Source organism: Artemia sp. Qi Xiang Cuo, chromosome 1 (assembly GCF_049724085.1).
Source record: "Artemia sp. Qi Xiang Cuo chromosome 1, ASM4972408v1, whole genome shotgun sequence".
NCBI lineage: Eukaryota > Metazoa > Arthropoda > Branchiopoda > Anostraca > Artemiidae > Artemia > Artemia sp. Qi Xiang Cuo.
In genome coordinates, this window is record NC_142794.1 from 86,091,157 (window position 1) to 86,163,245 (window position 72,089).

The 72,089-nt window shown below is 36.0% G+C and overlaps 2 protein-coding genes and 1 non-coding gene across 3 annotated transcripts in view; all 3 read left to right on the forward strand.

Moving 5' to 3' along the window:
* The first annotated feature begins 313 nt into the window (after positions 1 to 313).
* LOC148956857 (small ribosomal subunit protein uS7) lies at positions 314 to 26,077 on the forward strand. The gene is made up of 6 exons (XM_089087594.1): positions 314 to 404; positions 6,191 to 6,322; positions 15,644 to 15,853; positions 18,945 to 19,073; positions 20,809 to 20,907; positions 25,955 to 26,077. Exons 2-6 carry the CDS (start codon positions 6,191 to 6,193, stop codon positions 26,021 to 26,023), a joined length of 639 nt encoding a protein of 212 aa, XP_088943720.1. The 5' UTR covers positions 314 to 404; the 3' UTR covers positions 26,024 to 26,077.
* LOC148956858 (small nucleolar RNA SNORA16B/SNORA16A family) lies at positions 23,744 to 23,883 on the forward strand. The gene has a single exon (XR_016142575.1). It is a non-coding gene; the product is annotated as a small nucleolar RNA SNORA16B/SNORA16A family (small nucleolar RNA).
* Positions 26,078 to 61,841: 35,764 nt separating the features above from the next.
* The window catches only part of Acat2 (Acetyl-CoA acetyltransferase 2), a 46,829-nt gene continuing 36,581 nt past the window's right edge, over positions 61,842 to 72,089 (forward strand). The window contains exon 1 of the mRNA XM_089087603.1: positions 61,842 to 61,916. The gene's annotated coding sequence lies outside the window, so the exon portion shown is untranslated. The remainder of the gene's footprint in view (positions 61,917 to 72,089) is intronic.

Consider the following 72,089-nt stretch of genomic DNA (forward strand, 5'->3'; position numbering starts at 1 on the left):
AGGGCTATGGGAATGTGGCCTCTATGGTTTTGTTGCCTGTATATTTATAACATTTTTGTAACAAGAAAAGCCAATGGCTTGCTCCGTTTTTTGTTTGAATTAAATGGATATAGTTTTTTGGGAGGCCTTCTTTATTCTTAGAAATGCTTATAATCTATACAATTGGTTATTAAAGATGGTAATCTCATTTTATTTTATTAGAACTTTTTCTAGTGACTGCTGAAGATGGAAGATGACTCCTATTTATATTCCGGAATTCAGTCTTCAGTCTTAAAAACGAAGAATTTATGCGCCCTCTTTAGCATGTAAGTTTCTTCTCCCTTGACTCACTTTTCGTTTAGGGAATTTTCTAAGAGAAAAGAAGAAAGTACATTCTACCAACTTCTTGTAATACAAAGATCAATGTAAGTTTGAGATTTAAAGTTGGAATGAATTACTAATTATACCCATTTTTTTCTTCAGTTATTCCTACTGTAGATCTAGCCAGCTATAAGATAGACAGCTAGACCTACAGGGAGTTCTTCTCTAGGGTAACAAACTTTGAAGCTGCCTAATTTGAAATTCTAGTTTATTATGGCTGAAAAAGCACCTTAAGTAAATATTTAGCACATTAGGTAAAATTCCACTTCAGCTACTTTTGGCTATCTTGGAATGGGGTTAGGTTAGGAAAATGAAACTTTCAGGGATGGGTCTACAAGCTAAAGTATGGGTAAATATCTACCAAATATTATTATTGAGTTAGGACTAAAGTGAATACACCATTCAATGCCTTTGGTAAAATTCTACTTTAGTTACTTTTACCTATATTGGACCACCAACGATACTTTAAAGCCCAACTCTCACTAGCACCCAAGAACCCAATACATTTACTTTGGCACCCAAGAACCCATCGCACCCACAGCTCCCAACTTGGAAGATAAAGACAAGCATACCCAAGCATCAAATTATAAAACCAAATATAAAGTTATTTTACCTTTGGTACAGCAAATTCTTCTTTCTTCTTTAAATAGCGATTTAAAAAATTATCCTAACTTAAGTTTGTAAATCATAGATGGTGCTGGCATGCATAAAAGAATTCTACGAAACATTGGAGTCAGCCATCCAATGTGTCAGCAAAGGGAACTTGACAAAGAGAGATCATGTCAAGTTACAAGAGGGGAAATTTGGCTTCTGTCGGCAAACACATTTTGCAGAGACATATCAAGTTACAGGAGATATCAACTTTGGGTTCTCTCTGGGCGTTCAGAAATATTTCAAATATGTCATTCATTTTTGGGTTCTGATAAATTAAAAATGCTTGTATTACATACATGCGGGCGTTGGCCTTGCTTGGGCTTATGATGCCCTATACAGTGTTTTTATTAAGTGAAAAATAATTCATACTTATATTTTCGGCCAAATAAGTATTCAAATAATCAATTTATTGTCTGTATAATTTTATTTTTAACTTGGGCGCCAGATTCAAAGGTAAATATAAACCTTTGCTGAAACCGGATCTAGCTTCCAGGATCAAAGCTTTGATACTTTAGCTCCTCAGCTTCCAGAGTCCAAGTGCCCAGGATCAAAAAAGAGCTTTAGACTTTGTGCCTGGGAGCTTATCCTCAAAATTTCAGCTCAATCCGATCCTTCCTTCCCTATTTTCCAAAAACCAAATATCAAGATTTGTGGGGATTTGCTTGCATCAAAAATAGATACTGGACACTAAAATAATAAGTCTGTTAGTGTCTCTGTGGTACAATGGTTGCTGTTCCTGACTGTCAGGCGGGAGATCCGGGTTTGATTCCCTGTTTTTTATATACTGAATTTATAGTTTAAAAAAGAAACTCAGTTTCTTTTTCAAATCCAATCTATTACTTGGATTTAAAAAAGATGGAAAAAAAAATTATTTGATTTCTGATTGTTACGAAATAATGGCGGGAAATCCGGCTCCCCCTCAGTAGAATTCTTTTGTGTATACCCGCACCATCTGTGATTTGCTAACTTTAGATATATTTGGCTTCTGTCAACAAACACATTTCGCAGAGACATATCAAGTTACAGGAGGGATCAACTTTGGGTTCTTTCTGGGCGTTCAGAAATATTTCCAATATTTCAATCATTTTTGGGTTCTGATAAATTAAAAATGCTTGTATTACATGCATGCGGGCGTTGGCCTTACTTGGGCTTATGATGCCCTATACAGTGTTTTTATCAAGTAAAATTCATACTTATATTTTCGGCCAAATAAGTATTCAAATAATCAATTTATTGTCAGTATAATTTTATTTTTAACTTATTGCTGCCAAACCAATGCCTCCCCATCATCACTGACCAGCAACTCTACAGAATCATTTCCTTATTTTGCTGGACAATGCAATCTAAGGTAATAGACCTGTCTTGTAGGCAAATTTCAGGAACCTCTGGAGAGAGAAGGAGTGGAGGTAGGTACTTCAAAATACCTTCCCAGGACATACTTTGGTAAATATTTTGCAGTTCAAATTATTGACTTACAAACAAAGTAAACATACAACTTGATGCCTTTTTATGCTCATTCCAAATATAGTAATAATTTTTGCTGCAAATGAGTTTTATCCCCACCCCTATATATACCAATTCAGGGTATATATTTGCACATTAGGGAGGGGGGGGGTAAAATTTATTTTTGATGCAAAATGAGAGGTAAGTTTAAGCTTTAAAAAAGGCATTGAGTGGTATTTTTACTTTATTTGTAAGTCAATAATATGAATTACAAAATATTTACCCAGTTTCACATTACCCAGTTTCACAGCACTTGTCCTAGGTTTATTTGTCCAAGGTTGACTATGTTTGTGATTAGGGTGTTTTGTTCTAATTTTAAAATCTTATGCCCAAGATTGGACTATATTTTCAAAGATTAAGCTCAAGCTTTACATATGTGGCCAAGGTTAGGTTCTGCTGTTGTCTATCAGTATATTTGAAATTGCAAGTCTTGTATATGGTTTAAACTTTCAAGCTAATCATATGCTTATCAGGAAGATTTTGTCACAAATGATGGTGAAACAATCCACTTTCTAGGTGGTATAATAGATCTATACTGATGAAGGGGTGATTAGCTGTCTAACTACTGGGTATCCTACATTATGGAAAATTTATTGTATATATACAATTCAGGCTCTATATTTAACTATTAGGGAGGGGAAGTAGGGCTATAGTTCATTTGCAATATAAATTAATGTTATATTTAGATTTATGATAGAATTCTGGTTTTTAAGTGTATTTCATAGCTATCTCAATACTTGCTCTTATCTTAAGAATACTGGGAAACAATTATTATGGTTGAAAAGAAGATTCAAGTTTTCATTGCATCCAGGTCTGGTATATTCAATTTTTTAGCTTATGCTTTGTTCACTTCAAATTTGGGTAGCCTTTGTGAGTGTATAGGTAGCCAAATTGTCAAATTGTTAAGCCTTTTTGATTAGGCTACTTCACTAGCTAAAAGATAGACATACCACACAATGCTAAATCACCTTAAAAGCTACTGTAGACTGCAGGCCCACTCAGAAATTGGATTGTGCCTACAAGCTAGAAATTTGATGTTTTTGCCATTACTCTTGTAGGCTTTTTCAAAATTGTCATGTGATGATAAGATGCAACAAAACAGGAAAATCCTTGAATAGTCTTTATAAAATAAAAAAATTAATCATAACACTCAATAATCCTTACCAGTCTCAAAATCAGAAGAATTTACAATGCAAATTTAACTCTAAAAACTTAAGAAAGCTTAGTTTACTGTAAAGAACTAATTTTTTTAAGAATACTTAAATATTAGGAAATCCAGTCTGTTGGAAACAGTTTTTCAAAAATATGTTGCATAAACAATTACCTTAAATTGCACTTGCTAGCACTAGGATGAACCTCAAAGCAGTTGATTTCATTTGTTTTAACTTTCAACCTTGTTCTTTACTTTCACCAGTAAAACTTAGTTAAAAAAAAAATTGTAATTTTTTAGGGTTTAAAAATATTGGCAATAAAACTAAAAAATTTGTAATTTTTTAGGGTTTAAAAATATTGACAATAAACATTACAGAATTTTTTTTTTTTCCATATTTAGGCAGAAACAATGAAGTTAAATTTGTTGTAAAAATAAAAATAACCCATGGGGTATTTATCCTTGGTATCTTTGAGGAGTTATAAATGTGACATTCTAGGACATGCAATTTAAGGTAAACAGAATTATTCCATGCAAAATTTAAACTTCTGCAGCCATGGCCACAAGGCATAGCTGGTACCACTAGACTAAAGCATCTTGTCAATAATAGTCTTCTTTATACTAAATGTTTTTTTTCAAATCACACATTTATTACATGCTAGAATTTTAAGACAATAATGTAACTTGGATTTCAAGGTTTCATCACTGCTTGTTGTTGCTTTTCAATGCTCTTTTCAGAAGTAAGTCTAAAAAAAACACATTGAAATGATCCTTTGAACTGAGTCTTTAAACACATCTATATAGTGTTGGTTGCATGCTAGTTATATTGGCTCAAATGGGGGGGGGGGATGCCCATGTCACTGGTTTTTCTGCTGCCTAGATTTTGAAAAGTTCCCTTTTTAGAGTCTTCATTTGAAAAGGTTCTTTTTGGTATTTTCATTGAAATAAATGGATTGACAACCAAAAGTGAAATTTTTGGGTGACATATGGTACTTTTTGTTGATTTTATCAATTTGACTTTATAAATAGCAATTAGATACAAAAATTAGTTTTTAAGTGAGCTCTTAAACAGCTCTCCATCATGCTGCAATAGCCTTTTAGTTCTGTTAGTCAGTAGATGATTTATGGATAATATTAAGAGGTGTGGGAGGGGAATTGTAAACCTCAGGATTGTAGTTTCCAATTATGGAGATCATAATAGTTCTGTTTTATTCCTCTCAGCCTTTCCTTTCTGGAAATGACATACAAATTATACTTTGTGGATGTCATTTGGCACTATGGTAGTGCTATCAAGCTGAATTTATAAAAAGCAATTATATATAAAACTGATTAAAGTGGGCCACAGTATCTGAATTGAAAACCAGGGCATTTTAGTTGACATTAGTGGCTAGAAAACTGAAAATTCTATGAATAATTTTTCTATTATATCTTTTTGGCATGACATCTGGTGCCAAATAAATACTGAAAGAAAGTCACTGAAATATGTTTTAATTTCATCGAAATTTGGGGTCTATAATCATTGTACCTTTGTAAATAGTTACAATATAATTTTGTAGGCTGAGTCAAGAATCCTCTCAAGTCAACATTAGAAAAAATAAGTATTATTGTAAAATAATAAAAATTGGAAATATTTCATGGGATTGGTGTTAGCAAGACTAGATATGGTTTTATGATTAACTTCATAGGCCAGTTTAGCTAGCATCAATCCATGATCCTTAAATTAATTGAAATAAAATTGCCAACCAAGGTTGTGCTTTGTCATTTGTGGTGCAATTTTCTGTGACTGCCCCCCTCAACTTTTTATTTTTAGTAAAATCTTGTATTACCTTACTGGTACTTTTTGCTGACCCAAAAATGAAACTATCCCTAGAGGAATTTAATCCTCTTGAGTTTTGAACCTAAATTAAGTTTTAATCTTTGAATTGATCTTTTCTTTCCGTTTTGGCTAATTTTAAGTCAACATAGAATGCCAGGTATTCATTGAACATCACTCAAAATTGAAAGCATAATCTATCTTCTTGTTGGACATTGAGATTTATGAGCAAAGCTTTATGTTGATATTTTTAAGCTCCAATTCTGGTCTTTTGTGACTTCAAAGGTAACACATAACAAGTAAAAAATTTAAAAAATGGTACCAATCTAGTCTTAATGTCAAATACCATAAATAAAGATTTTATAACTACCCAGTATTGTATGCCCCAAAACTTGTATATCAAACTTCTTATCTCATAAAAGAAATAAAAAACTGATGAAAACATTATTTGTTTTATCAAGAGCTTATTCTATTTTTATTAAGATAATGTCCCAGTGACGATCTAAATTAAGTAATTTCTTTTGTAAGTAATTGGTTATTACCATTATTGCCAATGTTTGGCTTTTCTGTCTCAGTCCTAAGACAACACAGGTCCAAATGAAAAAAAAAATTATTCAAATCAATGAAGCCAAATGATGATCATAATAATAAAGAATGAACTGATAGAAAATTTAAAATGAAGACTACTTTACCCTTCTGTCCTTGTATAGATGGATGATGAAAATTGGGACACTGATGCTGTTATGGTAGCAGCTGCTCCTGCACCTGCAGAGTTACCTGAAGTTAAACTTTTTGGTCGCTGGTCCTGTGAAGATGTCCAAGTCTCAGATATGTCTCTTCAGGTTTGTTGTTCATTTCATTTATTTCTTTTGTGTATCTACATGTAAAGTATATAGAGTGCAATGCTTAAACAGAAAGTATATGTGTTCCTGCAATAACTGGACAATTTTCTCCTTTTTTTAATCTAGGTATAATTTTTTAGGGAGTTAGGATAATAATTAAATTATTTTGTCCAATATAGCTCTTCTGAGAAAAAAAGACTTGTGTTGTCTTCTAACTCAGCCCTTTCCTACTTGCCATGCCTAATAAGCTTTTTAGAACAAAGCCAACCGTGTTTATGGGTGGTGTAAAGAGGAAATGAAGTCAATCTTCTATTCTTCTGTGCTGGTGCAGTCTAAGTTTTTTATTTTTCCTCCAGATTCACCCCTTTTTTTATATCTGGTTTTTATCTTTTTAACTTGTTATGGCATTTCTCATTTTTAATTGTTGACTAAAGAAGTTTAAATTTTTTTGCCTGTATTTTTTTTTTCATGCTTTTTGTATTTCATGTTTTTGTTTATTGACTCAAATTCAGCCCCTTGGGGCTTATAGTAGTGATGTTATTTTCGTAATAAATATCTTACCTATGTTATTCCTGTCTTTTTACAGTTTTCATTTGTTTGTGAATGTTCTTTTTAAATGGTTTAGAATTGCTAACTGCTTGGCTAAGACCAGATTGAGAGACACCACAGAAAGCAAAGAGAGACAGCAAAAGGCTGTTGCTAGCAACAATCTAGGTCTTGCTAGTATAATATATATATATATATATATATATATATATATATATATATATATATATACATATGATGGTTGAATTTATTAAAAAAGATAAATAAGCATGACAAAGTATAAACTTTTGTTTCTAGAAAATATTCCTATATTATTTTTAAATAGAGGAATCCCTATTAAATTGAAGAAATCCATAGAATTAATGTCAAATCCATACTATATTTTGGAACATTTTATTGGTTATTTATCTTGAACAGATGCAGGGTGTTATTACCATTAAACTGCTTATAGTTTACTTGGTGAGTTAAATCTGCTAAATCAACTTCTTTTTGCAAAATATGGATTTCTCCTCTGTCTAGTAATCCAATGCTTGCATTAAGAATACAACCAAAGGCTACAAGTTTCTCAGCTGTACTGAAATTGTTGTCAAATTGTTCATGCAATTGACTTTCAATGCATCTGAGTCCATAGAGGAAATGAGATGATTAATGAACAATAGTTGGTTTGTTTTTCTAAGAATAAATTAAGTTTGGCAGAGTAAAGATGATTTTTACAACTTGAGTTGTTGAAAAACTTAGTGGGATAATTAGTTGATCCATATTTAAATGCCATGTGATAACATTTATTCTCAAAAGTTCTAATTGGGATTAATTTAGTTCATTGGTCAAGTGGAAGAGAACAAACTTCAAAACAGAAACCCCCAAAACATTTGACAAAGTTTTAAAAGTAATTAAAGGAAGTTTACTACATAAAAACGGTCACTAAAGTAAGTCAAAACAATCTAGTAAAATGTAACAAAAATAATGTATCCAAAACTTAGCAAGGTAAGTTCTACTAAATTAATGGTAAAAACAAAAAGTGAAGGAGGGAAAGATAGATAATTTTTTATTGATAGAGAACTTTTGCAAATTGTAAGAAAAAAGGCCAAGTTTGGTTTTCTGTCAAACAGTTTTAAAGGCAAAACAGAATCATAAGCTAATACAGATCAAAGATCTAATAATAATAGAATAATATATAAATAATTGATAACTAGAAAAAACCATAGCTGAAAAAAAAAAACAACTCAGAATTTGAAAAAAAAAATGAAAATTTGGTTTTAGATAAAGTGAATAACACTTACTCAGAACTTCTTGGTAACAACAGGGATTTGTGACTAAGATGGGACATATGAGGAGGTTAAGCTGGGAGATATGATCTAGTGGGTTTTTGAATGGGGAGGTTAAGCTGGGAGATGGGATCTAGCGGGTTTTTGAAAAGTACATATGCACGCACATATTACCCCTCCTTCATTTTAAGGTGGCAAGAAATGAAATTTAAGGAGGGAAGGAGCATGGGATTCTACTTAAGGGATGGAAAGGATCTTGAGTGAATGCTGCTGAACCAACTAAACTTTGTTGCTAAGTTCACTTGAAACCTGAGGATGCCAGACCAGGCATGGTTGTTCCAATAACAGCCTGACCAAAGTGTATGTAAATACAGAGGGAATGTTTTCTTGTATCCACTTCCTAATTTGGAATTGTCTTTTCAGGATGGTATTCTTTACATAAACAAATTCATCCTCAATCTAGAAAAAACTCAAATTTGTGAAATAGTTAGAGCAGCAAACTTTTTGGATTGAGAATCAGCACATATTTTTTGTCAGATAGTGAAAGAATCATTTGTATAGCAATTTGTTTGAGGTTGATCCTTTTTTTCACAATTTTCCTAGACCCTCTCCCCCAACTTCTCTAAAAGCTTTAAACCCCAAACAATTCTTTTGACTTCAAATTATTAGTTTCATTTTCATCAGCAAAAAAGAGCGTAGAAACGAAATATCTAATCACATTGGAAAGAGCTAGAGCAGTACAATCAACACATATTTTTTAGTCGGTTGACCCCTTTTTTCTAGACTATTGCACAATTGAATTCATTTGGCATTTTAAACAGGGACATTGATTGCTTTGCTTGTTTTGCATTATTAAAAGAAATATATGTTGTGACACCAAGGAGTTTGTTTCACTAACATTCTGACTTGGATAGGATCTAGAACAATGGGGGTAGATTTGATTGGGTTAATAGTCATGATAATTGATTTAGGGATATTTTCATGTTTAGATTTGCAGCTTCACCCATAAACATGGGTTAAGCTTTTGAGAGGATCCCTTTAAATATTTGTTTGACATAATTCAAGGAAAAACTTTGTTATCAACCTGTGTCCATCTTTGAGGAAACTCGCTAGCAATTTCTATTAACAAATAGTAAAAATAACAAGGGCCTTAATAAAGGTCCTTGAGGCATTGCACGGTAAATAGAGGGCCGGAGAAATAATTTTTGCGTTTTACTCTCTGTAATTGCTTACAACATTGTCCACTAAGACAAGCTTCATCCAGACGTTTGGTTTTTCAGTATTGATTAAGGTTTTATGTACCAATTGCATAAGATGATGGAGGGTGTATGTTTGTAAGGTGTATGTATGTATGTTTGTTTATATATATACAAGGTGTATGTATGTTTGTAAGGTGTAAGTATGTTGTATGGGTGTAAGATGGTGTATGTTTTGCTTAATCTGCCAAATTGTTCGACACCCATGTGTGGAGTAATCATAAATTCAAGCCAGTCACAAATGAATTCATAAAGTTTTGAAAAAAGATTGGAGTAAATGTACCAGCATAGACCCCATTAGGGTCTATGCTGGTTAATAGATTTCTTTGGGATTGGTGTTATAAAACTATGTACCAGCTACCTAAAGTCTTGTGATTTGGGTGAAAATAATTGCTAAGGGCTCACACTTTGTCTGAAAAGAGTTAATTAAATCAAATGGGATTTCCAAGGGGTAATTGCTTGATTTTCTAAGCTTCTGAATTTATTTATAACATCAAAGGCAGAAATTAGGAGAAATACAAGTAGTTGGGCCTTGCCTAATGAAGAAGAGGGGGGCTTTGTACAATGGAAGTGACCTACAAGTTCAAATCGTTGCCAAACCTATTAAGAGGTCCAAAGAAATGAAAACTAATTTCAAACGTTTTTTTCACGCCTATTTGTTTAATTTCTGTAACTTTGTTGTTATAATAGAAAGAAGCTGGTTTTCTAAAGAAAAAGAATCATTCAGGGACTGTCTTAGACTATTAGCCTTTCCAAAATGACCTTGCATGAAAATTTTTATCTTTTTCCTTATTAGCTTTTTAAAGCTTCATTAACATAATGTTATTCATTTGGGCATATTCATTATTTTTTTTTTCAGAAAATGGTGTTCGTAATTATTCGTTAATGAATCTTGTTGAAACAAAACCTTATGATCACCATCAATTGTTTGATCAATAGGTGAACTGTTTTCGGTGGTAAACCAAGGAGCAAAATTGTCCTTGAGTTATTAGAGTCCTGAGTTGGTTGGAGTTCTATATAATCTCAGTAATTTTAAAGGGTTGTTTAGCTATAGCAACAGGAAATAAAAATAGGCTAAACTGATAGCTACCCCCAAGAAGGGAAGAGTGGAGACTGGCATGTAAAACATGCTAGATATGTATTTATATTAAATTGAGAAAATTGCTGCCTTTGGTTATTGGAAAACTCTGTTTAAGTTAACAGATTTTTTTGGTAGAGTTGAGTTTTAAGTTGTTTGCACCACCTAACAGTAAAATCCCAGCATTTGGGGATTTCGGTTGCACATAGTCAGCACTGTCATAAAGTTTTTCAATGAAATCTATTTTTTCTTTAGTTGTCTGAATAGTTGAATAATCAAAATATCACAGGACATCTAGGTTAAAAGAACGCAATACGATTTTAGTTCAAACACACACATTGTTTCCTCAAAGGGAACTAAGCAGGAGGATTAAGATTTCAGTTGGATATCAATTGTTATTGACAGAGAAGAATTCTGCCACCTTTATTATTCAGAGGGTGGTTTTCAGGTCTTAGTTTGATAAAACAGAAATGAGTGTTAATTTGTAATGTTTGTGAGTTTTTATCTTGCACTTATGTAATTGCGACTAGATCTAAACTGGTGGCCGGCATTTACCCCCCCCCCCCCGGTGAATACCCCCGCTGAAAATACCCCCCACCCCCACCCCCGATAAATTCTCCCTCCCCCCACGGAAAGTAAACCCCGTGGAAAATACCCCCTCCTTGGGAAATACCCTCGCGGAAAATACCCTCCCCCTATTTGGAAAGTAAGGTTTCTAAATTTGAAACTTTATAATTTGAGTATTATTTTTTTTTTTTTTTTTTAGTTTTGTTGAAAAGTGCTAAGGAACGGGAAAAAGAGGAATTTACACACTAGAAGTATCTTAAAAACCTAGAAAAAACTCAAATCCATTTGGATTCCACATGATTTTCTGCAATTTTTGGCAGTAGCGAGTCCCAAATTAAAAAAAAAATTGAAGAACAGAAAAATGTAGGCAAACAATCATCAAAATTAAGCTAAAATATATGGCACCAAAAAGTTTAAGGTTTGGCTATCCTTTGAAAAGATAGTTGGCTTGGCAACCAACACATTCTAAATTGTTCAAGTTTTTACGGTATTTTAAAGCCCATGAACACAGTAAAATAACACAAATGAATATAGTGAATGGGGGTGTTTAACCCCCCCCCCCCCCCCGAAAACGCCCCCCTCCCACGGAAAGTAAACTCCGTGGAAAATACCTCCTCCTTGGAAAATACCCTTTCCCCGTTTGGAAAGTAAGGTTTCTAAATTTGAAACTTATTTGTTTCTTTTTTTAGTTTCGTTGAAAAGTGCTAAGGAACGGGAAAAAGAGGAATTTACACACCAGAAGTGACTTAAAAACTTAGAAAAAAAAACACAAATCCATTTGTGTTGAAAAGGCTTCCATATGGATTCCTGCCATTTTTGATACTAGTGGGTGCCAAATTAAAAAAAAAAATCGAAGAAGAAAAACAATTTAGGCAAACAATCATCAAAATTAAGCTAAAAAATATGGCATCAAAAAGTTTAAGAAGGTTTGTCTCTCCTTTGAAAAGATAGTTGGCTTTGGGAACCAACACATCTTAATTGGTTAAGTTTTTACGCCAAGAGCGTTGTCGAATTCTACGGGTTTGTTTTTCTTATCTTCCAAAGTGTAAAACTACCACAAATCACCATTAACAAATAAATGAAACCCGAAACTAACAGAAATTATAATAGATAGACTCAAAACGAGCATAAAGTAAAAGGAGTATGGCTGACAACACCCGTGTCTTCTTCAGACCAGAAAATAATTTGCATTTCACTTAAAAAAAAAAAAAATAACCGTGGATTGTCAGTTTGACATACATATTGTGATATCTATTCCTTATAGGCTTGATACTTCTTTATTTGTTGAAGTAAAGGTGAAAACATTTAAAATTCATTTTGTTTTCAGTAAATTGCAAATTACTTTCTGGTCTTGAGGAGGTGCGGGGGTTGTCAGCCCTACTCATGCTAATTGTTGCTATTTTGAGTATGAATAGGTTATTTGTTGTTATTTCTGTTCGTTTTGGGTTCAATTCATTTATTTATGGTGATTTGTGGTAGCTTTATGCTTGGAAAATAATTTGAATTTATTTCTACTCATTTTTGGCTTAACGAGGCCAAGGGCACCGGCTGGGGGGGGGGCAGGGGGCCATGGCCCCCACCTGGAAATTTGGGACTATATAGTAATTACGAGGAAACCAAAGAAAAAAAAGCAGAATAGGGAAAAACGATGGAAAAAATGTTTGCTGCCCCATTGTTGGCTGCCTACCAATAGATTTTGACCCATAATAAGGAAAAATATAAGTTCTAATTTGTGACTGAGTGACCCCAAACAAGTTTTCCACAAAATTTTTTTCTATATGAATTGGAAAAAAACCAGTAAAATTCTCAAATTTAGAAAACCTTCTTTTCCACGGGGGGGGGGGGGTATTTTTACCGGGGAGTACAGTATTTGAACAGTTTGAAGTCAGAAAACAATTCTTTCTAGGTATCTGGAAATTTTGTGAACTAAAAAAAAATTTTCAAGCATTTTTTTTTCAATGACCGTTTTTCCAAGTATTATATGCTATTATTAGATTTATGTTATTGACAAGAATTGTTATTTATTTCCATTCATTACTATGAAGAATTTTTTTTTTGTTTTTTGCTCAAACCAAATCATATAGAAAAAAAATTGTGGAAAACTGGTTAGGGGTCACTCAGTCTCAAATTAGAACTTATATTTTTCCTTATAATGGGAGGGGGGTATTTTCCGCCGGGGGGTATTCGCCTAGAACCATCTAAACTATATGTATTTGACAAGGACTCTTAACTCATTAAGTTTTTGAAGTTAAGACTCACCATTGCTTGAAAGAATAGAAAATTAATTGCAGCCAATGAAGGTATTATTCTTCAAATGAACATTTAGAGGATAACAATTGGGCTCAGTATGTCTAATAAAATTGATAGGGGGGTCAGAAATCAGAACAAAGGACTGGGGAATCCCACTACTGGGAGAATCTATTTGGACAGTAGACAAATTTTGGTAGTCAGACTGGGCCTAAGAAGAAAAGACGATGTTGAGAACCTTTTTAGGATTAAATTTTTGTATTGACAGTGACTAACATAGACCTGGTGATAATTCTGTGCAAAGAAGACAAATGGTGCAAAAGGGGAAGGATTTAGTTTGTGATGTGGTTATATTGCAGGGAACACGGAAAGAACTAGTGGCATCAGTTATGGGATACATCGCAAAGGCAAATGCGTTACGTTCCCTCGTTTGTCAAGATTTTTAACATTACACTCACTCATCAATAATTGTATATACTTATTTGTTTTAGTTCATTATTCTTTTTGTTCGTTTTTGACTTCAAAGCTTTTTTTTTCTTTAATTTGAAGTTGAAGTTATTTTATTTTTTGTACAGATAGTTGGATATTTCAATGTCTTAGGTTTTAGTTTGACCATTTGGAATATTTTGAGTCAACATATAAATATGTATGAAAATGTGTATAGCTCTGATTTTTATATGTTTAGCGCTTTAAATTTTATTATGACAAGAACTGCCACTGATCGGCGTGACCGTGAAAGGCGTTTGACAGTAAAATCATTTGAGTTTGAGATTTGACGTGTGGATAGGAGTTTAAATTGACAGACTCGTGCGGAAAGTTGAAATAACTGAGCTTTGTAGCTATGATGATTTGGGTAAGAAGGTAAAACGAGTGGATAGGGGGATGAAAGTCCACACAAGTTTGCGGTCTCTAGGTAGCCAGGAAAAGATTGGGGTTGGAAGGTAAGGTGCATCTCGTAGGATTGTGAGTTAAAAAGGGGCGGGGGAAGGGTCTGAGTGGGGCAAAGTAAATAATGTGGTTTGATTGTTTTTTGAAGGGCGCCCTTGTGGTATCGAAAGGAGTCTTGGGAGAGCAATGCACCGAAAAGCAAGACAATTTGTAAGAGTTTCGCTGGTGCAAAAGTAAATTTTCATTCTGGTTGGAGGTGGGGATGATCCCTGCAAATGTTTCCACTCCTGAGGTAAAATTTGGAGGTGTTTTAGTAATTATCAGATGAAGAATAATTTTTGGTTGAATGTATGCCCAAATTAGGCCAAAGGAATATTGGCTAGTCAAAAGTCGCTTGAGATTTTCTTATGGATTTAATATTATTTAATATTAGTATTTTAATATTAGTCTAAGTGCAGTCATAGCATCTACCACCAGAATAATCTTAACATACATGAATATTAGTATATTTTTAAGGAATGACTCATACAATGGCTAAAAATGTAGAACTAAAAAATATTCTGGAAATATTTACAATTGCTCTTAAAAAAATAGGAACTTGCTCCTAATGAATAATCATTAGCATCTCTTCTAACAACGTTCTGACTGTCATAATTAACTGCTGTTTCTTTTTTCAGTCAATGTGTCTTTGTCCTGATTAAAAATTAGGTCATAAGGACTAGATTGCGTAATATTTTCAACTTTGTTTTCCAGTAAATAAAATAAAACGAGAGGCCTCATTAGGATGTAAGGATTCTTCAACGAGTCTTGGTTGTCTAAGCGGAGATTAGGATTGTTTTTTCATGTAGATGAGTCCACAAGAATGCCCTTCCAAGGAGAATCTAACTTTTTTTAAAGTCTCATTTTTATTTGTTTTACATTTTTAGTTTTTGTTGTAAACAAAAATTTAGTTGTTATATAGTAATATAAATGGAAAAGTAGTAGCAAAAACCTCTTAACATATAGTCTTGTATGAGAATTAAAGAAAAATTGTTCCCATCTCCCCCTCCTAAAAATTAAGTCGACTGGCCTCCACCCCTTCCCCCTCCCCCTCCCAACCATGCTTTTTATGAAAGTTACAGTTGATCCCCCAGTCCTGGGTCAACAGGATAGTATTATCAAAATTGTAATTTCGAGAATGCTGATTAAAAAAAAGATGTATATTCTCAATATTTGCCCTCTTTTTTTTAAGAGGGCAAGAAAAATGTACCAAAACCACTAAATTTGGAATTAGTCTTATCTTTCAGATGTACTTCTTTTGAGTTGTTTTCTAATTGATCTGTTTTTCTTGAATCTGAAAAAAAATTACTTATAATTATGAAAAATGACTTATAATTATGGACTATTTCTAGCTTTTTCCAGTCATTTGAACTGAATTCATTCTTGTTTGAAATTAATGAAAAAAAATTGCCTAAAAGATGTCTTTTATTTATAGGATTACATTGCAGTTAAAGAGAAATATGCCAAATTTATTCCGCACTCTGCTGGGCGTTATGCTGCCAAACGATTCAGGAAGGCTCAGTGTCCTATTGTTGAACGGGTCACTAACAGTCTCATGATGCATGGTCGCAACAATGGAAAGAAATTGATGGCTGTCAGAATTATGAAACATGCTATGGAAATCATCCATCTTCTTACTGGCGAGGTAAAGTCCAATGCTCGACAATTATAGAATGCTTATGTTGTATTTTGTCTGTTAATAAGATCTAATTTTCAAAAAAAATAACCTCTACTTACCGGCAGTTTAAGGGGAGGTAGACGTGATCCTTGAATGTAAGCTCCAGCGTTGTCAATGCTCTGAAGTAAACTACCATTTTTACAACTAAAATGTACTGCAAGAGGATCATCTGAACAGCAGGTTGAAAGTTAGCCATAAAAAGAAGAAAATTTTCGACAGACCAAAACTTAAACAGATATTCAAGTCAGAAAAGAGCATGCAAAACCAAAATGTTCCGGATTATTTGTATTGTACCAACAAATTTTCAGATGTACTGCAGTATGCTTGAACCTCTAAATTGTACCAAAAACGGGACAATTGTACCGCGTTGGCAACGCTGGTAAGATCCAATAGTTAGATTTGTCAGTATAAAATATTAATCAATAGAATGTTTTATAAACAGATTTATTTACTAAAGACTTAGAATCTTAATTCAAGATTAAAAAAAAAAAAACTTAACCCTTTGACCGGTTATCCCGCAATTTACGCATGCAACAGCTTCTGGTTTAATTCTACACATCCCGCGATTTGGACATGCTTGTATTTATTTAGATTTATTTGCATTGCTATCACTTGGTTTCACCGCTGAAACGCTCTTCCTGCGAGGAAAATTTTGTGCATTTCGATTTCTACATACTCACATTATTTATGGTTTTGATTTTTCGTTGTTATTGAAGGAATTACCCGATCTACATGTATTTTTGTGCTGCTAGATTGATATAGTTTCTTAGTGTTTTGCTATAAACCTGGAATACTCGTACTATTATTGGCGTGTAAAGCTGTGTGTTTTGATTGAATATTTGATTTGTGTTGCAGAATACTGGTAGGCCCTATTCAAGAAGTAATATGGAAGAGACTGATAATGACAGGGCCTATATGCCTTGATGAAAATAGTTCAGATATAGAATACACTAGACTTCGATAGTAGGAATAAATTTGTATTTTTAAATAATTACTTTACCATTTACCAATAAAAGTCGTCAGAGTTAAATAAATGTTATTTAAATAAACTTTGATATATTACTGTTTAAAAATATTTAATTAACCGTCTACAAACAACAAAATAGTTTTTGTTACCCAAATTTAGAAAATTGAACACGCGGCAGAGGTTTAAAGGGGCTATCTCAAAATATACCAAAAGCAAAATATAAATTTATGCTACCTAGAAAGATGGGAATTTTTTCAGCCTAAGAAATGAAAGCATAGGCTGGTCATGGCATGGAAAGTTTTTCTTGAATAGTTGTAGAACATGTGATGACCATCCCATACTTTCGGTATAGTCGTCATTTTTTTGTGGGGGGGGGTATTTTTTAGCAGAAGATGTTTTACTTTCTAGCAAATTGGGGAGGGGGTATATTGGTTTGGTCCTGATGTTGTACTATCCACACGCTGTATTATTTGCATTATATAGGGATAATAAAATATTCTCTTCTATTCTGAAAAATACAGTTTAAATTATTATTTATATTACTGATACCGATTTTACTTTTGAGGGAATTAATCCATTTGTTTCTCAGTATCAAAAATCCCCCCTTAATAATTTAGTTTATAATCTAATTTCGTTTGCCCATTTGAAAGCCTCTGTTATGTAAGTTTCTCCTATAATCTAAATTTTTCTTATGTAAGAGAGTATTTGAGAGATAAGAGTGTAACATTCTTTCTTCCAATTATCCACCAGCAGCAACTTCGGCTGGCTTTGCCATCTCTCCTCTCTACCTCTCTTCTCTCCTCTACCTCTCTTCTCTCCTCTACCTCTCTTCTCCCTCCTCTATATTCTTTCTCTCTAGACAATTGGCAATGGCCTAGTTTAGTGTCATTTGAAGCAAATACAACGTGTTTCGGATAACTAAAATCTTTATCTTAAGAATCAAGATTTATCAACACTGTATTCTCGTCATTTTGAAGCCTTAAAACCCAATTTCAAGAAAATTGACTGTTGACTCGAGGATCAAACCTCCCTCAGAAATCATAAATTCTTGAATTATTCAGATTTAAAAACGAAATTTGCCTTTTTATTATAGTGTCTGTCAGGGCCGTATCCAGGATTTTTGTTCAGGGGGGTTTTTACTAATTTTTTGACTTTTTGGGGGGTTACTAATTTTTGACTCAGTTTTCGACTAATTTTACTGATTTTTACCTAGGTTTTACTAATTTTCGACTTATTTTGGGTCGGTCAAAAATTTCGAGGGGGGGGGGGTTCAAACCGGGTACAACCCCCCCCCCCCCCTGGATACGGCCTTGGTGTCTATCTCAGAATTTTTTTGTTCTTAGAAAAATATTGATCTTTTAATTATAAATAAATAAATTATCAACAAATAATTCTAAATAAATTACAAATAAATGGCTTAAATTAAATAATAAGTTAATATTTTAGTTAGTCTAAGAGCAATTTAGTCCCTCTTGCTTCTAAAATGGAAGAATAAAAATAGGCAAGGTTTTTTTTTTGCCTAAATGAGCTATTGAAATATTTTCAATTAATAAACCAAATGAGCACATATTCCAAAAAGAATTCAACACTTGTCAAAAGATTGAAAAAATAAAATAAACTAGACAAAGGAAAAAACTCCATCATACTGATTCAAAGCAAGCAACAATCTACAAAAACAGATGTAGCACTCAGAAATGGAAAGCGCCCTTAGAATATTATACCAACATCACCTGTTCTGTTTTTATCTTTTTATACTTTCTCTTATATGCACAAATAGGATAAAAAATCTTTCCAAGCAACATTTCCTTGATTGTTCAAAGATAGTAGCAGAGACGGGCGAATAAACCTTTCTAGAATCAGCTCAGTTGCCAGTTCCTGAAAATGTGTCTCATTCACCAAGCTCAGCTACTTTCTTTAAAATATTATAGAAAGTAAGTCTGAAAAAAAAAAATTGTATTCTAATGAAAAACGCGATTGCACTAAAATATATATATGTATATAAAGATTATAGAAGTGGCGTAGTGAATTCAGTGTATAGCAAGGCAAGTTTTTTGTAAATAGAAATTAAAATTATTGTTTCTTCGTCTATAGAATCCTCTTCAAGTTTTGGTGAACGCCATTATTAACTCGGGTCCTCGGGAAGATTCCACCCGTATTGGTCGTGCTGGGACAGTTCGTCGTCAAGCTGTCGACGTCTCTCCTCTTAGACGAGTAAACCAGGTAAACGAGGCATTTTCATTTTGCTCATTTTCTTTTAATAGTTTTCCTTCTTTCTTTTTCTCTTTTCGAGAAGTCTTTTGGGCCCTTTGATCAAGAAGATTTCAAAAAAGGGGAAAAAACTGAAGTCAAAAGAGAGAAATAGATAATACTATACAGATAGTGATTGTAAATTTGACTGCTGGCCGCGTAGCTTTCGTTTAAGTTTCTGCTATAATAAACGTTCATATATTGTAATGACAAAATTATTGATTTTGCTGAACTTCTTTTAAAATTTTTTCATAGATCTGTGCTCTGACTCTTTCTGGGTCTTAATCCAAGATTGGTCACTACTTATTAGATTTTTCTGTCAGTTTTCAACAGTTTGTACAGTTTTCAACATCTTGGGACGCTGAGGTGTTATCCGATCGCTATTTTTCAAGGCCCTTTTCAAAAATTTTTATTCCACCTTCTGCAATATGTTTTTGCATCGTACCAAAAGCTTTCCGATTCAACTCAAGTACAATAACGTTTTCTCAAGTTGGCAGTAAAAATTTATTGCGAATTAATGCTAGAGAAAATTTTACATTTTGATTTAGTTCGAGCACTGATGTGCTGGTCGTGCTGTATCCCCAAGAATCCTCTCGTAATTTCGTTCCAATGGCAATGGTTTACGACAGATACTCGCGATAGAAGAGAAAGGGACACATCAATTTTGCGACAGCAACTGACATATATTGCATATGCATTAGTTCTGTGGTCAGTGGATAAACAGCCATTAGGGGTATCGTATGTTCAGATATGGTTTCTTGGGAGAATAAACCAGGGTAGTTAGTAAATGAAGATTATTATAGAGTAAAGGAAATTACTTGAGCAAGATGCAAATTAAGAAATAATAAAAACACAACTTTAGCAGTCACCATTGTTGGTTTTTTTTTCATCTTTTGTAAATGTACTAAAAAAAATGTGTTTCAATCAAAGATCCAAAAAAGGTGTTTCAAGATCAAGAGGAGGAACCGGAAATATTTAGGAAAGAAATCGATGAACATTTTATCCCAAGAACAATCATTCCTAAGTACCCAAGTGTAAGTGAATCAAATCACTGCGCATATTTCGCAGGAGTAGAGGATTTTTATCTGGGGAGAGGGTTTAGACCCTGAAAAGGTTGGAAACTGGTGTTCAAAACTAAGTATCCGTTTTTCCTTTTTAAATAGAAGATGGTGATATCCGATTTCATATCAATTAAAATCATTTATTAAAAACAGGTTACACTTATATAGGATGACCCAAATATGGTATCTTTTAGTCAAAAATATTATAGTAATTAAAATATAGTCAACACAAGAAAAATATGTCAACGAACTTGACTGTTATCAAAAAGCACCAGCTACGAATTAAAATAACCGACAAAAATTGGCACAAAGCCAATAACGTATAATGCTGCGACCTTGAGTAAACCCTTGTCAGTTTTGAATCTTTCGGAGATGAGCCAAATTTTAAGCACAGTTCTTTCACTGATGCAATCGTATAATGGTTGGTCAGCAACATCCGATCGTTCTATTGGATTGTTTTTGCTTGGTAAATGGCGATTAAGTAATTTGTGCTTGAGTTAAAGAGAAAATGGACAAATGCCTACGTCCACCATATTTTTTAGTGATTCTGTAATACCACTAACACTTCTGATAACTATTTTGAATGAGTAAAGTAAAGTTTTAATGACAAATTTTTCTCATTATTATTTACGGCTGCTTTATTGCAGGCTATCTGGCTTTTATGCACTGGTGCTCGCGAAGCTGCATTTAGGAATATCAAAACCATTGCCGAGTGCTTAGCTGATGAACTCATCAATGCTGCTAAGGTACAATTTTCTTTTATTCACATTTTATCCGAATGTTTGTTTATATTATTTACGTGTTTTTTTTTAATTTTTCTATATTGTGCATTATGGAACCGTGCAATATTTTCATTTTGTATGACTGACCACGTTACTGGGTGACTCAACACACCCATGATAAGCTTCTCGGCAAAATTCCTCTATGTTCCATTCGGGGACTTTCCGAGTTTCTTTGTGCCTCCTGTATTTTTTCTTGATAATACGATAAACGGCAAAAATCATATTTGCAATATGTGAATACATTGTAGATGGCCTTGGGAGTCCTATAATATGTTTTTTTTAAATCCCTGGCCCAATCGGCAGCTTTCTGCATTTTTTCGAAATGATGAGTATGTGTGACGCCACCCGGCCGAAAAATAAAAATCAAGCAGTTATTTTCTGCACGTGTAAGCCTATTAGTGCACGTGTGAGTAAATAACTGATTAATTCATTATGACCTCTTGGGGTGTGATTTTAGCAGTCAAGTTGAATTTGTTTAGTTGAAAGGTTTGTGGTGCCGATTAGGATGTTCCCCTTTTTTATCACCCCCTCTGAAAAATTGTTTTACTTCTCTGGGTGGCTATTAACACTGATGTTGTTTGTATTTTTGTTTAATAGATATATATCTCCTATACTTTATGTAAGGTTATTTGGCTTTCTCTATGTAATTTCTTGTTTTACTTTCCCCTCAGTCGCTTTCTTAAATATGCACAAATTGCTATCTGGGCCGAATTTTTTGGACCAATTTTAGGAAATCCGGAGGTTCTTACATATCAACAACGATTCTAAGCAGCCTCCTAAAAACTATCTGCATTACGATCAACTGTATAAAAATTGACCAAATTTTTTTAAAAAAAAAACAAAAAAAAAAAAAAAACAGCTAAACAATGCTTCACATGAATAATGTTTAGACAAACGAATTGTTCTCACTAAAGCTAGAAGTTCACATTCAAATTAGCCTTGTCTATTGGACAAGGCTACTCGAACAACGTCGTTGTCGAATCTCCGAAACGTGGTAGGTGAACCTCTAAGAAATCTAAAGTTCTTTTGAATTGAAAAACAAATATTTTGCAGTAGGCATCAAGACATAGCTAATTGTAGAAAAAAGCCAAGACAGATAGTCCGAGTAATTGAGAGGCAAAATGTTTAAATGGCTGCACGGTTAAATGGTGGGAGTAAGTACGACTCTTATGGGACAGATACTTGTGTGTTAGTTTTGAAAAGGCATGCCTGCCTAGAGTGTCAGGCAGGTTGACCAAGAATTTAAAATTGACATAGGACCATTAGATTGCCTGGAATGAGAGGAATGTACTGCTTGAAATGTACAAAATGTGAAATATGGTTATTGTTTCATCAAAATTTCAAATGAATCGTTTCATTGAGTTACATAGTAAAAGATTGATTGTTGATCTCGGATGGTTCCATAAGGCATCACAGAACTATTTCATCCCCGAAGTCAAGTAGTTGATGCTATTTAGTTTTTTCTGACTATATCTATAACTGAGATCTTATTTTAGTTACTTTTAAAACAATTGCTTTGCGCGAAAAGTCCTATTATCTGGGCAGTAAGGGTGTGGACGAGGCCAAGTTCTGTTTTTGTGTTTAAATATACCGAGCATTTGGGAAAAAAAATGAAAGGAATTTAAACTGAAAAAGGGATAAATAAGAGATTTACGTGCGTGTCTGGTAAAATAGGATGTGGGATCATCACACTTCCTGGTAACTCATCTAAGCTGCCTCGCTAATAAATAAGCTAGGTATTTCAAGCTATTTTTTGAAAATACAATGTTGTATTTTAGACATGAACTTTTATTGGTTTATGTTTTTTAGGTTGTTATCATTATGCACTACGTGTTAGCCCTACAAGACCTATTAAATTAAATTTCATAATATTTCCTTAGTTTCTCCACATCCTTTTCAAATTTAGACCTCATATCTTCTGAAAAAAAATTAAAATAGCTCACTATTATTGAAACATGGAAGTCTTGGAATTTAGCGATTAGACAATATAAATTTGATAAAATGGGAATTTAAGTTTAAGTACATCGTAGTGAAGCGTGCTACTTAGTAGTAACAGTAGTAACTCTTGTAGTAACAGTACGGGTCAAGTAACACAAATGCCATATCGAAGCTGCTTATGTGGTGAAACTGCCGCAAAGCAGTCAAAAATTGGCAAAAAGAAAAGCGGTCTGTTTAAAGGTCGCAGATAACTTTGTTTTGCTAGTTTTTCTGCATTACCCATCAGATGTACAAAGCCTGTTAACGTTAGTATCGTGACATTGCCTCCTTCCTTTTCAAATTTAGACCTTTTTCATCCGAAGAAATAAAAATGGCTAACTATTATAAAAATTTTGCAACTCTAAAGAATTTAGGCCAATATAAATGTGATAAGACAGGAATTTAACTATTAGTATTTCGTTGTGAAGCGTGCTATTTTAAGGGTCTGAGTAGTAACAACGGCCATATCGAAGCTGCTTTTGTGGTGAAACCGCAAAAGCAGTCAAAGCAGACTGCTTTGACTGCCGCAAAGCAGTCAAAAATTGGCAAAAAGAAAAGCGGTCTGTTTAAGGTCGCAGATAACTTTGTTTTGCTAGTTTTTCTGCATTACCCATCAGATGTACAAAGCCTGTTAACGTTAGTGTCGTGACATTGCCTCCTTCCTTTTCAAATTTAGACCTCTTTCATCCGAAGAAATAAAAATTGCTAACAATTTTGCAACTCTAAAGAATTTAGAGATTAGCCAATATAAATGTGATAAGACAGGAATTTAACTAGTAGTATTTCGTTGTGAAGAGTGCTATTTTAAGGGTCTGAGTAGTAACAACGGCCATATCGAAGCTGCTTTTGTGGTGAAACTGCCGCAAAGCAGTCAAAAATTGGCCAAAAGAAAAGTGGTCTGTTTAAGGTCGCAGATAACTTTGTTTTGGTAGTTTTTCTGCATTACCCATCAGATGTACAAAGCCTGTTAACGTTAGTGTCGTGACATTGCCTCCTTCCTTTTCAAATTTAGACCTTTTTCATCCGAAGAAATAAAAATGGCTAACTATTATAAAAATTTTGCAACTCTAAAGAATTTAGAGATTAGCCAATATAAATGTGATAAGACAGGAATTTAACTATTATTATTTCGTTGTGAAGCGTGCTATTTTAAGGGTCTGAGTAGTAACAACGGCCATATCGAAGCTGCTTTTGTGGTGAAACTGCCGCAAAGCAGTCAAAAATTGGCAAAAAGAAAAGCGGTCTGTTTAAGGTCGCAGATAACTTTGTTTTGGTAGTTTTTCTGCATTACCCATCAGATGTACAAAGCCTGTTAACGTTAGTGTCGTGACATTGCCTCCTTCCTTTTCAAATTTGGACCTCTTTCATCCGAAAAAATAAAAATGGCTAACTATTATAAAAATTTTGCAACTCTAAAGAATTTAGAGATTAGCCAATATAAATGTGATAAGACAGGAATTTAACTAGTAGTATTTCGTTGTGAAGCGTGCTATTTTAAGGGTCTGAGTAGTAACAACGGCCATATCGAAGCTGCTTTTGTGGTGAAACTGCCGCAAAGCAGTCAAAAATTGGCCAAAAGAAAAGTGGTCTGTTTAAGGTCGCAGATAACTTTGTTTTGCTAGTTTTTCTGCATTACCCATCATATGTACAAAGCCTGTTAACGTTAGTGTCGTGACATTGCCTGCTTCCTTTTCAAATTTAGACCTCTTTCATCCGAAGAAATAAAAATTGCTAACTATTATAAAAATTTTGCAACTCTAAAGAATTTAGAGATTAACCAATATAAATGTGATAAGACAGGAATTTAACTAGTAGTATTTCGTTGTGAAGCGTGCTACTTCAAGGGTTTGAGTAGTAACAACGGCCATATCGAAGCTGCTTTTGTGGTGAAACTGCCGCAAAGCGGTCATAAATTGGCCAAAAGAAAAAATGGTCTGTTTAAAGTCGCAGTTAACTTTGTTGCTAGTTTTTTTGCATTACCCATCAGTTCTACAGCTCGTATTTAAGCACTCCTATCCAACAGTAAAAGCGGCTATATCATTGTTTTGCGGTGAAACTGCTGCAAAACAGTCAAAAGTTATCCGAAAGAAGATTGACCTGTTTGAAGTCCCATATAACCTGTTTTATAAATTGACTTGTTTGATGTCGCGTTTTCTGCATTACCCATCAGTTATACAAAAGCTTTATTCTCTTTATCACTAAAGTATCGCCGGAATTACTACTACTGCTACTATTACTGACCTAATTGCAGCACCATTTTCAATTCCGCTTTTTTTTTATTTCCTCCACCAAGTTCATTTTCTGTAATCTTCATAACCTAGCCCTCCCCACTTAGCCTATTTAAAATTTCCATTTTGCTTTACCAATTTGTGCCCTTACTGGAGGATACCAGTAAAAAAAAATTTCCCTTTGTCACCGAAAGCCTCAACAAAGACGATCTCTAAGATATAGGAGATATGCATATCGATAGACTGAATACACATTGTGTCTGCCGACTTGCCTTTCCCTCCTCCCCTGGACCCCATTTGATGTCTATTTGACATCTCCTCTTCCCCTTCCAATGGTCACCCAAAGTTTTAATTAGATCTTTTAAGCCATTTATTGTAAATTTACTAATTGAAAATTATTAAACACAATCGAAATCCATGCTTCAAGAGAAGCGGTATTCTAAGCCTGACTGAGGGAAATAGAATTATTAGAATAAACACAGTAGATTGGCAAAGCATACTTGAAAAACCATTGTTGGAATCAAATGAAACACACTCTGGTTCTTTGTCTGGCGTTTCATATATGTTTATGATTAATTTATTTGTAATTCCTCTTGTGCATAAATTTGACTTAATTATACTTTAAAATTAACTGAATTCAAAGGTTTTGCCGAAGACTAACATTTTAGAATCCCTTCGTCTTTTGAATCAGTTTCTTCTTTTTTAGTATTCAAGCATAAGTTAAGTAACATAAAGTATTGTACTTATTGTGCTCTGTGTATTTATCTTGTACCTAGTCTTGCTTCAATTTCATCACTTTTTTTCAGGGATCGTCCAACTCCTATGCCATTAAGAAAAAGGATGAACTTGAACGTGTCGCCAAGAGCAACAGATAAAATTTCCAAGTTATTGATTTTGTTTTCTGCTTTTCAATAAAAGACGAAAGCAGAGTTCAAGTGCGCTTATTTAGTATAGAAAGAGGTCAATTGGCTTGTTTATGTTAATGTTCTCGCTCAGAGGATTTCGACGGATTTTAATTTTGCCACAAGCCCACCAAATGAATGTGATAAATCAATTTTTTTTCTCAGAAGGCGAAAAGTTATTCCTAGATCGTTGTTAAAGCACGTATTTTACAAAGGTATTGCGACGACAGAACTAGATGTAATTAATGTAGTCTATACTACTACTGCAAGTAACAAATCACTGCATCATCAAGCTGCCCGAGGCAAGCACAGATTTCCAAGCTCCTCTGTCCTAATCTATTTAAAGGGTCGCTCTACACCCTTCCTAGATGTTCAGTTTGCTTTTAGTTCTTTCCTACAATATCTCCCCAGCCTGTTCGACCCCCTCGTTTGGCCCTGGACGGATGGTCAAAAATGGACGATCTTTGGCAATCTGACATGCTTCCTCTCCAAAATTTTCCCTAGCTATCTCATCCTTTCTCTCATTAAAGCCCTAGAAAGCGGGATAAAACCACATTTTCCATGAAGCTTACTGTTTGAAATACGGTCAGCCAAATATAGTGTTGTAACTGGCAAAATTGGGTATTTTACCGTAATTTTACGGACCCCCGTAAAATTGGTATTTTACCGGTATCCTACATATTTTACGACGTCTTGCAGTTTTCAGAGCACAAAAGCGCGAAGAGACTGGCAGAAAAGATTGAATGTGATTTTGTTTTGTGTATAGCTGTTCCTCGGTTAAAAAGGCCCTCTGTCTGACGTAAGTCTCTTGTTATCAGAACGACTAAAGTGTATTATAGTACAGGTAATTATAGTTTTAAAATGGGGAAATATTAGCTGAAATAAAGTTACATTAGTTCTGTGAACTGTTAAGACCGAAAGGGCTACAAGCAGAATTGACATGACAAACAAGAAAAAAAATTATAATATTAATTAGCCGTGAAAAATGTGAGCCAGCGGACGATAAAGAAGCAAAAATTATAGAAACAAATATTTCGTCCGGGACTTTTTCTCCTCAGCCGTCTTCAGTGCTCAAAAAAGAAGGAAAACTTAAACTTTTGAATTATCTATAACTGAGCAGAAGAAAGACTGTTCGATTGCCTTCCTAAAAAAAATTGTGGAAAGCCATTTGCTTCAAATATTAGCTTTCTGATTAAAAAAAACCTACTTGATCTGGATTTTCAACAATGTGGAGGGCCAAAGTAGAATCAATATCCTCATTTTTATTTTAGATTAATTAAAAAAGCTTCTTCCACAAAATAAGTTTTTCAAAGAAAAGTGAAGAACTCCATTAAACCAAAGAGCAAATAATCTACCAAGCCTGAAACTACCACAAATCAGCATCGATAATTAAATGAAACCCAAAACAAACAGAAATTACAATAAATAACCCGAGTCAAACTCAAAACGTGTAGAAATTAACATGAGGAGGGCTCAAAACTCCTATGCCTTCCCAGGGCCAGAACATAATTTGCACTTTACTGAAAAAATATAAATGTTTTTACTTTTATAACTTTAATAAATCAAATAATATTAAGATTTTGATTACTAAATATCAGTATATGCATATTAAACTGACAATGACATTCATTTGTATTTCTTTCAGTGAAGTGCAAATTATGTATGAAAATTGCTATCTCAAAATTTTGATTGGATGGGTTTGGCGAAATTGTGAGCGTGAGAGGGGGATTAGTTGCCCTCTAATCACTTGTGACTATTAAAAAGAGTACTATACATTTCAATTTCCAATCGAACGAGCCGTTTTTGAAGTTTCTACGACAACGCTTTCTATAAAAACCTTATATCAATCAATCATTTATTACCCATAAATAACAAAAAGTAGTACAAGTGGAGTACATAATAATAAAAAACAAAAAAAAACTCAACAAAAACTAGCGATTAAATTAAACTACGAAAAGAACTGTAAAAGACCGTGGTCAGGGCCAATTTTACAAAATGCATCTGCAAAAATCTTTTTGTGTAGGTCAGGCTGATTTTGGAAAAAAGAGGGAAAGACCTCCTAAAAGCTATAGAACCTAAATGAAAATCACACCATCATATTCAGCGTATCAGAGAACCCTACTGCAGAGGTTTCAAGCTCCTATCTACAAAAATGTGGAATTTTGCATTTTTTGTCCGAGCTTTTGAGTTACATCCGTAACGTAAAAATTTTTAACTAGATACCGATTTCTAGTCCATGGCGGCAGAGAAAGAAGAAATTTCCAAAATTTGAAATAAGTAACTTTAATCTTTTCTAAATCCTTTAGCTTAAGAACAGAATGATCACCCGAAAAATAAAGCACAGAATGATCAGAAAAAGTCGAGAATAAACGCCCAAGAGCATAACGCCCCAGGGCATAACTTACAACCCTTGACCTGATGGTTGTGAAGGGATTGTCATCCTCAAAGAAATAATTTCTGGACCTTTCAACTACGTTGAACTAAATGGCTATCTCAAAGTTTTATTGGATGTGTTTGGGGAAAAGGTGGCCGTGAGAGAGGGGTTACTTGCCATCCAATCACTTTCGACTGTTAAAAAGGGCACTAGCCGTTTCAGTTTCCAGTAGAATGATTCCTTTTTGAAGTTTCTACGACAATGCTTTTATTAAAAAAAACCTTATATGCCCGCAGGGCATAACTTACAACCCTTGCTCTGAGGACTGTGGGGCAGTGTCATCCTCAAAAACATAATTTCAAGACTTTTGAACTACATTGAACAAAATGGCTATCTCAAAATTTTGATTGGATGTGTTTGGGGAAATGGTGGGTGTGAGAGGGGTGTTTGTTTGTTATCTTCCAATCACTTTCGACTATTAAAAAGGGCACAAACCCTTCTAATTTCCAATCGAATGAGCCCTTTTTGAAGTTTTTACAAAATCACTATCTATAAAAACCTTATATGCCCCCAGGGCATAACTTACAACTCTTGCCCCGAGGACTCTGAGGGGGTTATCATCCTCAAAGACCTAATTTCTAAAACTTTTAACTATGTTGAAGAAAAGGGCTATCTGAAACTTTTGATTGGATGTGTTTTGTGAAAAGGTGGGTGTGAGAGGGGGGTTAGTTGCCCTCAAATAATTTTTGACTATTAAAAAGGGCACTAGCCCTTTGAATTTCCAATCGAATGAACCCTTTTTCATGTTTCTACGACAAAGCTTTCAATAAAAACCTTTTTTTCCCCCAGGGCATAACTTACAACCCTTACCCTGAAGGCTGTGGGGGAAGTGTCATCCTCTTAGATATAATTTCCTGGCCTTTCAACTACATTGAACAAAATGGCTATCTCAAAATTTTGATTGGATATTTGGATAAATGGTGGGGGTGGAAGAGGTGTTAGTTGCCTTCCAATCACTTTCGACTATTAAACAGGGCACTAGCCCTTTGTATTTCCAATCGAACGATTCTTTTCTGAAGTTTCTACGACAACGCTTTCTATAAAAACCATATATCCCCCCGGGCTTAACTTACAACCCTTACCCTGAGGGTTTTGGGGGAGTGTCCTCCTTAAAAACATAATTTCTATCTGGAAATCAACTACGCTGTACAAAATGGCTGTGTCAAAATTTTGATTGGATGTGTTTGGGGAAATGGTGGGCGTGGAAGGGGTGTTAGTTGCCTTCCAATCACTTTCGACTATTAAAAAGGGCACAAGCCACTCCAATTTCCAATCGAATGAGTCCTTTTCGAAGTTTCTACGACAACTCCTTCGATACGAAGGACCCTTGTCTAAGACCAAGAAACAAAAAATAAATAAATAATACATTGTGCCAACATCGTTCTTTACTTAGGAAGCGCTATTGGGCTGCCTTTGATTTCACATCTTAGATAAATCTTGTATTCTTGATGTCTTTTCCCTGGGAGCCAGCGTTCACCCACCCACCCTAAAAATAACCCCCACGGAATATTCCCTCCTGCCCCGCAGAAATACCCCCCCCCCCTATTTTCCCCTTGGATAATTCCGGATTTTCATTTGAAAAGTATTGAAATTTCTACTCTCCTGTTTAAGTCAGGTGCAATCATATTGCATTACCTATAGTAAAGACCCGTAAGGATTCAACGTATTAATATTTTTTCGTTTATTTTTTCCCAATGGCACTTCATGTGAAAGGGGTGGTCGAATAAGCTTTTGAGGGTGCTTGTTCATTTGGAAATTGAAAGTTTCAGTGCCCTTTTATAAGGTTTAGCCGGCTTTTCAACCAATTGCTACCGAGTGAATTGTTGCTGACTAGTGTCCAAAAGAAGTTCTAGTTTAAGGACCCTTGTGTTTCAGCATTTTTAAAAAGTATCTTCAGATAAGTGCAGAATTAGCCCTTAAGGAAGATGGGGGGTGGAGGTAGAAATTGATATATAATCCTCAGGGCCGTATCCATGACCTTCGTTTGGGCGAGTGGGGGGGGGGCTTCAGAACACGCACGGTCATCCAGAATCTAGGACTGAAGAAGAGGAGCTAGATTTGCAAGCAAATCCCGTTGATGGCAGTCTTAATGACTGTTAAAGTGACTGAATGTTCCGCTATTATGATCCGGTGCTTAGTTAATCAAAGTCATCAAAATGTAATTACCTCTTTTACTTTTATTTGGTACTTTTATAAATAAATGAACAATAAAATATATATGATGTAAGGAATGTGGCTGAATACGGCTATTTAAATATGCAAGGCTGTTAGGGTAACATTTCTTAGGTTTAAATGTAGAAAACAATGACTAATATGATTTTACTTCCAAATAATGGTAAATTTGATTTTTTTTTGTTTTTTTTAATAATACAAAATGAATTTCCGAAATCAGGAACTGTCCAACTGCTGAGGGGTTACTCTAGGCACAAGATTACCAAAGGGATAACATGGACAGTTGATTAAATTGATGAAACTCTATATGAAGGGACATTACCTTGTTTCACATACACAGAAACGACACGCACACAGAGACGACACACACACAGAGACGACACACACACAAAGACGACACACACACAGAGACGACACAAACACAGACATGACACACACACAAAGACGTCACAAACACATAGACTACACAAATACACGGACAACACACACACTGAGACGTCACAAACCCACAGAGACTACAAAAACATAGAGATTACCATCAAGTAAACAAGCCACACGCATAGAGCCAACACACACAGACAACACAAACACGGAGACAACGCACACACAGAGAGACAACAAACACACAGAGACGACACACACACAGACGACACATACACAGAAACGACACACACAAAGACGACACACACATAGAGACGACACACACAGAGAGACAACACACACAAACAGACGACTAACACACAGAGACGATACGCACACAGAGACGACACTCACAGAGACGACATACAAACAGAGACGACACACATACAGAGACGACAGACAGACAGAGACGACACAATCACATAGACGAAACACACACAGAGACGACTAACACACAGAAACGACACATACACAGAGACGACACACACAGAGAGACGACAAACGCACAGAGACGACACACATACAGAGAAGACACACAAACAGAGACGACACAATCACAGACACGACACACACACAGAGACGACACACACACAGAGACGACTAACACACAGAGACTACACAGACACGACACACACACAGAGAAGACACACACACAGAGACGACATACACACCGAGACGACACACACACAGAGACGACACACACACAGAGACGACACACACACAGAGACGACAAACAAACACAGAGACGACACACACAGACGACACACACACAGAGACGACACACACATAGAGACGACACACGCACACAGACGACACACACACAGACGACACACACAGAGACGAAACACTCAGAGACAACACACACATAGAAACGAGACACACACAGAGACGACGCACACACAGACGACAAACACACAGAGACGACACACACACACACAGAGACAACACACACATAGAGACGACTCACGCACAGAGACGACACACACACAGAGACGACAGACACACAGACACAACACACACACACAGACGACACACACAGAGACGACTAACACACAGAGACGACACACACACAGAGACGACACACACAGAGAGACGACACACACAGAGACACGACACACACAAAGAGACGACATACAAACAGACACGACACACATACAGAGACAACACACAAACAGAGACGACAAACACACAGAGTCGACACGCACAAAGAGACAACACACACACACAGAGAGACGACAAACACACAGAGATGACACACATACAGAGACGACACACGCAGAGAGATGATAAAATCACAGACATGACACACGCAGAGACGACACACACACTGAGACGACTAACACACAGAGACGACACACACACAGAGAGGAAACACACACAGAGACGACTCACACAGAGAGAAGACACACACACAGAGACGACACACACGCAGAAACGACACACACAGAGAGGTGACACAAACACACAGAGACGACACACAAACAGAGACGACAAACATACAGAGACGACACAAGCCCAGGAAAATCAGAATCATTAAAAAATTTCATTAAAAGCTGTAAGCGGTGCTGGAAAAGAAATGCTCAACTGGTCTTGTAGCTACAGGGCAACTTTAAAACACCAGGTTTACCCTGTATTTCCTAGGAAGTACCTTATTTAACCAATTTTACCTTATTTTACCAATTTTACTTACCGAGTTATTGTTTTAAGGTAATTTTATAACACTAGTCAAATGTTTGCTCAAAACCACAGTATATAGATAATAGACAGTTTGATCGTTCCCTATCTCCCCATTATAAAAACCCGGACCGAAATGCGAGTGCTCCCGAGAACGTAATAACATAAGCGACATTAGATCTTTTCGCGGGTAGACAAGTCAGATTTCTCTTGAACACGAAACTTGGCTTCAACGTTGTGACACTAAATTTTAAAGAGTCTAATTTTAAATTAATTTATTCAAATACATATATAAATAATAATAATAATTTATTTATTACCCCTTGGACTCCCTTGGAGGTTGGGGATAAAGGACCTTTGGACGTTGAGGTCCCTGGTGGTTAGGGTCATCGGTGCTTATGATCCTTGACGGTTCACACTCATATACACCTCACTACTTAATTTGCAAGGATTTCTAAGGGTTGTTCTGAATTTCATTATTAAAATTCCTTTCTTGACATCTACATCTCTATTAGAATCAACTTCTTAGTATACCATAACATATTATAGTTCACTATCCAATGATAACAGTCAATTTCTTCGAGTTCCATAGACAATAATAAAAATGCACAATCAAATACAACACCACAAGATGATTTTTTCAAACCGATAAATTCTGTGTCATACAGTCCTATCATCTTGGAAGCTATTAATGTAGTTGTTTTAAGTTATGTCCTAAGGGCATATAGGAACAATGTTGGCAAAATGTACCATATATTATTTTGTTACTTTAGAGCAGGGCACTTCATGTGGAAGGGGCCGTCGTAGAGGCTTCAAAAGAGGCTCATGTCGATTGGAAATCAAGAGTTCTATGGCCCTTTTTAATAGTCGAAAGTGATTGGAGGGCAAATAGCCCCCCCCCCGCGACGCCCATCATTCCCCCAAACACATCCAATCAAAACTTCGAGAAAGCCATTTTGTTCAACGTAGTTGATTTCCAGATAGAAAATGTGTTTTTGAGGAGGACACTCCCCCACAACCCTCAGGGCAAGGGTTTAAGTTATGCCCTGGAGGCAAATAAGGTTTTTATAGAAGGCCTTGCCGTAGAAATTTCAAAACAGAAACAGAAATTTCAAAAGAAATTAATTGGAAATTTGAAGGGCTAGTACCCTTTTTAAAAGTCGAAAGTGATTGGAGGGCAACTAGCCCCCCCCCACTTCCATCATTCCCCCACACACATCCAATCAAAATTTTGAGGTAACAATTTTGTTTAGCGTAGTTGATTTACAGATAGAAAATATAATTTTGAGAAGGACACTCCCCCACAACCCTCAGGGCAAGGGTTTTAAGTTATGCCCTGGGGCAAAATGAATTATTTATTTTTGCTTTTCCATACCCGGGCACTTCGTATCGAAGGTGTTGTCGAAGAAACTTCGAAAAGGGCTCATTCGATTGGAAATTGGAGTGGGTAGTGCCCTTTTTAATAGTCAAAAGTCATTGGAAGGCAACTAGCCCCCCCCCCCCCACGCCCATCATTCTCCCAAACACATCCAATCAAAATTTTGAGATAGCTATTTTGTTCAGCTTAGCTGATTTCCGGATAGAAAATATCTTTTGGAGGAGGAAACTCCCCCACAACCATTCGGGCAAGGGTCTTATAAGGTTTTTATACCCCCTGGGGGCATATAATGTTTTTCTAGAAGGCATTGTCGTAGAAACTTCAAAAAGGTTCATTCGATTGCAAATTCAAGGGCTAGGGCCCTTTTTAATATTCTAAAGTGATTGGAGGGCAACTAGCCCCCCTCCCCTCGCCCATCATTCTCCCAAACACATCCAATCAAAATTTTGAGATAGCCATTTTGTTCAGCTTAGCTGATTTCCGGATAGAAAATATCTTTTAGAGGAGGAAATTCCCCCACAACCATTCGGGCAAGGGTCTTATAAGGTTTTTATGCCCCGTGGGGGCATATAAGGTTTTTCTAGAAGGCATTGTCGTAGAAACTTCAAAAAGGCTCATTAAATTGGAAATTAAAGGGCTAGTGCCCTTTTTAATATTCTAAAGTGATTGGAGGGCAACTAGCCCCCCCCCCACGCCCATCATTCCCCCAAACACATCCAATCAAAATTTCGAGATATCCATTTTGTTCAGCGTAGTTGATTTTCAGATAGAAAATAGTTTTTTGAGGAGGACACTTCCCACTACCCTCGGGGTAAGGGTTGTAAACTTCAAAAAAGGCTCATTCGATTGGAAATTCAAAGGGCTAGTGCCCTTTTTAATAGTCGAAAGTGATAGGAAGGCAACTAACCCCCCTCTCACGCCCACCTTTTCCCTAAACTTATCCAATCAAAATTTTGAGAGAGCCATATTATTTAAAGAAGTTTTTAAGTTCTGTAAATTAGGTTTTCAAGGATGACAACCCCCTCACAGCCCTCAGGAGAAGGGTTGTAAGTTGTGCCCTGGGGGCGTATAAAGTTTTTATAAAACGCTTTGTCGTAGAAACTTCAAAAAGGGCTTATTCGATTAGAAATTGAAATGGCTACTGCCCTTTTTAATAGTCAAAAGTAATTGGAAGGCAACTAACAACCCTTCCACGCCCACCATTTCCCCAAACACATCCAATCAAAATTTTGAGTTAGCAATTTTGTTACACGATATTAAAGTTCAGGAAATTATACCTCTGAGCAGGACAATCCCCCCACAGTCTTCATGGCAAGGGTTATAAGTTATGCCCAGGGGGCAAATAAGTTTTTATTGAAATCTTTGTTGTAGATACTTGAAAAAGGGCTCATTCGATTTGAAATTCAAAGGTCTAGCGCCCTTTTTAATAGTCGAAAGTGATTTTAGGGCAAATAGCCCACCTTTCCCCCGAACACATCCAATCAAAATTTTTGGATAGGTATTTTTTTCAGTGTTGTGGATTTCCAGATACAAATTATGTTTTTGAGGAGGACACTCCCCCACAGCCCTTAGGACAAGGGTTGTAAGTTATGCCCAGGGGGCATATAAGGTTTTTATAGAACGCGTCTTTGTAAAAACTTCAAAAAGGGCTCGTTCGATTAGAAATTGAAATGGCTAGAGCCCTTTTTAATAGTCGAAAGTGATTGGAATGCAACTAACATCCCTTCCACGCCCACCATTTCCCCAAACATTTCCAATCAAAATTTTTAAAAAGCCATTTTGTTCCACGCAGTTTAAAGTTCAGAAAATTAGCAGGACAATTCCCCCAGAGTCTTCAGGGCAAGGGCTCTAAGTTATGCCCTGAGTAGTGATGTGGCAATTAAAGAGAGCGGGGTTCTAGCCCTTTTGCATATATTAATATATACAAGCGGGCAGTACCCATACCATTCAACGGGGCAGTTCCCTTGCATTCCAGGGGGGCAGTCATTCCAACGGGGCAGTCGTTCCGATGGGGCTATTATTCGAAGCGGTCATTACTGTGTCAATGAAAGGAAGCGGACAGAACTCCCACCACACAAGCGGGCTATCATTCCTGGTAGATAAATAGTCAGTCTTATGGAGCATTTTTCATCCATAGAACTCTAGACATTAAAAAATCCATATTACCTTTTATACATATCATAAAAAAAACACCACGCCATTAAAGTCATATCTTTGGTTGGTTTTTTATGTTGTAATTATAATCAGCATACCATGAAAATTCGTGATTTTGTATTAAATTTCATGTTTCTGATAGAGTCATGGCTGTTCACATATCATGCATACATCGATGGTTGTTTTCCTGGTATGGTTGAATGAAGTGATGGCTAAGAAATTCTGTCTGTTAATCAATATGTTGGGCGTGTTTTTTTTGTGTTTAACCTTAAATACGGGTGTAAAAGCTCTGATGATGAGTGATTTTCTCAGTTCAAAATTGGTATTTTAAATAGCACTATGCATTCTAACAAAAGGAATATTGATGAAAGCTACAAGCAAGAAGTAAGTTATTCATTTATATTCTTAGTGGGTAAAGAAATTAATTCTAATATAATTTATCGAATGGTGTATACAGTCCCCTTATAGTTAATGAATTTTTAAATATTTTTAAATCTGGTTCTTCAGAGGTCTGTAAAAAGCAATATCAAAACAAAAAAGTGTGTAAAAACTGCATTTAAATGGCTTGCGAGCTTAGTACATGAAGCAAATCATAATTATTTTTTATTCTTGTCCAAAGTCCCCCCACTATCCCCCGACCCTATACCCCCCCCTCCAGCCCTCCCTCCCTCCTCACCCCTCTAACCTCCAACCCCCCCCCCATCCCAACCCCCAAACCCCCAACTTTTTTTTACAGTTTTTTTCAACTTTTGTTATATCTCTTAGAATGACATGAAACATACTTAAAACATAAAATATTCACATTTAATATTTTCCAACTTCAAGATGGGAATGATATATATATGTGAGCCGCGACTTTTACTATTAGAAAAAAAATGTTTGTAGTGACATTTTTTCACCTTTTTTCTCCCAACTTTTTTTTACATCTAAATCATATCAGAAAAATTAGAATGACACTTTTGATTTAAATTTTAAAACATATTCTAGTGCATACCCATTCTTCTATTGATGAGGACTGATGGTTCTCATTCAATAATTTTTCATGAAAAACAAACTATTTTTTTATTGCCCAGAGCTTCCCCTACCCGTTAGGAAGACAAGGAGGGGTGAAGCGACTCCAGTGGTCATTTCAAACAGACCACCTGTTATACAATATGGTCGTTGGCCGAAACCATTAATCTCATCAAGAACCATCGTAAACCACCCCATAGCCAACTGTCCAGCTGCCACATCCAACATCCAAAACAAGATGCCACAACCATTAATCCAATCCGGAACTATCATACACCAGCCAACAGTCAAATGGTCAACTGCCACATCCAACATCCACAACAAGATGCCACAACCATCCGGACCCATCATACACCTGCCAACAGTCAACTGGTCAACTGTCACACCCAACATGCAAGCTATAGTTCCATTCCAAGAAGCTGATGTAGTCATGGAAACAGTCGCTCTCTCCGTGATTACGTAAGAAAAATTGTATTTTCTCTCTCTCTCTCTTATCTCTGTATATATCTATCCCAGTGTGCGTGTTATAAAACACACACACACACACACACATATATACACACATACACACACACACACGTGGTGGCTACTACAACATTCTGCCTAAACGTGGCGGCTACTACAACATTCTGCCTAAACGGGATATTTTTTCTTTTTTGTTTCTTCTTTTCCACAGATAGTTTGGCGGTTGAACATCGTAGAGAGTTGTTGAATGGCTCATTTTAAAGGAAATTAATTGGGTTAGAAATCTTTTGTAACTAAAATAAATTATGTCTAAAAGAGAATAAGTTTTATCACTAAAAACTACATTTTTGATGTCTTTTCATGCTGCAGTCTTTTCAAAGATATTTGATTTTTGTACATAAATCATAATTGTATACCAGCGGTAAGATTTGTACCCACGCCTCCGAAGAGACTGGTGGCTAACACCAGTGCCTTGGACCACTCGTCCACGATGCCTCTCATAGCTAGAATCTGGGTTGCAGCAGTAGCTAGCAACCTAGTAAGAGACTATCAGTCCAATGCTAAGAAATATAAAAACCCAGAACTCATAATAATAGAGTCAGATCAAATCAAAAGTACATCATTAGAACCACCTTGTAATGAAACCCTACTAGATAAATAATAAATTTCGTCCTAGTTTTATTAGAGTACAGTAAAGAAAGAGCTTCCAGCCCATAGTAACTAAAATAAGAATATAATTTCAGGTTAAAGATTGATCAATGATCCGGTTTGCAGCGGTAGCTAGCAACCTAGTGAGATACGATCCGGGTTGCAGCGGTAGCTAGCAACCTAGTAAGAGACGATCCCGTCCAATGTTAAGAAATGTAAAAACCCATAGTTCCTAAAAAAGGAGTCACATCAAAACAAAAAGTACACCATTAGAACCGCCTTGTTCGAAACCCCTGTATAGGAAACCTTCTGTCATTTGGCTTGAACAGCAAGGGAAATATATTGGCTTGAAAATAAAAAAAAGTGGCTGCTACTACAAAATTCTGCCTAAACGGGATATTTTTTTCTTTCTTGTTATCCAGAAATAGCTTTGCACTTGAACATCGTAGAAAGTTTTTCAATGGCTCATTTTAAAGGAAATTAATTGGGTTAAAAACCTTTTGTAACTAAAACATATTATAATAAAGAACGACCTCATGCCTATACTAAATTTTATACGCCACTGAATTATAGTATAGGTTAGTAATTCCACAGATAGCTTGGCACTGGAACATCGTAGAGAGTTGTTCAATAGCTCATTTTAAAGGAAATTAATGGGGTTAAAAATATTATAATAAAAGACGATCATTAGAAGAACAAACCATTGCACATATTAGACTTAGTTCGCTGCTTTATTCTTTGAGAGTCGTCTCTTACTACTCCAAAGAAGAAAAAGCCGTAGGCTTTTTCCTGTTTGTAATCAGGGTTTACAAAATCTGGGTTGTCAATCCGGGTTGCATTACAGTTCACAGTAAAGAACGATCTCTCGCCCATAGTAACTGATATATGGTGTTTCCAAGGGTAGCTACAGACTATCCAAATTGTAGTGGTTTCCGGGTTGCAGCGGAAGCTGTAATCCGGGTTGCAGCGGTAGCTAGCAACCTAGTAAGAGACGATCACGTCCAATGTTAAGAAATAAAAAAAACTCATAGCTCCTAAAAAAACAGTCAGATCAAAACAAAAGTACACCATTAGAACCGCCTTGTCCAAAACCCCTGTATAGGAAACTTACTGTCATTTGGCTTGAACAGCAAGGGAAATATATTGGCTTGAAAATCAAGAAAATTGACTTTAACCACGTTATTCTCCACAAACGGGATATTTTTTTCTTTCTTTCTTTTGTTTCCATCCGGGTTGCAGCGGTAGCTAGCGACCTAGTAAGAGACGATCACGTCCAATGTTACGAAATAAAAAAAACTCATAGCTCCTAAAAAAGCAGTCAGATCAAAACAAAAAGTACACCATTGGAACCGCCTTGTCCGAAGCCCCTGTATAGGATTATAGTAAAGGACGAACTCTAGTCCATAGTAAGTGAAATACTATAATAAATCATTATGTGCATGATGATGTAACACACTTATCTATTAATATGATAGCATAATCATGGTTGCTGCAACCTAGTATAAGGCGAACTACAGCCCATAGTAACCAAAATTCGGAAAAAAGACGTTTTCAATAAAACTGCCAGATGAGAAAAAATTGCCATTTAACACGGATTCAGGAATGGCAACTATTATTTCGGTTAATTATTGAAATTAAAAGTTTATTGCTAAACCTAATTCACGGTAATTTCAAAGAAAAGCCGGAAATCCCTTACAAATGGCGTCATATCGAAATAAAAAGTGAGTATTATCCCCGTTTTGGATTCGGGCCGACACACACCCTGGATTCTTAAGACAGCCTTGTATTTCTATGACACCCCTGGATTTGGACAGACACATAGCGATGGATTCCGACGACACCTCCTTGGTTTAAAGTCAGCCTTGCTTATTAAAGACATCCCTATCCTATAATACAAGCGGTGCCCATTATTCCATGAGAGCAGGTGTTTGTTACGTCATAGGGAATGTTTAGTCATGCAAATATTACGTAATAGGAGGCGCTAGAGACGGTTAGTCAAGCGAGAATGGAGAATGTTTATCATTCACACGTGACTTGTTTCTTAAGGTCCCAATGGGGAATCCCCGCTTTTAACTGTGGAGGACACACACACGGGATGTTAAATAATACTTTTTGAGGTTTCATTTTTCTTTCAATACGTTTATTCTCAGGGGACCTTTATATTCTAAGGATTTTTGCCCTCATTAGAATTTGAAAGGACATTTTCATCCAATGGAGCTGTGCCTTAATCATCTGGACTATGATATTCCTTTCCAATATTCTGTCTCGGCTAATACATTCTAAGAAAGAGCCAATTCCCCGCAAAAAGAACCCCCTGTTTTTATGACTGGCTCGATTAAATGATTTCCAACCCTTTTACACATGAGAGCGCAAAGTATCCCAATCATATTGTTTTTTTGAATCATTATATACACCTGCCTATTACAGGGTTATTAGTGTTCTAACAGGACCTAGACAACATTGGCGTTAGATCTTTCATTGCATTAGTGAAATATATAGAAGTTTTATCCAAGATCAATAACTCTAAAAAAAACAGACTTTTGTAAATAAAATTTTTATTAATAAAAACAAATTTACAAACGTTGAAAAAAGCAGTTAAAACACGACAAACGAAAAACAAAACGTTAAAAAAGCTTATAAAGGATAAAATATAAGGAAAAAGAACCATGTATTAAAGAAAGCTAGGAACCTTTGGAATCATTTCCAGGGAGTGAGTTGATATTAGAGGTAAATTTAAGCCCTGGTAATAGCTATTTCTGAGACCGTTTAATGAAAATGATACGTTTCTTTGAGCCAAGACCTATGCATATTTCACACTACTGTGACAATATGTGGCTAATCCACCCTAGCAAGTAATTCAAGAGGGAGAGGGGGGGGGGTGTTATTATGGGTTAAGTTTTATTTACGCTTTAGTTCACGTTTTACAAAGCTCCTATAAGCAAAAATAACGAATTTTGGATTCCTTTTGGTTAGAACTGCTGTTTTGCACCATGAAATGACTGAATACAACGCTTTGCTGAGGGACAGACTTTTTGGCTACCATAAATGTCTATATTAACTCTTGTTTTATAGGACTACCTGCAACTTTAGAAACGAATGCGCTACCGAACGGCATTACTGCCTCTGAAAATCGGGGCTCAATATGGACATAGATTTTCGAATCAACTAACTATCTTATAATTTTCACGCAATAGCTTTTTTGACTTTTTTGGCTAGAATTCTCATTTTGCACCACGAAATGACCGTAAACACCGCTATGCTGGGGGATAGACTTTTTAGCTAAAATAAATGTCTATGTTAACCGTTTATTTTGTAGGGATACCTGCACCTTCAGAAACGAATGTGCTACCGTACGGCATTTCTGCCTCTGAAGCTCGAGGCTCAATATGCGTATAGATTTTCGATAATTCTAAATAATTAGCTATCTCAGAATTTTGACACAATAGCTTTTTGATCTTCTTTTATAGCTAAAATTTCTCGTTTTGTACCGCGAAATGCCTGAAAACACCGCTTTGCTGGGGGGCAGACCTTTTGGCTAAAATAAATCGTCGGCTGGGAGGATGATTGTCGTATCTGACTCGAGACGAGTTTCAAGAAAAACGCGATTGAAGATTGTAACGCGATATCTTTTTTATTTAATGACGAACCCAGGATTTTTTTTATTTCGACTGTAGTCACACTCAAGGGCTACAACCTGGTTGAAATTTCGTTCACCTGGAGCACCTGGATATTGAGATATTGCTTGTTGAAAAACAGATACGACAAAACGCTCGCGGAAATTTCTTTTTACGGAAAACCAATACGACAATTTTGCTCTGAAAACTAGCAGCGTAAATGTCTTATCTCTTAGGAACTCAGTTTTGCAAGCTTTAAATTTTAATCAATTTCGAATATAAAAGCATAAGAAAAACTCAGCACTACTTCGGGTACAAAGAAACATCGTTCCAACGAAACTGGACCTACTTTTTTATGTTTTATCGAAAAATGCTTTGTAGTATGCTTGGTCCTCCAGCGGCATGAACTTTAGGAGGCTTTTCACGTCCTTGATCTTTTCCTCAGGCAAGGAAGAGAGCCTAGGGAGTGGGCCTGGCTCAAGTAACTCCTCAATCACAGTAACTTTGGAGACTCCCCTTCCTTTTTTAACTACTGCAGCCTCGGGTGCAATCTTCACCAGTTCATGTGAGGCAGAGCCAAAATTCTCCTTGTAATACACTCTTTTGTGCTCAGTTGAAACAAATCTCAGTTCCTTGACTTTTGTGAAGGGAACTTTCGAATATCCTTTGTATTCTTTGGAGCAGCTCTGAAAATCTAAGAAGTCAGAACTTTTCATTTGGATCACAATGTACGGTTCCTTTTTCCTAGCTTTAATCATAAGTCGAGTGAGGGTCAGAGGTGAATGAATTTCCAATTTAGCAAAGTAATGTTCGATGGCACTATGGACAGCGTCCACTTCTTGGATCGATGAGTGTCCTGGCTCGCAAAACTTCATTGTAATGGACTGAACATGGGGGAGCTTTTTCAAAGTATCCTGCATTTGGTAGCTCATGATACTGTTCCTATTTTGCGGGACACAGGAGTCAGACCACGTTATAAGCTCTTTGATATTTGGATGCCCTGAAAAGACTTTTGACAATATAGCCGCCACTGCACTTGCACTGTCATTTCCGGTCCGCCCTCCAATCAACTCAGACCAGAGAGCACAATAGATCTCCTTTTTCGTCTGTTTACTTGGATCTGGTTCAGCACTGTCCTTGTAATGCAGCACAGCAGTCAAGTTATAAGTATTGATCTTTCTTTTGTAAAAGAAACAAGATGCGTTCCCTCTTGGCAATGCAAATACATTTTCCAGATCAAAACAGAGGACTGGCTTGGTAAGCAATCTATCCATATCTCTTTCTACTTTGGTTTCTGCTTTTGACCTTTTATGATTTTCAAAAATAGCTCGTTTTTCGTCAGATACCGTAGTTCCATTCCTGCGTGCAACATCAAATTCTTCGCACAAATCACACCGGTCATTTTTTGGTGTGTGGAACGACAAGTTAAATTCCGTATTGAACACTTTCCTGTATACAGTTTCTGAGGCACTCTTGCGGCCCTCATCTTCGCACTTTTCACAATATAAGCTATACATCCGAGCCATGTTCAAGTTAGACTCCAAATATTGTTTGGAAGTCTCAGCCCTTCGATAGTGGGACTCGATCTTTGGAAAGGAGTTAATGTGGTTACGTATGAAGTCCATGTCTTCCTCTGATGTTTTGTTTTTGGCGATCTTCTTCCTTGGAGGCGTGGGCGTTCCGCAGGTATTCTTCTGCTCGTGAGCGTAGTGCACTCTCCTCTCGGTTATGTCGAACGTTGTCAGATAAAAAGATCTGCAAACCTGCCTTTCTTTTCCGTTGATGACAACAAAATACTGGTAGGTGTTTTTCCTCCTTGTCACTTGTTTTTTGTTTTTCTTCTTAGGCAGGCACTTTGTGGTTTTCAGATAAAACATTTTCTTCATTTCAGCAGACAATTTCCAGAAATTATCAAAAGCATTCTGTCTTTTTTCGGGTGGGATTTTGTGACATTCGTAGAAGCAATCTTCAGTACACTTTGAAGGCTGCACAGAACGGACTCTGCTATGCGTTTTCTTAGTCTTGGGGTTAACGTAGGCAGTCCCATCATTATTTGCTGTCTTGATCTTAGTTTTTATCCATTCGCTTTCATTCCTCAATCTTTTTCTCGTTGATTTTTTTTCCAGGGTCAACGCCTTCTGTGCCATTCCTATTTCCAGCTACAGGCTCTGTAAAAGAATTTGAACCTCTCTCGACATCTTCAAAATAACTAGTTTCATTATTCCGATTAGCTTGTCCATAATCAGTCGAAACATAAACCAAGGACAACGGGGAATCGGAAAGAACTCTTTCACCTGCATCATCAAAGCTTGACTCGTCTTTGTAAGAAATGATGCTCGGTTCATTTGCTGATGAGCACTCAGCAATACTCGGTGCATATTCCGAATCTTCGTCAGAATTCTTAAGGTCTTCGTCAGAGCTGTAAAAGAAAAAAAAAATTATAGTGGTTACTCCAGCGATGGGCTCAGTGAAGAACTGCAGGTCAGGAAAATGAAATTTTCAGTAGACTAAAGATAGGCTTTGTAAGGATAGACTAGTCTAGGCCTAGTAATAGCAAAACATATTTTTAGCTCTAATATTTATTAAAGGGGAGAAATCAGATAAAGAAAAAAAGGAAATATACCATTAGATTTTCTATTTCCTTGTCTATTCCCCCACAAAGCCAGATACACCTTTAGGCTTAACAAAACAGTTTGATTTTTCTTTAAACTAGCTTTATTTGGTAATACACATCAGCTGCTGATGAAGAACTGGGTATATTATCCAAGCACCCCTGGTGTTTGGATAATCACTAACTTTGGACAAGCAACCGAGCATAATTTGATTCAAATAGAGCCTATATTTCCAAGCAAGCTCTTAGTCTTGCATATGTATAGATTTAGATTACCTTGTTGGGATTAGCTCAATTTGATCTCAGAAACTTTTTTATACTGAAAATTAAGCTTAAAGAAAAGTTAGCAAACCCTAGTAGCCTATTTTTTCTTTACAGCACATGTCTGGGATTGAATCTATTTATGTTTGAGTGGTTTTGTATCCTACAAGGCCTATAGGATCATGTGTTTAAGATTGGGCAGTATTTTCTAGAATTAGCCTAGAATTAGGCTATGCTTAAACTAAATTGTGTATTTGTCATTATACTCTACTATTAACTATCAATGCATTCAAAACATTCAGCAATCCATATGGCTAAAATATTCAGCCTAATCAAATAGCCTAGGCTAGCCTACTTGTTCAAGAAAATTTGATACTTCCTTTGAGTTCTGCAAATTAGCAAATCGCATTATGAGATGGTGCAGTGGTACAATAATGTGCGTAAATAGACAAGACAATTCTGTTATCTAGGAATAGAACCATATTCCTAATTCAATGCTGTTTCCAAATCAAACTATATATGCACCAAAAATCATAACAAATCAGGTAGCCTATTTGATATACTCTTGGGTAAAGGTGCAGTGTAGCTCCCCCTGTACTATAGGGTGCAGAGACCCTACTCTATACTATACTATAGGGTGCAGAGGCCTAGAAGAAATCGACACTTTACCTGCCAAATTCATCAAAAATTGTTTCAAAATCCCTCGCCAAGTTTTTCCTTGGACGCGCCATTTTCTTCTTCTTCTCTGAAGTGCGTGACGGCAAAACAGCCAGATACGACAATTTTCCAATACGACAATTTCGCTAGCGGATTATCAGCGATAATGTCCGATACGACAAATGGTTTTTGGTCTTTTACTCAGGAACGGTAGCCAGTAGAGCAAAACAAAAAGCAGATTCAGATTCTACGCAAAATTTTGCACTAGATGGCATTCATAACTCAATTTTGGCCGGAGATGCCTAATACGACAATCATCCTCCCAGCCGACGAAATGTTTATCTTAACCATTATTTTATAGGGCTATATGCACCTTTAAAAGCCAACGCACTACCGTACGGTATTACTGTATCTGAAACTCGAGGCTCAATATGGGTATAGATTTTCGAATCAATTAACTATCTCAGAATTTTCACACAAGAGCTATTTGGCTTTCTTTTAGCTAGAATTCTCGTTTTGCACCACGAAACGACTAAAACGCCGCTTTGCTATGGGTTAGTCTTTCTGATAAAATAAATGTCTATATTAGCGGTTTATTTTGTAGGACTACCTGGACCTTTATAAACGAATGTGCTACCGTACGGCATTGCATCCTCTGAAACTCGAGGCTTAATATGTGTATAGTTTTTCGATAATTATAAGTGAATTAACTATCTCAGAATTTTCAAACAAATAGGTTTTGGCCTTCTTTTGGCTAAAATTCTCGTTTTCGTACCACAAAATGGCTGAAAACGCCGCATTGCTGTGGAACAGTGTTTTTTTTATAAAATAAATGTCTATGTTAATCGGTATTTTATAGGAGTGCTTGCACCTTTAAAAACGGATACGCTACCGTACGGCATTACTTCCTCTGAAACTCGAGTCTAAATATGTGTATAAAGTTTGTCGAATCAATTGACTATGTCAGAATCTTCAAACAAAACCAATGTATGTCGATTTTTTTTCCTCGTGAAACTTATTGTATACTAATTATTTCCTCATGAAACTTGTTGTATTTATATTTTTTTTCTTCGTGACTCTTGTTCTACTTTTTTTTTTTCTTTTCCTGAAACTAGTTACATACTGATTTTTATTGGTCATAAAACATGTTATATGTCGATGATTTCTTCGTGAAACCCGTTGCATGTCAATTTTTTCCTCGTGAATGTTCTTGTACTTTTAGTTTCTCATCGTGAAACTCGTTGTACGTTGATTTTTTCTTTCGTGAAACTTATTTTATCTTGATGTTTCTTTTTCGTGAAACATGCTGCATGTTTTTCTTTTTTCATGAAACTTGTTGCTTGCTGATTTACTGTTGGTGAAACAACGTAAATTGATTTTTTCTTCGTGAAACTTGTTGAAAGCTAGATTTATTTCAAATTTGTTGCATATTATGTTTTTCTTCTTCGTGAAATATGATGCATCTGGTTTGTTCGTTGAACTTGTTGCGTGCTGATTATTGTTCATTAAACTTAATTTATCTTGATATTTTTTTTCATGAAACTTGTTGTATGATGACTTATTCTTTCGTAAAAACTTAATTTATCATCCTATTTTTCTTCGTGAAACTTGCTGCATGTTGGTTTTTTCTCTACGGACCATGATGCATGTTGATTTTTTGTTCGTGAAACTAGCTGCGTGTGGGTTATATCCTCAAGAAACTCAATGTATCTTTATTTATGACTTCGAGAAACATTTGTATTCTTATTTCTTCGTCATAAAAGTTGTTGCATGTTGATTTTTCTCTTCGTGAAACTTCGACGCCTTTTTCCTACGTGCTAGTGGGTAGGTTAACCTAATGACTTAACCTAAACACGCTAGACTAGATGGCGTGCCATCTAACCTAATACAGCAAGCAATAAGTTCCAGGAACAAAACCAGTTTCACGAGAGGAAAAATCAACATACAACCTTCGTTTAACATGTTGCATATTATATTTTTTCTCTTCGTGACGCATGTTCTACGTTATTTTTTTTTCTCTTAGTGAAAATAGTTACATATTGATTTTTATTGGTCATGAAATATTTTATATGTTGAAGATTTCTTCGTGAAACCTGTTGCATGTTAATCTTTTCCCCATGAAACTTCTTGTACTTTTAGTTTCTCTACGTCAAACTCGTTGTACCTTGATTTGTTCTTTCATAAAACTTATTTTATCTCGATATTTTTCTTCGTGAAACATGTTGCATGTTCAGTTCTTTGTTCGTAAAACTTGTTGCATGCTGATTTACTGTTCATGAAACATAACGTATGTTGATTTTTTCTTCGTGAAACATGATTCATGCTGATTTTTATTCGTGATACTTTTTGCATATGGATTATTTCTTTTAGAAACTTAATGTATCTTAATTTATGTCTTCGAGAATAGTGCTATACTTTTATTTCTTCTCAATGAAACTTGTTTCATGAGGATTTTTTCTCTTCATGAAACATATAAATTGATTTTTTTTTCCTCGTGAAACCAGTTTTTGTTCTTGGAACATTTTGCTTGCTGAGTTTTGTTCGTGAAACTTAATTTATCTAGTTACATTAAAAGACGATCATTGGAGTAGAAACCATTGCATACATTAGACTATGTGAGCTACTTGATTGTTTCAGGTTCGTCTATTACTATTTCAAAGAAGAAAAAGCCGTAGGCTTTTTCCTGTTTGTAATCAGGTTTACATTCTATATCTGGGTTGCAGCGGTAGCTAGCAACCTATTAAGAGACGATCAGTCCAATGTTAAGAAATATAAAAACCCAGAACTCCAAAATATAGAGTCATATCAAAACAAAAGTACATCATTAGAACCACCTTGTCTGAAACCCTACTAGATAAATAACGAATGTCGTCATAGTTTTATATTAGAGCTATGACTCTATTAGAAAAACACGACATTATGTTGCTATGATGTGAATAGAAAAACACGACATAATGTTGTTGTGTCTGAACCCGAGTTGCAGCGGTAGCTAGCAATCCGGTTTGCAGCGGTAGCTAGCGATCTGGTTTGCAGCGGTAGCTAGCAACCTAGTAAGAGACGATCACGTCCAATGTTAAGAAATATAAAAACCTATAACTCCTAAAAAAAACCAAATCAAAACAAAAAGTACACCATTAGAACTGCCTTGTCCGAAACCCATGTATAGGAAACTTTCATAGGATCAAACTTCCCTGTATAGGATCAGCATGCATTTCTGCCATCTTCTCGGACTTCTGAATTTAATTTTTAAATTTGTCTTTATGCGTTCTTTGGTCAAACCTCGCAGAGGTTTTAATTTTTTCATTATAGCTTTTGTCACCCCAGTATCTACCCCTTATTCTGGTAGCAACTGTTTTCTTATGTTTGTTTCGGTAATCTTTATCATTATCATTCCGTTCCTTGCTCTTTTGTTTGGCTGTATCAATTTTTGCATGTCTATAAACTTCATCATTATAATAACAATGTTTGTCACTATCAATTTTTGCATGTCTATAATCCTCATCATTAACATAACACTCCTTAACGCTTTGTTTGGCTCTCTTAATTTTTGCTTCTCAATACGCCTGGTCGGTTGAATACCTTTGCTTTTTTCGTTTCAAGATGCTATCTCTGTTTTTTGTGTAGTACTGTTTTTCTAAATTACGTATAACTCGCTTAGAAGGCATCTTATTACTAAACAAGAAATACTATTCTTATCTAATTAACACTTCTTAAGACTCGTATCAAGTACCCATAACCTAACAAAAATAAAACTAATTTTTAAATTCTCAGGTATTTTGTTAGTTTGAATGAAAAGATTAAAATTACTGCTCAAATACCATAAACATTTTTGCAGTTAACATAATAACTTTAGCGATTCTAAACTGAAAAATAAAATATATAAAAAATTGAATTTTTTGGGTCTAGAAACACATATTAAATCCCACGTCGGGTAGTTAGAACCTAACCAAAAGTAAAACAAATTTTAAAATTTTAAGGTATTTTTTAGCTTGAATTGAAAGATTCAAACTATTGCTCGGATACAATGGATATTTTTGCAGTTTACACAAGCTGCAAAGAACGCATAAGGACAAAATTTAAAATAACATTCAGAAGTCCAAAAAGATGGCAACAATGCAGGCTGATCTTTGTAAATTGAGAAACATTTAACGACTGTCTTACCGGGATTACGAAAAATATTGAAAATTACAGATTAAAATTCTCTCTGAAAGAGTGGATTTTGTTGAAAAGTCGGCTAGACATGTTTTCGCAAAACTTCATAGTAATATCCAAAAGAAATGTTGAATGTTTAATGAAAAGCTTCTAAGGTATGGACTGGCAATTGCGGAACAGTTTACTGATGTAATGGGAAATATTAGACATCACTGTGAATATATAGAGGCATAACTGTCCTTTACTTAGTTTCAGCTTTATTCGATGATCGAGCCTTTATGTACTAACTGCATCCAACGACTATGGCGTCATTGATCAATATTGTAAAAACAAAATTAAGTTTTTCGTAAAAGATGGATTCTATTTAAAATAAAAAATTAAGTACAAATGGCACTAGACTAGAGATTTCCTTTAAAATGAGCCATTGAACAACTCTAGACGATGTTCCAGTGCTAAGCTATCTGTGGAAGAGAAAGAATAAAGAAAAAAAGATGCCGTTTAGGCAGAATGCTGTAGTAGCTGCCACTTTTCTTGATTTTCAAGCCAATATATTTCCCTTGCTGTTCAAGCCAATTGACAGAAAGTTTCCTATATAGAGGTTTTAGACAAGATGGTTCTAATGGTGTTCTTTTTGTTTTGATCTGAATTTGTTTTTTAGGAGTTATGGGTTTTTATATTTCTTAACATTGGACGTGATCGTCTCTTACTAGGTTGCTAGCTACCGCTGCAACCCGGAGGATTACAAACAGGAAAAAGCCTAAGGATTTTTCTTTTTTGAAATAGATGGAGAAATATTTCTCTTTGAAATTAATTAGAAATGTCTATTTAACATTTCTTAAGACTCGTATCAAGTATCCATAACCAAAAAAATTTAAACAAATTTTTAAATTTTCAGGTATTTTGTTAGTTTGAATGAAAAGATTAAAATTATTACTCAGATATTATAAATATTTTGAAGTTCACATATAGAAACTGAATTTTTTGGTCTGGAAATACATATTAAATCCCACGTCGAATAGTTAGAACCTAACCAAAAGTAAAAGTAATTTTAAAATTTTAAGGTATTTTTCTAGCTTGAATTGAAAGATTCAAACTATTTCTCGGATACCATGGATATTTTTGCAGTTTACAAAAGCTGCAAAGAACGCATAAAGACAAAATGAAAAATTATATTCAGAAGTCGAAAAAGATGGCAACAAGGCAGGTTGATCTTTGTAAATTGAGAAACATTTTACGAATCTTTTACCAGGATTACGAAATATATTCCAAATTACAGATTAAAATTCTCACTGAAAGAGAGGATTTTGTTAAAAAGTCGGCTAGAAATGCTTTCGCAAAACTTCATAGTAACATCCAAGAGAAATGTCACATGCTTGATGAAAAGCTTCCAAGGTATGGACCGGCAACTGTGGATCTTGGCTCCCAGGGTACAACTTAAAACCCTTGCCCTACGGGTTGTGGGGGGGGGGTTGTCCTCCTTAAAGACCTAATTTCCAAAACTTTCAACTGCGTTTAATAAAATGGCTATCTAAAAATTTTGATTTCATGTGTTTGGGGAAAAGGTGGGCGTGAGAGGGGGATTAGTTGCCCCCAAATCACTTTCGAATATTGAAAAGGGCCCTAGTCCTTTGAATTTCCAATCAAATGAGCCCTTTTGCAAGTTTCTACGAAAAAGATTTCAATAAAAACGTTATATGCCCCCAGGGCATAACTTATAGCCCTTGTCCTGCAGACTGTTGGGGGGAGTGTCCTGCTCAGAGGTATAATTTCCTGAACTTTAACTACGTGGAACAAAATGGCTATCTCAAAATTTTGATGGGATGTGTTTGGGAAAATGGTGGGCGTGGAAGGAGTGTTAGTTGCCTTCCAATTACTTTCGACTATTTAAAAGGGCACTAGCCATATCAATTTCTAATCGAATGAACCCTTTTTGAAGTTTCTACGACGAAGCGTTCCATAAAAACTTTATACGCCCCCAGGGCATAACTTACAACCCTTGTCCTGAGGGCAGTGAGGGGGTTGTCATCCTCGAAGACCTAAATAACAGAAATTGAAAACTACGTTGAATAATGTGGCTATCTCAAAATTTTTATTGGATAAGTTTGGGTAAAAGGTGGGCGTGAGAGGGGGTTAGTTACCCTCCAATCACTTTTAACTATTAAAAATGGCACTAGTCCTTTGAATTTCCAATCGAATGAGGTATTTTTGAAGTTTTTATAAAAGCATCTTTTGTGAAAACCTTATATACATCCAGGGTAGAACTTAAAACCCTTGCCCCGAGGTTTTTGGGAGAGTATCCTCCTCAAAAACATATTTTCTATCCGGAAATCAACTACGCTGAACAAAATTGCTATCTCAAAATTTTGATTGGATGTGTTAGTTGGAATGATGGGCGTGGGGGGGGGGGGGGGTAGTTGCCCTCCAAACACTTTCGACTATTAAAAAGGGTACAAGCCCTTCGAATTCCCAATCGAATGAGCCTGTTTTTAAGTTTCTACGACAAGGCCTTCTATAGAAACCTTATATGCCCCCAGGGCATAACTTAAAACCCTTGCCCTGAGGGTTGTGGGGGAGTATCCTCCTCAAAAACACATTTTATATCCAGAAAACAACTACGTTGAACAAAATGGCTATCTCAAAATTTTGATTGGATGTGTTTGGGGGAATGATGGGCGAGGAGGGGGGCTAGTTACCCTTCAATCACTTTCAACTATTAAGAAGAGCCCTAGAACTCTTGATTTCCAATCGAATGAGCCCCTTTTGAAGTCTCTACGACGGCCCCTTCCATATGAAATGCCCTGCTTTAAAGTAAAAAAATAATATATGGTACATTGTGCCAACATCGTTCTTATATGCCCCAGGGCATAACTTAAAACCCTTGCCCCGAGAGTTGTGGGGGAGTATACTCCTCGAAAAGATATTTCCTATTTGGACATCAACTACGCTGAACAAAATAGGTATCTCAAAATTTTGATTGAATGTGTTTGGCGGAATGATTGGCATTGGGGGAGGGGGGGCTAGTTGCCCTCCAATCACTTTCGAATATTAAAAAGGGCACTAGCCACTCCAATTTCAAATTGAATGAGCCCTTTTCGAAGTTTCTAAGACAAATCCTTCGATACGAGGTGCCCGGGTATCGAGAGAAAAATAAACACATTGTGCCCACATCTTTCTTACTTAGGCAGCGCTAGCGCGCTGCGTATGATCCATCGAACTTTCCAAATCATTCGTGACTTTTTGCAACGACTTACTCACCATATTTGTTTTGTGTAGGATCTCGTGTCATGTTACTAAACAACACAGAAACTTGAAGCTTTGTAGTTTCTTAGCAAGTCCCAAGGCGGTGTTTCTACCAAATGCATCGAGTTTCTGGTCTTGAGAAGCTTCATATAAGGCATCATATACTTCTTCAATGTGGTACCTTGAAAGTAGGGATTACAAGGAGTAGGGATGACAGTGCCAGCTCGAAGGGGCGCCAATGCTGCCATCTATAATCGAGTCTAACGGTAACAGGATCACGTGTCTTTTTCAAGGTCAATCAGGGGATGTTTATAAGCTTATTGACTGCGGTACGAAGTTTGCACATGCGCACTGAATACCTAACCTGAATCAATGGTATTGATCCATGAAGGGAACAGGATCACGTTTCTTTTTCAAGGTCAATCAGGGGATGTTTCTAAGTGTACTGATCCACTAAGGTGAGAGGATTTCTGGGAAATTGATTTGCATAATCGACGGGGAATTATCGATTCTAATGGGACAGGATCATGTGTCTCTTTCTAGGCCAATCAGGGACTTACGTAAGGTTTCCCTTACATCACAATTCAGCCTTGAGATTTTGCTTATAATGGACATGTGCTAAGGTTAAATTATCATATAGTCTCAAGACATCATCGAGAGAACATTAGATATTGTTGATTTGGCTACACAGATTTATAATGTGAGTTCTGTTTAGTAAATTTTCTTAGGTTTTTCCAAATAAAATCATTTTTGCAGTCCCTCTCCAACCAATTCAAATTCAGGGTATACCCCCCCCCGCTAAAAAATTTCCACTATGCTTTATTTATAGTCATTCGAAAGCGTAAAATTAACTCTTTCTTACGATGTAACCCCGCCCACCTAACCTAACCATTTTAATTCTTTCATTGGTAGTTATTCTCTTTCTAAAAAAAAGATGACTTTTTCCCCCGTCTGCATTTTCAATGCACCTTTCTGTATCCTAGCAAAAGTGACAACTGACATCCGTCAACTCTTAGATATTAATATATTGATCCCCTTATAACATTAAGCCGCTTTAGACTTAAACATTCCCGTAAAGATTTAAATAGGGGTAATTATTGACACCCGTCAAATACACATGCTGCATAACTCAATTACAATAGTCGGATCGAGCTCATTCTCTGATTAACCAAGAAAATTGGTTTCATAAAAAAGATGTTTTTTCTTTTCTGTTTTTTATTAAAACATATTTTTCTTAGTAAATTTTTTGAATTGCAAGGGGGGGCTGGTGTCAGTTAAGATAAATATTTTTGAATGGAAACTGTTATTGGTCTCTTTTTAAGTGGTCATTATCTATTCGAAACAGAAGGGTGGGGAGCGTGCGTAAATTATGGGGTTCGCTTCTAACAGCTTCGTTGTAAGATGAAACAAACTGTTTCTTCACGTGAAAACTAAGTGGATGGATTCATTGTGCAGACCATGTGCACCCTTTTGATAAGAAAAATAATGTAGCCTTTCCTATATATAACTCTTAAGTTTAGTGTTTGCTTAGCTTTTAATTATACTAGATTTTGTCTGCTATATTTATGACTAGCTATTTTGAGATCTAGATTTTAAGTTATTGGCCTGGATTTGATACACCTTTTGGCCCTTAAGAATAACGTTAGTTTTTTTTAACTTTAAACTCACCTTAGTTCTTTTTTGATTTAAATTATATGTTGTTTTATTTTCTAAGTGGTAAAAATAGAAACATTGATTTCTATCCTAAGGGTACAGACTACTGATTGTCAGGGGTTATTTCTCACAAGCTGTTTGATAAAAACGTTTGGTTTCGAAACCTAGCTTCTTCCTTGCAAATTTTACTTTTTGCTCTGCTGAAAAGGGGGGAGGGGGCTTCTAGGGATAATGGGAGATGCTTTCTAGACAAAGTTATGCCTTACAATAAATTCCGTAGAAGGGGGTGCTAATTTTTCTTCTCTAACAGGGAGTCGTTATTTTATACTAAATTATTTCTTCTTTTTAATGACAATTATGAGAAATGCCCGCCTCCTTCTGAAAAGAGAGCTAGGGTTAATGATGTAACTCCTATGCAACGGTTGGAGATAGCTGGCCTATCCAGAGCCACCCACATTCCTTCCAGGCCAGCACTGCCTGCCACAGTCCAATCCGATCAGACACCAATGCAGCCAGGTAGAAAATTAAAGAGAGAGTGGTTGGCTGCTCACACGATGGTGAACCCCGCTGGCTCATCTGTGCAAGCCAGTGACATCGATGCCCCGGTTGTACAACCCTGTGACGTTGCTGGCCCGGCTGTGCAAGAAACAAACGTCACCACCCCGTCCATCCCCCATCATGCTTTGCCAGAACCATTCGGCACTCAAATGCAGCCTGAATTTGGAAATGTAAGTTTAAATTTTATTTCTCACTAAAGATTTTTTCTCCCAAAGGAAATATAATGCTCTCCTTTGAATCATATCAAGTGCATGCATCCAGCCTGCTGAATTCTCATGAATTAGGTTAGCAAAGCCAAAAAGGCACTATATCCCGGTCATAAATTCCCATAGTAAGTAGCAAAATCTTTGCGATATTATTTCTCAAGTAAAAACTGCTTTATTAACAAATGGTTCATCTTGCCACTACAGATATCATAAAACAACTTTCCATCAGAATGAGTTGTGTATCAGCGACAGGAGATGGCTTGAAATGGATAGGCTATCCATATCAAACCAAGTAAAGACCCCGGTTTGTTTTCCAAAACAGATAAAGAGTATTAATATTTAATTGTCGGGGGGGTTGTTTGAACAAAATCAAAACCTACTATATCATGTTTTAGATTGAAAATATCTTATATTAAGCTGGAAATTTCTAACTTTCAGGATATATAGAGTAGGGAACAGTGAATTAACCAAATGAAACTATGTGCATACTACTACTACTACTACTACTACTACTAAGCGTGTTTTAAATAATACGTAAATAATAATCCAATTTTAAAAATAGGGTGATTTAGACACTTTGAAAATAAGCTATTTTCTTTTATAGATTGCATTGGTTCCATATTTTCTGTCTCCCCCTTCATCAGTTGAAGAAGAAGAAGAACTCATTGACGATCCCATGGAATTTCATGCCATTCAGAACAATGAAACATTACCTATCAACGAATGGCACGGTATAGTTAACTCTTTTAAAATACTTTATGATATTGTTAATTTATTAACTAATTATTTCAATGTAGATAATATCACAGTTGAGCAAGGCAATGTACCTAGTTCAGAGGGGGACTTACCATTGCTATGTCCAAATACACTGTAAGTTTTATATGATTTTGCCAATGAGTTAACTGAGAACCTCCCCCCACTGATTAAATAGACTTAGTTCCAGTTCAAACAAATGAAATGACTCCATTGGATTTACATAGCCCCAATATTGAACAAAGTGGGGGTGGAGAGGGGGACAATATACAAGACAGGGAGGGTAACAATATACAATTTACAACACTACCAGAATTTTATCAATCAAATTCAATATTAAATACAGTAGTCGTTTATAGTGCAACCTTTGGGGATCCCTTTAATTCACTTATGGGGGGGGAATTTTATATTTGGCCCTATAGATATTGTTCATGTATATGTAGAAAAAATTCGTGCACTGTTGGAAAACCAGATTCAGTTGTGGGGGGGGGGGTGCTGGGTTTGTAAGGGGGAATTTGAAGAGGGGGCTAAGGGGAAAGGGGCTAGGGGAAAAAAGGGGGAAGGGGAAAGTAAGGGACCATAACAACTTTTGGCAGGAAATATCATCAGGGGGTGGCAGTTTTCGTGGTGTAGCACATCAATCGTGAAGTGTGAATGTATGCCAGCAGTTTTTTTATACCGGTTTTCATTCGCAATTCAAATTACGATTTAAAATTTATTTTACCAGCTTTGGCACGTATGCACAGGGATGGAGGGGAGTAGATAGTCCATGGGTAAACAACTCATTTACCTACAATATTATCCCCAAATCAGCTGAGAAGCTGGTGCTTCTCGAGTTGAAATGGCAGGTAGTGAATAATGGGCATACGTGCTGGAATAAAATCCGGGTTGTATATTCATATAGTTTCTTCCCCAAGGCACTGAGTCAATTGATTCAAGTGCAGAAAAGCGACAATTTCGATAGTTTTCCTCTGTTTAAACAGCGCTTTCCAGACAGTGAAATGTCTGACCTACTGACCTGTAAAGGCGAATATGCATATGACTATTACTGTTTTGGCGCACGAGGAGAGGAGAAGCTACCTCCAATTGAAGCATTCTATAATTCACTTACCAATAAAGAATGCACTGCCGAGGAATATGAATTTGCCGAGAGGGTTTGGGAAAAGGGTAATTGTAAAAATGGGTGGGATTATTGTAGAATATACTTGGCCAGTGATGTTTTAACTCTATTAGATTGTGTCTGTAAAAAACACAGATCAAATTTATTCAGAGCTTGGATTATATATTGGCTACTATTTTTCCACACCACATTTGGTGATGGACTTGATTTTAAAAATCAGTAGGGAGGAAATAGGGTTGATGACTGATGTGGATCAACACCTTTTTTTAGAAAGATCAATGAGGGGGGGAGGTATTTTTTTCATGGAGATCGACTTTTAACAACAGATCCAAGTGGACAAGACACTGGTGTAGAGTCAACGACAATTTACCCTAAAATGAGCCCTTTGTACCGGTTGGTCATATGTCGCTACACTTTACCGTGTGGAAACTATAAATGGCTTGAGAATCCTTGTGAGATCCCCGACATTCACACCATCGAGGACAATGGGCCATAAGGATGGTTCTTTGAAATTGACGGGCCCATACAATTGGAACTTCACGATTCCGTCAAGGATTTTGTAGTTTCTTGTGTCAATAGACCGGTTACCAAAGAATTGCTGAGCCCATACAATCGATCTCTGGTTGATGATATGGGCATGCACTGGACCCCCTCCAAGCAGAAACTGATTGCAGATCTAGACCGGAACTATATTATCGTTGGCCATCTTGTGTTTATGCGTTAGATGGTGAACAATGGTTTCAAGATCAGAAAAATACATAAGGTCCTGCAATTCAGTCAGAAACAATACTTGAAGACGTTTATCGATACCTTTGTCGGTAAACGCTCAATGGCAAAAAGTAAAGTTAAAAAGGAAATGTACAAGCTCATTTTAAATTCAGCGTTTGGCAAAGTGTGTTGAAAGCGTAAGAAACAGATCACGTTGTGACGTCGTAAACTGCCCCCAGGAATGTGAACGAATTATTGCCGACCCCAATTTTACAACATTCACGAGCATAGAGTCAAACAGGGTTCTTCTACACAGGAAAAAGAGATATGATGTGCTGAACAAGAATATAGCGGAAGGTAGTTCAGTACTGGAAATTTCCAAAAAACTCATGTTGTCTTTTTTTTACAATGTGTGCAAGGTACAATGGCCAAGGGAGGGGAAGGTTCAAGTTTATTATGGGGACACAGATTCTCTGCTGTTAAAAGTTAAAACTGAAGATATATTAAATGATTTAGAAAAAGGGGTGCACATCAGCTCGCGGACGGATTTCACTAACTGGAATGCATCCCTCTATCCCGAGTTGATGAAACGTCAAGCTCCCAATCAGCTACTAATGTTAAAATCAGAGACAGGGAGCGATTTAATATCCAAAGGGGTGTTCCCCGGGCCTAAATCTTATTGTGTAGAAACACACGACAAAGATGTAAAGCAGCTGTGTAAAGGGGTGTCTACACATTTTATAAAAAAATAATTTTAACATGAGTGTCTACAGAGACTGTGTAGATGGTTGTCTAGTGCCAAGAGCACAAGTGCTTGCAATTGGCACTCTGCAGTATAGGAACTTTACTCTTAGAGTTGAAAAGAATGCCATATCATGTATATCTGACAAGGTCTTTTTGCTCGAGAATGGTGTAAATGTACTCCCCCACGGCCACTATCGAATTTCAGACAGGGTTGAATGTGTAGGCTATCGCAAGCAACTCGGTCTGGATAAATTAACATAACCTAACTTAACCTGATAAATTAACTTAAATATTCAAATGCAGTACAACCTAACCTAACCTGATAAATTAACTTAAATGTTCAAATAGTACAACCTAGCCCAACCTGACAAATAAACTTAAATGATCAGATAGTACAACCTAACCTACTCTAACATGCACCAGCAGCGGCTTTTGCATACAGGTTTTCCGACGCGACCCCGGGGGGTGGGGGGTCCCGCCCACTTCTCATCTTTTTAAATTCTTAGTCTATTAATTTGTTCAACTGTGCTATTGCTATTGTACGTGTTGTATTTTAAGTTTTTGTTTTATGTCAATAAGTGAAAAATGTTGTTCTTCGGCCTATTGTTGTACAAATAGTGTGTTCCATTGCTATTCGTGCTGTATTTTAAGTTGTACAAAATGTGATGTCAATAAGTGAAAAATGTTGTTCTTCATGCTATTGTCGTACAAATAGTGTGTGATATTGCTATTCGTGCTGTATTTTAAGTTGTTCAAAATGTGATGTTAATAAATGAAAAATATTGCTATTACTATTGACGATGTATTTTAAGTTGTTCTTGTCAATAAATGAAAAAATATGTTTTTGTTGTCCTTATTATTGAATAACGTACTAGAAAGATCTAAGGGAAAATTATTATTGATTAATTAGACAAGTATGGTTTACAGTTAGTTGTAGACCGACTATTCTCAATAGCAGCAGTATATATCAATCTGAAACACCATTCAGATCGCTTCTGTGTGAATCTTCAATGCCGGGTAAAACTTTAGAATGTTTATTAAAAAGTCAGAGATGTACGAAAAAGAAATTTTCAAAGAAATTGATACTACCAGCAGACTCATAAAACCATTAGTTATTGACTGAGTGTCAAAATTAACAAGAAAAAAGTACTTTTGCATAGAACAAATTCAACTACACAGATATTTCATAGCATCAAAAAGATCTTGCAACATTTCACAGAATCGAGAGACTACTATTGCCATCTACCGATCTGTAGCTTTAGATGGCAGCACTGTCCCTCAGACACACGGCTATAATGTGAGAGACATGCAAAAAAAAACGCTTAATTCACTTAAGGTGAATTAAACGTTTTATTTAAGGTCTAAACGTTTCATTTTTAGTGTTAATAAACATTCTAAACGTTTTACCTGTCATTGACGGTCCTCACAGAAACGATCTGAATGGTGTTTTAAATTGATACATACTGCTGCTATAGACAATAGTCGGTCTACAACTAACTGTAAACCATACTTGTCTAATGAATAAATAATAATTTTCCCTTAGATCTACCTAGTATGTTATTCAATAGCAAGGACAACAAAAACATGTTTTTTCATTTATTGACAAAAACAACTGAATATACATCATAAATAGCAATAGCAATATTTTTTATTTATTAACATCACATTTTGTAAAACTTAAAATACAGCACGAATAGCAATATCATAGACTATTTGTACAGCAATAGCATGAAGAACAACATTTTTCACTTATTGACATCACATTTTGTACAACTTAAAATACAGCACGAATAGCAATAGCAAACACTATTTGTACAACAATAGCATTAAGAACATTTTTCAACATTTTTCAACAACATTTTTCAAAATGAACAACATAGATATCTTGGACTCCAGAATAGACGAGAAGAATCTGGAGGAAATGAGGAGAAGGATCACGGTTAATATGAAGAGAAGTTTATAGAGGGCATTGAGGGTCCAGGCCATCAGATTAATAATAGCATATTTCCTTTCAGGTTATTACCATAAATGTTTCAAGGGAAAAATAAATTTTTATTCTTTTTCAGGTCCCCGAAAATGATGAACATGTTGAATTAGAAACATCTTTTTATTGCGACTGCTCCATATGTAAAAGGTATTATCAAATTTCAGCCATTCTTATGAGCCTACTACAACATGTTTAGATATCGCGGACACCAGAATAGACGAGAAGAATCCGGAGGAGATGAGGAGAAGAATCTTGGTTAATGTGAACAGAAGTTTATACAGGGCGCAAGGTTGCTCAGAAAAAGGCTCGTTATGTAAGAAATGGAACATGAACATCAAAATAAGACCCATAGAAAAGAGGGATTTCTCTGCAGAGATATATCAAAATATACTAGAAAAGACAGTATTTAAACCTTAAATAAAATGTATATAGGGCAAGATGTAACAATTAATACTGTTATAAATACAATTTAAGAGAAGAGAAAAAGCGTCCCTTCTAGAGAGAACATAAGGAATTATTCTATGGAAGGGATTTTAAACATCACAAATCGTTCTAGAAAAGCTACTATATACCGTTTCACGACAAATCCCCTTATTGATATGCTTGATAAGTTTTGTGCCATAATATTATAATAAATTTGTTTTGCTGCTGAAATTGGTTCCCGAAAAAAGCTAAGTGTGCCCAGCCCTTACGATCTTAGTGCAAAAGAACGTCCCTAATAGTACTTAATACTTACTGTAAGTATAAGCAAATTGAAGTGGCCAGAACGGCCTCTGCTTTCCCCTGAAGGAATGAAGGATAGCCCATACCCATAAAATATCTGGATTTGGGCCCCCTATTGCTCCCCACCCCCAATAAAATACTGGAGCTACAGCCCTGCATATTATAATAATTGAATGTGGCATGCTCGGAATTAAGAGCCAACTGAAGATACAGTGACTTTGTAACTATATGCATACATGTATGTGCGCTGTATTTATTGGAATAAATCATCTTCACATCAAGAACTTCTAGACCACATCAAGAATGCTAATTAGTTGCTCCTTTTTTATTCAGTTTTATTAGCATTTAAATTACGGTTGATCAGGTCAAACTGTTTTTTTTTTCTATTCGGATTATAGTGTCATCTACACTGATAAATTTTCTATTTTAGATAAATATAGCCTAGACTGAATAGAAAAAAATTTAAAAGAGTGTATGGCTAAAGGAAAATACATTAGGCATAGATCATAGGCTATTTAAATAGGTATATTTAATTGTATTTAGAAAAGACTATTTTCCTTGCATTACCTTAGCTAACAATCCCAGGTGGGTAAAATTTCTGCGCTTCATATTATTGACTTACGAATAAAGTAAACATACTACTAGATGCCTTTTTTTATGCTCTGTCCAAATATAACAATCATTTGTCGGAAATGAATTTTACACCCACCCCTATACATACCAATTCAGGGTATATACTTGCACATTAGGGGTGTGGGAGTAAATTTAATTTCTGATGCAAATGATAGGTAAGTTTAAACTTTAACCCCCCCCCTTTATCTCTGACAAAAATGATTATTATATTTATAAAGAGCATAAAAAAAGGCATTGGGTAGTATGTTCACTTTATTTGCAAGTCAATAATATGAACTGCCAAAAATTTACCAAAAATGAATGACCATTGATTAGAAATTTAATATGTAGGCTATATTTATTCCTTAAAGCTTTCATAATTTTTCATCTATTAAAGTAAAGAAAAGTGAAAACATTTAAAATGTCTTTTTAATTCAATAGTTGCTTCTGTTGCAAATTGCATCTTCAGCCCTTAAAGGGGCCCTGAAGGTATTTTATATGAATTATGAAAGAGTATAAAAAAGCATCAAATGATGTTTTCACTTTCATCCTAGGCTAGCTAAATTATATGGCCCACTGCAAAGTATTTACTGAAATATGTTAAGAAAATAATTCTTACTGTACCTAATAATATGCATAATAATCTTAGTTAACATATTTTGTTGAGAGAGAACCTCTATCTTCACTGTTTTCCTTGTATTTCTAGTTTTTCTATCACATTTTAAATATTTGTGTCTATTCTTGAAAATAAACACCCAACTGCCATCTAGCTAACCTAACTTAGCCTAATTTATCAGTATTTGTTATTTAATAGGTTTTTGTGAAATTTTATTAGATGGCACTGATGGTGTTTGATTACATAATAGATTATGTGAAAATTGAAAAATGCAGTTGAATCCACATTTATTTCTTGGAATTCTGTCTAAAAAGCTGCACAGCAGTGAAAGAAGTAGAGATAAAAGTTCTCCTCCTGCAAAATATGTTAACTAGGATCATTTTAGAGACACAATATCAAGGAGGCACACTTGTGCCTCTATAAAGACGTGAGCCACCACAATGTTAAGCAATTTCCGGTCCTAGTGATCACAGAGAGACAGCAGTAATTGCATTTTGTAGCCCAAGCTCAAACTAAGAAACATGCAAAATTTCACCCCCCTCCAACTTTATCTTCATGGGTAAAAGTGGGCCGGAAGTTTCGACCCTCCAACCACAGCCCCGCTTTAACGTTGTCTAATTAGGCTGAAATTTAGAGGTTAAGCTTTCCTAGGGCCCGGGAGCTTATCCTCAAAATTTCAACTCAATCCAATCACTCCTTCCCTGTTTTCCAAAAACCAAATATAGCCACTTAAAGTTCAAAATTTATTTTTCTTTATCCACGCCTACAGGCCACAGTTGGCAACTGATCCAGGTGATTGAGGACTCATTCAAAGCAGAATTCGACCTGTTAGGGCCTTTTGATATTTTCAGACCAAAAAAATTATCCCACAAATTTACATTTACAAAAAACCTTGTTTTCCTATAAGAGCCCATGTTAATTTTTCCCACCACAGCCCCCCTTTAACATTGCCTGATCGGGCTGAAATTTAGAAGATAAGCTTTCCTGGGGCCTGGGAGCTTATCCTCGAAATTTCAGCTCAATCTGATCACTCCTTCCCTGTTTTCCAAAAACCAAATATCAAGTTTTGTGGGGATTTGCTTGCATCAGAAATAGATTCCACTTACTAAAAAACAATTACAATTGTGTCTCTTTAGTACTGCGGTTGATACTCCTGACTGTCAGGCGGAAGACCCGGGTTTGATTCCCCGTCAGAGGAAATTTTTTATATGCTGAATTTAAAGTTTAAAAAAGAAACTCAGTTTCTTTTTTAAATTATTTGAAAAAAATTACGTTTTCTAAAGAGTTAAAGAGGCTGAGTTACAAGGTCAACCCTTAAAACACCCTGTCGAGAAAGTAAGAATAATACACAATCATCTAACAGTTAGTCAAGCAATAATAAGTAATAAACTGTACAAAAACGTGCAGAAATTATTTGAAAAAAACTACATTTTCTAAAGAGTTAAAGAGGCTGAGTCACAAGTTCGAACCTTAAAACGTACAGGGATTAGAAGGTACAGTTGGGGGGCTGCCGCCCCCCAAACCCCCTGCCTTCGCAGCCTTTAAATAAAAAACAAAAAAAAGTTTTTTAAACTGAAAGTAAGGAGCAACATTAAATCTTCAAACAAACAGAAATTATTCCGTATATGAAAGGGGATGTGCCCTCCTCAACACCTTGCTCTTTACGCTAAAGTTTGACTTTCTCACAACTCTTTTTTTTAAACAATAAAAACTTTAGCATAAAGAGCAAGGCATTGAGGAGGGCACATCCCCTTTCATATACAGAATAATTTCTGTTCATTTTAAGATTTAATGTTGCTCCTTACTTTCAGTTTAAAAAACTTTTTTTTTTTTACTTAAAGGCTGCAAAAGCAGGGGTTTGGGGGCATAAGCCCCCCAACTGTACCTTCTAATCCCTGTATGTTTTAAGGTTCGAACTTGTGACTCAGCCTCTTTAACTCTTTAGAAAACGTAGTTTTTTTCAAATAATAGTTCAATATAGAGTTGCAAATTTACTGAAACATGTTAAGAAAATAATTCTTACTGTACTTAATAATATGTATAATAATCTTAGTTAAAATATTTTGTAGGGAGAGAACCTCTATCTTCACTGTTTTCCTTGTATTTCTAGTTTTTTTTTATCATATTTTAAATTTTTGTGTCTATTCTTGAAAATCATTTATAAATAAACACCCAACTGCCATATAACTAACCTAACTTAGCCTAATATATCAGTATTTGTTTATTAAAATGTTTTTGTGAAAAATTATTAGATGGCACTGATGGTCTTTAATTACATATATAGCTTATGTGAAAATGGAAAAACGCTGGTGAATCCACATTTATTTTTCAGAATTTTGCAAAAAATTGCACAGCAGTGAAAGAAGTGAGGATAAAGTTTTTCCCCCTGCAAAATTTGTTAACTAGGATTATTCTGCATATTATGAGCTAAGAATTGTTTTTTCATGTGTTTCATTATGTAGTGCTTGAATCCTAGGCTTATACCAGTTTTTCCAAATTAATTTATGTTCATTTTTATTGGCATAGTCTTTTTCATGGAAATTTGTTTCCATGAAAAAACTTTTCAGTTTTTTTTTCTAAGGAATCCATAGTCTGGCTTGCTATTTGTGTGTTGGACAGACTTTTTTAACAATTTTAAATCTGGACAAAAATAGTGTTGTTTAATTTAATTTTATACCTCCTCTGGTTAGCCTGAAAAATGAAACTTAATAATATTCCCAAAACATTTTATCTAGCCTATGCTCTTTGATAATCTGGATAAACTTATACTCTTTTGATTTAGTTAAATTGTAAGAGCAGAAATAGTAATAATAGTAGCCCTGGAGGTTTCAACTTAATATCCCCAGTCACTCTAGAGATATTGCTTAGGTTTCTTATTGGCAACAATACACAGTGCCTTTTCATTTAGTTTTAAAGCATAATGTGTCAATTACATAATTGTGGGAGACATACCCAATATCCCTAGAGACATAGTTGCTAGACCATTCTACTATGCTGAAGAAAATGGCTGTCTCAAAATTGTGACTGGATTTACTTGGGAAATTAATGGGCTTGGGAGAAGGGCTGCATGCCCTCCAATTGCTTTTGACTCTTAAAAACATCACAAGAACTTTTAATTTCCAAACAAATTTGCTTCTTTAAAAGTTTCAGTGATATGGCTAGCTATTATAGAGGCACCACTGCCTATGATATTGCTTATATGCCCTTTTTGAAAATCTACATGCTCATAGTTTGTTTTGTTTTAGTTCAACATCCACCTAAATATTCCTTAAAAGCTTTACCTTAATACTCAGATGATCTTTCCCTTTAAGCATTCTTTGAAAGTTCCAACTTGATACATGAATCAATTTTTTGATACACTCTGTACATGCAGATAGGGTCTTTTGATTTAGTTCAAATTACCCCTCAATATTGTAAGTTGACTATTGAGTATTGAGTATTCCCAAGTTACGCTCTTTTGACAATCCATATACACATAATGTGTTTTGATTTAGTTCATAACTCTACTCCACATTCTCTGAAAGGCTTGCCTGACTGTCATTTGTCTTTTTGGAAAGTAAAGTTCAAAATACATACCTTTCTCAATAACATGTATTGTATGTAAACAATGAACGAATTGCCCTGAGGACTGTGGGAAGGTTGCCATCCCCATAGGCATAAATACTGGATCTTTCAACAATGCTGAACAAAATTGCTCTCTTAAAATTTTGATTTGATATATTTTGGGGAATGATAGACTTGGGGGGGGATGGTTGCCCTCTATTCACTTTTGACTCTTCTGACTTCCTATTGAATAAGCCCCATCCAATCCAAAGTTTTTACAACTACCTGTTCCATAAAAACCTTCTATGCCATGGGGCATAACTTGCAGCCCTGGCTCTTAGGCACTGGGGGTTGTGTCCGCCCTGAAGACATATGTTCTTTGAACTATTGCGAACAAAGTGGCTATCTCACAATTTAATTCAGACACATTTGGGGAAAGGAACACACCAGGGAAGAGGACTAGTCAATCTTCATCACTTTTGACTCTTAAAAGGGAACTAGAACTATACATTTCCAATCAAATGAGCCTCCTCTAAAGTTCACACAACCACTACTTCCATAAAAACTTTATATGCCCCTTGGGCATAACTAACAGCCCTTTCCCCCAGACTCTGGGGGTTTTGCCACCCCCTAATGCCTTATTATTTGATCTTTGGACTACTTTTTGAACAAATAGCTATATAAAAATTTCTATCAGATGTAATTTGGTAAAATACATTTGGTAATCTACCCTCCAACTACTTTGACTCTTAAAAAGGACACTAGAACTTTTGATTACCAATCTTATGAGCCCCTCCTAAATTTATACGGCCGTTCTTTCTATAGAAATCTTATATGCCCCCAGGGCACAACTTGCAACCCTTGTACTGAGTGCTGGGGGGTTGTCATCCTCAAAGACATAATTTACAGATCTTTCAACGATGCTGAACAAAATGACTATCTCAAAATTTTGATTGTCTGTTTTTGGGAAAACGATGGGGGGGGGGCTGGTTGTTGTCCAATTACTTTTGACTATTAAAAAGGGTAATTGCCCTCCATCACTTGATTCTTAAAAGAGATCTAGAAATTTCCATTTCTAATCCAATAGAGTCCTCTCCGAAGTTTATGCAATCACCCTTTCCATAAAAACCTTATATGCCCCAGGGCATAACTTACAACCTTTACCCAGAGGGCTGTGAGAGGGGGTCATCATCCTCAAATACATAATTACTGAAGCTTTCAACTAGCCTATGCTGAACAAAATAGATTGGATTTGATTGGATGTGTCTGGGGAAATCATGGGCATGGAGGGGGGGCTTGTTGCCCTTTAATCACTTGAGTTTTAGAAAGCGCCCTAGTACACTCAATTTCCGATCAAATGAACCCCTTTTGAAGTTTCTGTGACAACTTCTATACGAATTGCCTTGGTCTAAAACCAGAAAAATTAAATAATAATACATTGTGCCCACATTGCTCTTTACCTAGACAGTGCTATTGTGCTGTCTAAGATCAGGAAAATTTTGAAATTTTAGGATAATAATCATTAGCTCAAATCTTTGTGGAATTAGATACTTATATATCATGGCCTTTAGAATATATTTATTTTGAATTATTGATTTATAAACAAATGGTGTGTTTTTGGCCAATTTTGAAGCCCATTTCTAGTGATGGTTACTTTTTTGTGTAATGATGGAAGCAACTTACCTTTACTCCCCCCCCCCCCTTTAAAGGCTCAAAATGAAATGACCTTCAGAAACAATTATGTCATTTGGAAATAGTATAAAAATACATCAAGTAATATATTCACTTTCTTTCCAGTCAAGTAATATGAAAAACCAAAGATTGAGCATATGAACCAATAATTGAGTGTATATGAACCAAACATTTTCAGGGATAATGCACCTCAAACCAAAGGTCGTAGAGGATTGGGGAGTCCTCAGGCCTGGATTTAAGGTTTGAAGCTTCTAGGCCCAAGCATTTTTGCCGCTCCATCTTCATCCCATAAGAGGGAGGATCAATTGTCCTTAAGAAAATAATCTTTATTATGACAATTTTTATTTTATTGCAAAATAACTTCACTTATGATAATGACTTGAGAATCAAATATTTGGGCGTTGAGGATAATAAACTAACAAGGTATTGGGATTAAGTTTAATCCATTGTAGATACTAACATTTAGAACCTAGCGCCATGCCGGCGCATCGACCGAACGCCGCCAGCAAGAGGCCCGGTTGACCGCCGCTAAAATGTCGCAACGCTGCCGGCGCCCCCCACGCGCCCCGCCGCCTGCAGAGGCGGTGGCATTCGGTTGACTTTGAATTAATTTTGCGGCAATTCTTTATTGTGTCAACTGCAAAGTTGGAGCTTTTCTTTTCTTGTGTGGTTAAGTATTTCGATTTTCCTGATTAGAAATCAAGCAGGGCTTGCACTGTCCCCGATTTTCCCGAAAATCTATGTGTCACCCCGAAACAAAATTTGGTTCCCCGAATCCCCGAAAATCACCCAATCATGGTGCCACCCCTAGTGATTTATCGCTAGTGACTATTCGCTGCCAAATGTTACTTTGTATACCATAATTCTTCACTAATCTCATGTTCGGTAGTTTTCGTCTCTTGTGTTACTTTGCATATAAACAAGACATATATAATTGCAATATACACGGTTCTTCATATGTTGACAAAAGCATCATCTTTATGAAATTAAGTAATAAAAACAAGTTGTTTTAACTTAAAGTAAGGAGCAACATTAAAACCTAAAACGAACAGCAGTTATTCCCTATATGAAAGAGACTGTCCCCTCCTCAACGCCTCCTTTACACAACAGGTTTTATTGTTTTAATTTGTAGTGTGGTGAAAAAGAGTCAAACTTTAGCGTAAAGAGCGAGGCATTGAGGAGGGGACAGCCCCTTTCATATACGGAATAATTGTTGTTAGTTTTGAGTTTTAATGTTGCTTCTTACTTTCAGTTAAAAAAAACTTGTTTTTCGTTTAATTTCTGAAATTTTTCAACTAATACAGGTTCGATTTTGGCTCACCGTGCATGAAAAATTGAAGCTCAATTTGCATATTAGTTTTTACAGATTTATTCCGGATATGAAGGGCCACCCCTCCTCAATACCTTGCTCTTTAGGCTAAAGATGTTGGTACATTTTAAAAAAGCTTCCTATTCTAATTTAACAGCCCCTATGTTTCAATTTTAGTAAACAGTCAAACTTTAGCGTAAAGAATAAGGTATTGATGAGGGGGCAACCCTTCATATATGGCATAATTTCTGTTCGTTTTTCAAATAATGCTGGTAAATCTGGCTCACTCTCTATGAAATATACCCCTCCCCCTCGCGAAATTCCTCCATGGAAATTTCATCCAACGTGAAGTGCACCCCCCTGCCAAATTCCCTTCAGACAGTTCGTTCCTCACTGAGAATCCCCACTCTCTGTAAAATTGCTTGTGGACAATTCACCCTAAAAAATTCTCCTTAGCGTTTTTGCATTGGAATAAGATTTTAATCTATATAACGGTTTCTTGATCGCTCCAGAAATACCCCCTTCCATGGAAATTATTTCCCAGAAAACAAAACGTACGCAGAAAAAAGCCCCCGGATATTCCCCCTGAACATCTCCATATAAAAAATTTGGCAAAGAGAATGTAAGACAATTAAAAAGAATTTTGTATAGGAATTTTCTCAAAACCCCCCAGTGTAACATTTCTCCTAGAATATTCACTCATCAGAAATTTCCCTCCCAGAGTAAGATTCTCCCCATAGAAATCAACCACCAGCACACCCCCCCCCAAAAAAAATCACTGTTTACTTCCCAATAACAAATAGTATATGTAAACAACAGGCAAATTTCAAAACTTGCAGCCCTTTCCCCTGGGATTGTGACAGATCATTTTACACCTAAAGACATAGTTATTAGATTTTTCGACTATGCTGAACAAAATAGCTATCTCAAAATTTGGATCCGGTGACTTTGGGAAAAAATGAGCGTGTGGGGGCCTAGCTGCCCTCCACTTTTTTTGGTCACTTAAAAAGGGCAGTAGAACTTTTGATTTCCATTTGAATGAGCCCTCTTGCAATATTTTAGGACAACTGGGTCGATAGGATCACCTCTGGGGAAAAAAACAAACAAATAAAAACGCATCCGTAATGTTTCTTCTGGCAGAAAACAATACAAAATTCCACATTTTTGCATATAGAAGCTTCAAATCTCTACAGTAGGGTTATCTGATATACTGAATCTGATGGTGTGATTTTCATGAAGATTCTGTGACTTTAGGGGGTGTGTTACCCCTTTTTGGAAAATAAGGCAAATGTTCTCAGGCTCGTAACTTTTGATGGGTAACACTAAACCTGATGAACTTTATATATTTGAAATCAGCATAAAAATCCGATCCGATTTGTGTGTGCGGCTTTTTAATTAGATTCCTTTGGTCTTATTGAATGTCACGGCGAATCTATTATCTATTATTTCAACTATTATGCAAGGGTTCTGAAACGCCACAGCCATTTCGTTTCTTCCAGATTTCTACTTCTCTGGATGAATCGTAGGCAGCACAATAGCGCTGCTTAAGTAAAGAACGATGTGGCCACAATGTATTATTTTTTTTCCTCCATACCCGGGCACTTTGTATCAAAGGAGTTGTCGTTCAAACTTCGAAAAGGGCTCATTCGATTGGACATTGGAGTGGCTCGTGCCATTTTTAATAGTCGAAATTTATTAAAGGGCAACTAGCCCCTCCCCCCTCCCCACGCCCATTATTCTCCCAAATACATCCAATCAAAATTTTGAGATAGCCATTTTGTTCAGGTAGTTGATTTCCAGATAGAAAATATGTTTTTGACGAGGACACTCCCCCACAATTCTCGGGGCAAGGGGTTTAAGTTATGCCCTGGGGGCATATAAGGTTTTTATAGAAGCCGTTGTCATAGAAACTTCAAAAAAGGCTCATTCAATCAGAAATTGAACAGGATAGTGCCCTTTTTAATAGTCAAAAGTGATTGGAGCGCCACTAGCCCCCCCCCTATGCCCATCATTCCCCCAAACACATCCAATCAAAACTTTGAGATAGCCATTTTGTTCAGCGAACTTGATTTCCAGATAGAGATTATGTTTTTGAGTAGGACTCTCCCCCACAGCCCTCAGGGCAAGGGTTTTAAGTTATGCCCTGGGGGCATATACAGGCTTTTATAGAAAGCTTTGTTGTAGAAACTTCAAAAAAGATTCATTTGACTGGAAATTCAAAGGGCTAGTGCCCTTATTAATAGTCAAAAGGGAATGGAGGGCAACTAGCCCCCCCCCCTACGCCCATCATTCCCCCAAACACATCCAATCAAAATTTTGAGATATTGATTTTGTTCAGCATAGTTGATTTCCGAATAGAAATTATTTTTTTGAGGAGGGCACTCAGGGCAAGGGTTGTAAGTCATGCCCTGGGGGCATATAAGGTTTTTATAAAAGGCATTGTCGTAGAAACTTCAAAAAGGCTCATTCGATAGGAAATTCAAAGGGCATGTGCCCTTCTTAATAGTCGAAAGTGATTGGAGAGTATCTAACCCTCCTCTCATGCCCACCTTTTCCCCAAACCCAACCAATCAAAATTTTGAGATAGTCATTGTATTAAACGTAGTTTTAAGTTCTGTAAATTAGGTCTTTGAGGATGACAACCGCCTCAGAGCCCTCAGGACAAGGGCTGTAAGTTATGCCCTGGGGGCATATAAAGTTTTTATAGAACGCGTTGTCATAGAAAATTCAAAAAGGACTCATTTGATTAGAAATTGAAATGGCTAGTGCCCTTTTTAATAGTCGAAAGTGATTGGAATGCAACTAACACCCCTTCCACGCCCACCATTTTCCCAAACATACTCAATCAATATTTTTGGACGGTGATTTCGTTCCACGCAGTTAAAGTTCAGGAAATAAAGCTTATGGTCAATATGCTCCCCCCA

Bases quoted from the DNA above. Each gene is read 5' to 3' on its own strand.
- LOC148956857 (XM_089087594.1), top strand. From the start codon at position 6,191: ATGGATGATGAAAATTGGGACACTGATGCTGTTATGGTAGCAGCTGCT. The intron at 15,854-18,944 runs GTAAAGTCCAAT...CTTCGTCTATAG, and splicing joins TCCATCTTCTTACTGGCGAG to AATCCTCTTCAAGTTTTGGT. The intron at 20,908-25,954 runs GTACAATTTTCT...ACTTTTTTTCAG, and splicing joins AACTCATCAATGCTGCTAAG to GGATCGTCCAACTCCTATGC.